Source organism: Glycine max, chromosome 13 (genome assembly GCF_000004515.6).
Source record: "Glycine max cultivar Williams 82 chromosome 13, Glycine_max_v4.0, whole genome shotgun sequence".
NCBI classification, from domain to species: domain Eukaryota; kingdom Viridiplantae; phylum Streptophyta; class Magnoliopsida; order Fabales; family Fabaceae; genus Glycine; species Glycine max.
Window position 1 is genome coordinate 553055 of NC_038249.2, and position 72089 is coordinate 625143.

The 72089-nt window shown below is 34.8% G+C and overlaps 1 protein-coding gene, 1 long non-coding RNA gene and 1 pseudogene across 6 annotated transcripts; 2 read left to right on the forward strand and 1 right to left on the reverse strand.

Moving 5' to 3' along the window:
- Positions 1–16703: 16703 nt before the first annotated feature.
- On the forward strand, positions 16704–19858 carry LOC100781559 (60S ribosomal protein L26-2-like; annotated as a pseudogene).
- Positions 19859–20049: 191 nt separating this feature from the next.
- On the forward strand, positions 20050–33852 carry LOC106795524 (uncharacterized). The gene is made up of 5 exons (XR_005887745.1): positions 20050–20267; positions 20343–20541; positions 25946–26018; positions 26422–26562; positions 33669–33852. It is a non-coding gene; the product is annotated as an uncharacterized lncRNA (long non-coding RNA).
- A 13918-nt stretch (positions 33853–47770) lies between these two features.
- LOC100807763 (metal-nicotianamine transporter YSL1) lies at positions 47771–51132 on the reverse strand. Of its 5 annotated transcripts, none has more exons than XM_041007893.1 (7): positions 50992–51132; positions 50469–50871; positions 50222–50394; positions 49858–49952; positions 49484–49618; positions 49091–49389; positions 47771–48989 (listed from the first exon to the last, which is right to left on the reverse strand). In XM_041007893.1, the coding sequence occupies exons 2-7, from the start codon at positions 50842–50844 to the stop codon at positions 48061–48063; spliced, it is 2007 nt and encodes a 668-aa protein (XP_040863827.1). In that variant the 5' UTR covers positions 50845–50871; positions 50992–51132; the 3' UTR covers positions 47771–48060. The 5 variants fall into 5 exon arrangements, with proteins under 5 accessions (XP_040863827.1, XP_006593834.1, XP_006593836.1 ...); XM_006593771.4 differs by having other exon boundaries at positions 47771–48992; XM_006593773.4 differs by having other exon boundaries at positions 50974–51127.
- Positions 51133–72089: the final 20957 nt, after the last annotated feature.

Below are 72089 nucleotides of genomic sequence, written 5' to 3' on the forward strand. Positions count from 1 at the left end.
AGAGTATAAATCCAATTCAGTAAGCCAGAATTTCATTTGTTGTTGCCAACAGAAAAAATTTTCACCCGTAAATTTTTCAGGCTTACTGGAAAGGGACTTAATCATATCCATGGCGGACATTTTGATAAAATAGGATGCTACTGCAAAAAGACTATGCAAGAAGAAAGTGAAAAAATAAAACCTTTTTCTCTCTAAGACTGTTGGAAAATAAAACAAAAAATGAAAAAAAAAAATTAATATGAAGAAGATGCACAGTCTTGAATTAAATAACGAAATAGCAGTAGCAAATTAAATTTAATTGACAACGCACGAATAATTCATTATAACATACAATAAGCACAAGAAAGAAAAATTAAGGGAAGAAAGATATAGCCTGGGTTGAAGCGCGTAAACGCTATCCTTAGAGAGAAAACGCCCCCACTGCACGGGTAAGAAATTCTGATTGCGCTCCTCTCCCAAGATACGACAACCCGTTGGTTCCGATCGTGTGCAGCGAAAGGATCCCCGAACCTTATGAACACCAATGCTCTTGCTCTCACAAAAATTAAGTTTTGTATAGGAAAAGAAAGAGATAAATTGTTGGCAGAAAGAAACCAGAGCTCTCAGTCTATATCTCTAGAAAAGAGGAAAGAGATATATATATATATAGGCATTTTGCAACAACAAAATATGACCGTTAGAAATATGACCGTTGGAAAACCAACCTACAGTTGTCAAAACAAATCTAACAAACTAGTTTGACTCATTAAAACAAAATCTTAAAAAAATCTAAAATAAATATTTTATTTTATAAAATAGAATTAATATATATTTATAAATTTTAAATTAAAACACAAATATTTATCAACATTATGAACTTGTTTTCAAAATATGGCTCGGTAACGACTTCAAACTCAAACAAAGAACGTTCTTCTCCAAGGCATGAGTCAAAGAAAATGCTGTATTGTATGTATTGCAAGACCCGTCGATAAGCTAAGGCTCCGACATGAAGGAAGGCCAGTAGAACTTTGAGAATTCATTCCACGTACACGTACAGGAACAGAAGAGAAAAAATGAGAATTTTTTTTTGTGTTTTATATTTATTAATTATATTTCCAACCTTCAACAAGCCATTTTCCCGTCCTTTTTCTGACTACCATTGATTGCATTGTACCAAATAAAATCTACTCAACATGCGAAGTTTCTCCTCGGATACATAACTACGTAAACTTGATCTTAGCCAAAAGGCCGACAAAGTAATTAATACCATTTTTTTTCCTCCAATACGTACAACAGCTCCTACTCCAAATAGAACAAATTTCTCAAAGGGGGCTACTTTTCCAAACTATTTCCTCAAATGGTGTTGTTTTGAAACTTATTTTTGCATGGGTCTATTTTTTTTTTTTTTTACGTAAAATGCATGAGGTTTGAAGGAAATCGCCAGTCCCATTGGCGAGTTTGGGCTGACATCGACACGTGGCATTGGTCTTGTCAGTCTCGCTGGCAATTTGACTATGCAGGGCGACTAACCAGTTTGACTGGCGAGTTGCGCTAGAGGAGCTTTTTCAGGGTAAGGTTGCAGGCACGCGTAACAGAAGAAGAGCAGGGTGCAGTGAAGGCAGGACCAGCAGGCGCAAATCGCAGGCTCTAGTGGCGATTTGGTTGGAGGAAATCCCAGGCTTCAGTGGTGATTTGGTTGAAGGAAATCGCAGGCTTCAGTGGCGATTTGGCTGTAAATATATATATTATGTTATTTATTTAAATTTGTGTTTACTTAGTTTTAGTTTTAAATGGTAAATTAGGTTTAGTTTGATAATTTAAGTTATTTACGATAGGTTTAGTTTTTGTTATAGTTTTAAATGATATTAGTTTTAGTTTTAGTTTTAAATGATATTAGTTTTGTACGTTAGGTTTAGTTTTAGTTAAATATATTTAAATTTTTTATGCTAGGTTAGTTATATCATACCTTGTATTAATTTTATATATATATTGTATTTAATTTTTTGCCACAAATATATATATATATATATATATATATTATGTTATTTATTTAAATTTTTTTTGCATGTAATTTAATTTATTAATAGAATATATTTAAATAATGTTTTATATATTTAAATAATTTTTTATATTTAAATTTTGTGCTTGGTGGGTATATAAAATAGTTTTATTTTATAGGTAATGTAAGTTATTATTTAAATATATTTAAATAATAATTATGTTATTTAAATTTTGTATGCTAGTTATATGATACCTTAGTTTATAGTAATTTTGTATATATATTATTTTAATTTTTGGCCTCAAATATATATATTATGTTATTTATTTAAATTTATGTTTGCATGTAATTTAATTTATTTATAAAATATATTTAAATTTTTTTATTTGTATAATATATTTTGTTATTCAAATATATATAGTTTGTTATTTGTTCAAATTTTAATTATGTGGTATATATATTTAATTAATTTTTTGTAAATGTAGTTAATTTTTTTTCTTTACAAGTAATGTATAATTTTTTTTGTCAATTTATTGTATTATATTTTATTTTGCAGTATCAATGACATCTTCCTCGTCATGTTCATCAAATATACAAATTAAGTCTGGCCCGATTGATGGTGACGTATTATGGATGCAAGCTAAACATGTTTCAGAACATGTTTGGAATGGGGAAGAAGACTGGAAATTACACATCAAACGAGTTATCCCCACGTATCAAGGGGAAGAAGAAATACCAGAGGAAGTTATTCCTCTACTTCGGCAATATGGTTTTTACTGGATAATGAAGATGGGATCCCTAAAAATAAATGTTGGCATTAATTAGTGTCTTGATTGAAAGATGGAGGCCCGAAACACATACGTTTCACATGAGATAAGATGCGGAGAGTGTACGATTACTCTTCAAGATGTCTCTATTATTAGGTCTCCGTGTTGATGGAGCACCATTAATTGGTCCAACAAATTTTGAGTGGGCTGATTTATGTGAAGAATTATTAGGAGTCAGACCACAGGAAGGTCAACTTCAAGGCACTGTGGTTAAATTAAGTTGGTTGACTCAACATTTTTTACAATTAAATAACCATGACGGTGACGTACAACAACTACAAAGGTTTACCCGTGCATGGATCCTTATATTCATAGGAGGTGTCCTATTTGTTGATAAAAGCAGTAGCAAAGTTTCCCTAAGGTACCTACAATTTTTACGTGACTTTGGACAGTGCAGCACGTATGCATGAGGACCTTCCGTGCTTGCTTTTTATATAGAGAGATGTGCAGTGCCACCGATTACAAAACTAAATCAATCGGAGGTATGTGCATCTTAATCCCAATGTGGGCATGGGAACGATGCACGACTTTGGCTCCAAAGAGGACTCCTCCTGTAATAGAAAATAAACCACTCAGACACAGGTTAGTCGTTTAAAAAATTAGATTTCATTTGAAAATAATTAATAATGTAATGTGTGGGCAACGATGATTTCATATTTTTTTGTAGGTGGCTGCGATGTTGAAATCAACATATTGGCGATGATGATCTGATAGTTTTTCGTCGCAAATTGGATATCATGAAACGACATGAGATAGGAAGATCGTAATGTATTGGTTAAATAATAAATAATATGTCATGTTTAAGTGAAAATTAACAATTGTGTTATTGTATGCAGTTTATGTGGGAGCCTTATACAACAACTATTATGTCTGCGTTGCCTCCAATTTGTTTGGTTGGAAGTGTAGCATGGTGCGCGGTGCTGCCACTCATTTGTTTCCATGTTGTTGAGTGGCACCAACCCGATAGAGTTTTGCGACAATTTGGGATGCAACAACCTATTCCTGAGTGTCCTTCGCAACTAGGGGTGGAAATGAGCCAAGCCAAGCCAAGCCTTACTAGGCTTGAGCTCGGCCTGAGTTGAATACGTAAGGCTTGAACTTGGCTCATTACCTGTCATAGGCTTTTTTATAAGGCTCGGCTCGGCTTATATAAAAGCCTGGCTTGGCCCACGAGCCTATTTAAAAGCCTGCTTAAAGACGTCTTTGATTAATTAATTATTTTAAAACCTAGTGAAATACTAACTAAAAAAAGAAACTTATAAAATTTCGTATAAGTAATGTACAAATCCAAAAATAATCGATAAATAAAATCATATTGAATTCAAGTCGTTAAAGCACAAAGTATATCAAAAGAAAATAAAAAGAGCATAATATTAAAAAATGTATGGATTAGAGATGATTTGCAGAAAATGAATTTTATTCTACGTGAACAGTGTGCATGAACAGTAATAAAAACTGAAATTCTAAAATCCTAGAATTATTCTTCTCTCCGAAAAAAAACTCCCTAAACTAAAACCTTGGTGCTGTTATATAGGTCTTCAGCCCCAAAGCTTACAAATCTATTTTAAGTCCAAACCCATAAATGAAATAAAATAAAATCTAGATAGAATAAAATCTGGATAAGATAAGATTTGATAAAATAAAGTTGTTATTATTATTATTATTATTATTATTATTATTAGTTAAACAAGCCGGCTTGTCAAGCTTAACAAGCTTTTTTTATGGTTTGAGCTTGGCCATTTTATCTAAAAAGACTTTTTAAAAAGCTTGAGCTTGGCCTTTATAGTAAACAAGCCGAGCCGAAGGCCCTTGACAAGCTGCTCGGCTCATTTTCACCCCTATTCGCAACCACTGAATATCCATGGCATAACGCTGAAAGGCAAACAAGATGAAAATTTGGGACAATTGTTTGCCCCAATGATAAGTCAATGGAACAATCGAGCTAAGTTTAGGGTCGACGTTTATCCTCGACAAGAGGGCCTATTGAGTTTTAACTTCGACTACATGGTCTGGTATAAGCGAAAAATAAAGATGTTTGTCGACCCGAAGAATGCAAACACAACTACATTGGTATTTATTTGTTTTTGAATATTTGAGTTCAAATTATTTTTTAAAGCATCAACATTAATTTCCTTATCCTAATAATTGCTGGGTGAAGTTGTAGAGACATTACAGTATATGGTGTCACCACAAGGGAGGAACACATGGACGGTTGATGATCTCGTGTCTTATGTGGAGAAGATAACGATTTTATCCGAAGAGCAAGAGAGAATCACTGAGCCTGTGTCACATGGTCCAGTATCAGAGCGTTAATTTCCAACTCAAGAGTTTCATTCTTCAGTCAAGTGTTGAAACTCGGGGCATAGGCAGACAAAGGGAGGTTGTTGAAGCGGAAGAATATTCCCAACAAATGGTGGATCGTGGCCATGGAATGTATTACACGCCACCATTCTCAGTATCCTTCACAGATGTATCAGTATCCTTTCAAAGGTCATCACACTGATATGTCTGCAAGCGAACATTCGTTTGGTGATGTTGTAGAAACACATCCTTATTTTTCATGGCCGACTATGATCCCTTCACAGCAACATGATGCCCCAATTGCAACACCTAACGCCTCATTAGCTCCGCAATGGAATGTACCTGGAGCAATACCTGATATAGGTGACTTATTAGGTGTTGATTTGTGTCACGAGTTTTCTGCTGAGGCTAACCAAGTAGAAGCGGGGAGACGTCGCGGCAGAAGAAATCCTAATCGTCAAGCGCGAAGATGGGATCAACCATGTGGCACATCCTCACGTCATCACGGACATCATAATGAATGATTTTCATGTCTCTGTTTAAATTTGTTGTTGTATGTTTGTCATTTGAATTTGACACTTAATCTATCGTATCTCATTTATTAAGGCTTACTAATGGATATAGTTTATGTCGCGCATCAAACTATAATAATAAATAAAGTTTAAAAAAAAACTAAAGTAGACAAACGAAAATAACTAATGGTACTAACTAACGGGTTTTGTGCCTAGGGCTTAGGGTTAAACTACACAAGCCATTAAGAGACTGCTACATTCCAAAATAAGTAATGTTAAAAAAATAACTAAACTACACAAACCAAAATAAGTAATGTTTCTAACTAACGATTTCATTGAAGACCACAAAGTAAATACATTCAAGAGAACTTAAACCAATACAAGTCACTCGTCTAACATACATAAATCAATTAAATGAACAACTCCCACAGTCAGATTACATTAGACATCGACACCTGTTGTGCCCTTCTGCTCCACATCTACTACATTTTTATCGGTGCTTAGATGGTTGGAGCCAATCCATCTCATTCCTTGTCCTTGTTGATTTTGGCCGACCTTTCGCACGAATTGTAGTTAGGTCAGGGAGAAGTGTCCATGCATCATCAGAAGGAGGAATAGCCGCTTCATTCCCAAGAGGCCACCATTGTGCGGAGTAAGCTTTTAAGATGTGTTCATTTGTGTAAACAACATCTATATATTGGTAGTAGTTCATGCTCACGTAACCACAAGCTGCAATAATGTGTGAACATGGATAGTGAAGTGCAGAATACTTTCCGCATTGACAATAATGACCATTCAAGTTAACTGCCCACTTTTTTCCGTCACGTTGCGTTATAGGATTGAAGGTCTCCTCTACTTCAAACCTTGTCAAGTGGATATCATACACGCGAACGATGTGCGAACAAGCTTGTTCTTGATTTTTTTAAGTTCTTTAACAAGCTTAGAACAATATACTTGTCCTTCATTTAACTGTCTTTGGGCTTGGTGGTCACGATCAACAAAGTACTTTCGACACCTACTATATGTTGATTTGACCAATGCTGTTATCGGTATGTTGCGACAATCCTTCAATACCTTATTTATACATTCTGAGAGGTTCGTTGTCATATGGCCATATCGACGTCCTTCTCTATCATAAGCCATGGTCCATTTTTCCTTTGAAATGGGATCAATCCATGTTGCTATGGCTGGACTTAGTTGACGGAATTTTTCTAAATTTTGATAAAAAATATGCTTGCAAGGAGTGTAGCCTGCATGAAATTAGTTAGCAACAATAATTTGAAGTATACATGAAAGTTAAATTAACGTGACCATGATAAATGAAATCTTACCCAATTTTTTCAACATTTCTTTTTGTTTGGCTTTATTGAATTTGCGATTGAAATTGCTTGCTATGTGTCGGATGCAGTAAACATGATAACCATGGGGAGGTTGCCAACCAAGTGCTTCGTTAGCCACAATAGACTTTATACTCGCGTGACGATCAGATATGAGACAAATACCATTTTTATCTATGATGTGTTCACGCAAGTGTGCCAAAAACCATGACCACGCTGTTAACGTCTCACCTTCGACCATGGCGAATGCTAGAGGAAGGACACCACCATTTCCATCTTATGATGTGGCCATTAAGAGGGTCCCCCGATATTTTCCGTACAAATGTGTGCCATCAACTTGTATGATTGGCTTACAAAACTTGAAAGCCTCTTTACATTGACCAAAAGTCCAAAACACTCTATGAAACTGACGGTGTTCACGACTAATCGTGTTCGCAACAATAAAATCGTCATGTAGTATTTGAAAATATGTTCCAGGAGAATGATTTTGGATGTGTGTTAGCCACGACGAAAGTTTCGCATATGACTTTTCCCAATCGCCATATTCAAGTACAATGGCTTTTTGCTTCGCCAACCAAGCTTTTTTGTATGACACCTAGCAGGCAAATTCACTGTTAATCCTCTCTTGAATCAAAGAAACTTTTATTGATGGATCTTCTCTGATCATGCCTGTTAATAAAATAACAAAATTAAAATGACAATTAACGCAAAAGTAGCATAATATGAACATAAAATACGTACCTACTTCACAAGTGACAATTAAATCTGAATCAAGATTCTCGTGATCTTGTGCCATGGTCATATTGAGACATGTGTGTGGTCCACCCCATTGTGTGACTTTCCATGAATCAGTTTTTTTAGATAAAATTGTCCTCATATAGAACGGGCAAGGACACTCTGCGCTTTTATTCAAGCAACAAACAACATACTTGTTTGATTTACTTTCAACAACTTTAAAAGTTTGATGCACCTTCATAACATATTGTTTCAATGCATTTTTTACCACATCTTTAGTATCAAAATCCATGCCAACATATAATTCTTGGTCAACATTAAAACTCGATGGCATCTCCAAACCACAAATGTCTTCCTCATCAGGATGACTCCAGTTGATATTGTTATAATGCAAAACATCATTCCAAAATGGATTTTCAATTCCTTGTACACCTAATAGTTCAAAAAAAAAATCAAATCATACTTATTTAACATTAAATACAATTGTCATCAAATGATAAATGTATTCACCTATTTTTTTATTTAATAAATTATACATTCTGCTGGGTGAACAATTCTTACAGGTTGAATCATGTCGGTGACTTCATCGTCTGTATCAGATATACTGTTAACACTATCATCTTCGTCTGAAGACTCTTCAACGTATGAGTTAGACACAAGATAATTATCATCATCATCATCTTCATCACCATGTAAGTTGCTCACATTTGTTGGCGGTTGCGCCTCATTATTAGATAAATTATTTCCGCATGATGTAAGAGAATTTGCAAAATGAAACATAGAACCACCAACCACATCCTTTTCTATGTACAATTCCAAAACTGACATTTGATTTTGTTGTTGAAAACTTTCGAGCATGGTTTCAACATCTTCATCATCACAAATTTGCAAAGCAACATATTTTCCAGAAACTAAAAATCTACAACTGATAGCAGAAATAATTTCATTATTTTGTAACTTTACCTTATCTCAAATTTTTTTTCTCAAAGCATTGAAACTAATTTCACGTTTAATCTGAATCGCTTTTTTACTGCCTTCAAATATTACACCATCATTCTCTTCATATACCCTTCCATTGAAATACAACATTGTTATAACTGAATTCATCATGTACCTACAAAAATACTATTGTAAATAATTAATCATAATAATAATAAATTCAAAATAAATAAATCTAATCACAAAAAACCTTTTTACTGAAACTTCACATTAAAACTTTATTCTAAATAAAAATTATTAACTTCAACTAAATATGATGAAAGAGACTTAAAACAGTTGAACGATTTGAAGGTACTAATTTTAAAAGCAAAATAATCCATCAACGAAGCAAAAGGTAGTAATTAATCTTAACAATAATAACTTAAAAATAAATAAAGGTCATTAATTAAATATGATGTCACAAACTTAAAAGTAAAAAGTAAAAATTAAAAAAGGTAGAACAAAGGAATGCTTTCAAAGTAGACATTTTAATTACATTACAAAGCATCAACCAAGTTATTATTATAAAGTCACACGAACAAAACATCAACAACAAGCTATTCTAATTAAAAAAAAATACTACACACATCATATTGAAATTTTTTTCCGCACTCAAAATACTTACTTCAAATAAATATGATGCAAAATAAATTTTTTATTTTAAACAGGGTTGAAGTTCAAGGCTCATAAATTTTTAACACACACGAACAAACCATGAACACCCCAACCTAATCTAATTAAAAAAATACTACAACTTCATATTTAAAAAATTTTCCACACTCAAAATACTTACTTCAAATAAATATGATGCCACGAAAATTTTGGATTTTAAACACACTTCAAAGAAGGCTCATAAATTTTTAAGACAGTAACACAACATCAACACCAACCTAATGTAATTATAAAATGACTACAAACTAAATATTCAAAACAATTTTCTGACTCTAGATATTTTCTTCAAATAAATATGATGAGATAATTTTATTTTTTTTAATCAGACTTTTACTTCAACCCTCACAAATTTTTAACACCAACAAAACATCAAATACAACTTAATTAAAAAAATTATAATAAAAACTTCGCATTCAAACTTTTTTCCGGCGTAAAAAAAATTACTTCAAAAAATTTAATTTCATGCCACACACATTTCATTATGAACTTCATACCTTGAAGGCTGACTTGAAGAAGAAAAGGTTCATCAATTATAAAAAATGGATAGCAAACAATTTTAGAAATTGAGCAATTTTTAAAACGCACAGCAAATGTGGAAGAAGTGCCTATTTAAACCTGATGATCTCGCCAGTGCCAATGGCTATATCAGTTATCTTGCCAGTAGCACTAGCTATTTCCAAGCGCAACTTGCCAGTGCCACTGGCTATATGCCCTGAAAAAGTTGCACCCTGCTCTTCTTCTGTTACGCGTGCCTGGAACCCTACCCCAAAAAGCTCCCCCTAGCGCAACTCGCCAGTCAAACCGGCTAGTCCCCCTGCATGGTCAAATCGCCAGTGAGACGGGCGAGACCAATGCCACATGTCCATGCCAGCCCAAACTCGCTAATGGGGCTGGCGATTTCCTTCAAACCTCATGCATTTTACGTAAAAAACAGACCCATGCAGGAATAAGTTCCAAAAACAGCACCATTTGAGGAAATAGTTTGGAAAAGTAGCCCCTTTTGGAAAATTTGCCCCCCAAATAGATACGGTTGTTATCCATTTAGAAGAGTAAAAAGACAAAGGAGGAAGATATTTTGATAAAAAGAGACACAAATTTAAACATGTTACTTGTTCAGTTTTTATTTTACTTTTTTATTTATTTTAAAGAATGAAAATTTATGAGAGGGTGACACGTGTCTTCAGTGGATATGATTTTATTAATAGTAATATATTCGATGGCTCCCATTAGGCAACTCTACAAGGTTCCAAACTCTGTTATTTTACATGGAATTCATTTAATCTTTCATGATATCATACCATAAATTTGACTCTTTACCACTCATGGTTTGATCAAAAGTTTCAGGGTCATTTTCAGTTCCAATGTTATAGTCAGATTCCTACAAATATACAAAATAATCACTGGGAATAACTGATTTCTTACTCTAGTAGACATCCTTAATGTTGCATCAACATTTTCTTGGGAATCTTATTGTTCAACTGGTTGTTCATCATTTTCAAGAATTTGTTGATCAACTTAATCTATTGAATCAACAATAGGTTGTGGTAGTCATGTGTAGTTCATCATCCCTTTAAACTTGAGGGATATGAATTACAACTAATCTTTCACTTGATGTGGAAGGTTGAGACTCTATATGATCAATTTCAGAACCTAAGTCCCTCAATTGATCAAGTCATTTTTAAGAAACTTTTCATTTCTTGATTCCACAATCCTAGTAATATGATATGGACAATAAAACCTATAACCTTTATACCTTTTGGCATATCCAATGAAATACCCACTAATAGTGTTCGGTTCAAGTTTCTTCTCTTGTGGATTATATATTCTCACCTTATATGGACAACCACAAACAAGCATATGTTTCAAACTAGGTTTCCAACCTATAAACAACTCAAAAGGCATCTTTGGGACAGTCTTGGTTGGAACACGATTTAATATATACACTGTCATCTTTAGTGCTTTAGCCCACAAGGATTTATGAAGATTGGAGTTGCTAAGCATACTTCGTACCGTGTCCAGTAATGTTTGGTTCCTTCTTTCTGTCACACCATTCTGATTTAGAGAACTAGGCATAGTGTACTAGGCAACAATCCTATGTTCTTGAAGAAACTTTGCAAAAGCACCAAGTGTTTGTCCATTCTCAGTATATCTGTCATAATATTCTTCACCTCTATCTAATCTCACTATTTTTATTTGTTTGCCACATTGGTTCTCAACTTCAGCCTTAAAGACTTTGAAGGCATCTAATGCTTCATTTTTGTTATGAAGTAAATAAACATTCATATATCGTGAATAATCATCTACAAAGGTGATAAAATGTTTCTAACCACGTGCATCCATATCTGGACAACAAATATCAGTATGAATTATTTCTAATATGTTTGAACTCCTGTTAGCACCTTTCTTAGACATGTTGGTCCACTTACCCTTAATGTAGTCCACACAAGGCTTAAAGTTAGCAAAATCTAGAGTATTGAGTACCCCATATTTCACCAACCTTTTAATACTTTCAATGGAGATATGTCCTAATCTCCGGTGCTATAACATAGAGGAATTCTCATTAATATTACACCTTTTAATACCAGTTTGAACATGCATTGAATTATAAGCAACATAATTTTGTAAACCAAGAAGATAAAGACCATCAGACAAGATACCTGATCGAGGCTGTACCCGAATCAAATTAACATTAAAAATGCAGTATCTAGGAAGTGATCCTAGATCATCTCCCAACGAGCAATGATCAACCAAACGTTCATAACAGATAGTAGGAAAATAGTAACAAATTGGGGGGGGGGGGGGGGGGTTGTTTGCTTTTGTAAATTAAACAACGAATAGATGTGAATTAGAAAATATCAGAATTAAAACACGTTTCCCCTTGATTCACAAGCAAGTCTCTTATCCTAGGTTACGAGAGTTTATCCTTTATCAGTTCAACCACTTAATCCAACCCTAAATTAAATTACTAAGCGAAATTTAATATAAGGCATTCATTATGTGATTAAGCAACACATACACCAATTAATCATAAACAATCATTAAGCATGAACGTAAATTAAGCGCAGAGACAATTAATCAAGCACTAAGCATGCATGAATTAATAACAACAAATTCAAAGTAATTAGTGAAGAGGAAAAACTGAACAGAATTTAATAGTAATAATAGAACCTCAAAGAGAAATGTGCTTGATCCTCAAGAGAAAACAACGCTGGAGACTTAGCCTTCCATTTATCAATAGAGAACGAAATTATAGATTGAAGAACAAAATTTTATTGTTGAAACGAAAAGTAAAAATTGGAATTGCAAAACGAAAAAGTGTCTAAAAGAAGAAAAGCCTAAAACTAAAAATGAAAACCGGAGAGAGCCTCAAACTAGAGCCTTGGTGTTGTTATATAGTTTTTTTCCAGCCCCAAAGCTTACAAATCTATTTTAAATCCAAACTCATAAATAAAATAAAATCAAATCTAGATAAGATAAGATCTATATGAAATAATATTTAGATGATATCAAATCTAAATAATATCTAGATAAGATAAAGTCTAGATAAGATAAAATTTTGTAGAATAAAATAGTCTGCCCTCTTCAAGTCCAATCCCAATTATGGATTCAAGCCCAATGCTTCATTAATTCCTGAAATTAAATTAAAAACATCAAATTAGCTGAATGAGCCCAAATAATAAAACTGCCTAATTAATTTGACAATTAAGACTAATCAGTAATTAAAATGGTGCAAAAACGTTTAAGAAATAGGAGAAAATAATGACACATCAATACCATTCCCAACACATTAAGAATTATAAAATAACTCAAACGATGTGTCTTTAAAATTAAAGGAATCCAAAAGGTACGAGTCTGGAAACAGAAATCAAGTTTTGAGAAAAACTTGGCACATAAAAGGTCCTTTCTAATTTCAAAATAAAGAAACTACTTAAAGTTAAAATGCAAGTTCCAATAGCCTCCATAGGATAGCCTAGCTTATTGCCTAATAAAATGTTTTGCTCACTTCCCAGTAGTTTCATTAGGCAATATGGATTGTAGATCTTGAATCAATCCCCCAGGTGTTAATATTAACACTAGTTATATTAGATTCATAACATACTAATGAGATTGATTTACCTTTCTTCTCAAACCATTGATGGAATATAGGATAATTCTTCTTCATGTGTCCCTTCTTTTTACAAAAGAAACACTTTGTCACCTTCTTAATATCAGTTTGAGATGGTATTTTACCATTCCCCTTCTAATTAACTTGAGACTTAGTTGCTTTGTTCTTCCCACAAGCAGTTGTCAGCAATGCATTCTCACCCATCTCCATTACAAGCCTTTCTTCTTCTTGAACACACATTGTCATTAATTCATTGATAGTCCATTTGTTCTTATGTGTGTTGTAGGAAATCTTAAACGACTCATATTCCAGCAGAAGGGTGTTCAAAATGAAGTGCACCAGAAAGGACTTAGACATATCAACCTCTAGTTTCTTAAGTTGAGCTGAAATATCTCACATTTACATTATGTACTCACACACACCTTTTACATTGGTGAGTCGGAGAGAAGAGAACTTCATGATCATGGTGCTTGCTAAAGTCTTATTTGAAGTGATGTTCATTAATAACCTTAAGCAAGTCTCGGACCTTTTCATGTTGGTCGACAAAACTACGTATCCCAGCCAAGATTTTGGTCTTAATGAACATCACAATGAGCCAGTTGGATCACTCTCACCGCTCATATAGCACAACAACAACTGGGCTATTATTATCAATGATTACAGGTGGTTCGTCTTTCCTTATAGCATAGTCTATGTCCATCCACCCCAATTGTAGAAGAATTCTCTCCTTCCATATCTTATAGTTATCTCGTTTGAGTTTGGAAACATCACATTGAATATCAAACAAACTAACAGTTTGAGGAGCTGCAAAAATCCAAAGGCTTATGTTAAAATTTGAGGCATATTAATCTTAATGGTATGTTTTACCAATGTAAACATAACATAAAATTAAATCTTGTGACATAAAAATTGTCTGTGGCTAAATTTTTAATTTCATAAGAAACAATTAAACTTTATGATAAAATAATCAAATTACATACTAAAATTCATGTTTTACGGGTACAACATGAAAATAATTTGATTTTTTTATCACAAATATTTACTTTATGATAAAACTGACAAATTATACATACTTCATGATCCCTATAGGTAAACCATGAAAAATAATGTCATTTTATCCCAATTAATTATGAAAATATAATAAAATTTTCTATGGGATAAAATTCATTATATAAAGTACAATTAATCATAATATTATGTTTAATTCCTTATATGATCTTTAAACAACTTAATATATAATTTTAATCAAATTATAGATGTTGTGGTTAACCCATAATAAACAAAATTATAAAGATCACTTAGACATAAAACTTAATCTTATGAGAATAAATCATATTAGGCATTTCAAGATTAACATATAATACAATGATGAATAAAATTCTCATATAATTTCATAATTGAAACATATATATGCACATAATAAATTTTTTCTAGAATACATTCATACATAAAATAAATGAAAAATTCATAAATTGGAATGGTGAACAAAAACACATAAGGTTATAAGATATGAAAAACTAATAAATTTCAAAAAACCTTAAATGAATTAATGGCTCATGCGAGTTCCAAAAATCTATAGGTTGTTGGGTTTGAAACCCAATACCAGTGCAAAAACCAAGGTCAGTCCTTACTCATTTGGGCATCATTTTGCATGATTCAAAAGCCAAAAACAAGAAAATAAACCAAATAAGGATTTCTAATCTTATTTTTAACAAACAAGGCTCCAAACACCAAAAAAAAAATTAATCCAAAAAATACCAAAAACCGAAAATTGACAAGGCAGAGGCAACTGAGGCTCGCGGAAAAACAAACAAATATACCTCCAGCCATTGCCATGAAAGAGCTGACTTGTTTTGGTTCTTCCAAGCTCTCACTCTCTCGATAGATGGTGTATTAGATGAAAATGAAAGATGTGAGCTCATGACCAAATACATGTACTATATATAGGCATTCTACAATGCATTTAGTAGGCATTATTAACAACTAGTAGCCATGACCACTCATTAGTATAGTCATTCAATATTTAGCTTTTCAACTCCAAAACTAATGAAGCATTTTTCAAAATGTATAAACCAAATTATTATAGTGATGACAAAATCAAGTTGCTTGTCACGCACAAAAAATTTTCCTCCACCATGTCAATACCTCCCCTAGATCTACAAATTCAGCAATCTCCTCCGTTCATTGAGCGGGACATTCAAACAGGTTTCAACTCCAAATCAGCAAATCTGGCCTGAAAAGCTCGATTGCGGCGCGACAATTTTGTAGAAAAATATTATTGTGATAGGGTTTTACATTAGCGGTTACAATATATATATATATATATATATATATATATATATATATATATATATATATATATATTGTAACCTAGCTGCTAGTATGCACTCTCTTGTACTTTTTTTCAACATGGTGAATTGCTTCTCTGTCCATGGTTTTTTCCCAAAAGGATTTTCCACGTAAAATTTGCGTGTTAATTGTTCTTTCTTTTATCTCTATTGCACATCTTATTTTACAGTAGTTTTACCATGATATTCCTTTCTCCCAAAGCCTTTAGTGTTGCAAGAAATAGCATTGAGGAGGGTGAAATCAAAAGAAGGAGAAGGTGAAAGGTGGTAACCGTCTACGTGAAAGGAGGAAGAATAGGGGAATGAGCGTTTATTTTAATTTTCTTTGAGTATGGAAGCTTCTCTTCCATTTTCTGTTTTCTAACGTTAGTTTGAATTTGAAATAAGAAAGAGTAAAGAGATAAAGGAGGAAGACATTTTGATAAAAGGAGGTACAAAGTTGAATTTGTTACTTGTTTAGTTTTTTGTTTTACTTTTTTATTTTTTTTTTAAATGAAAATGTATGAGAGGGTGACACGTGTCTTCAGTGGATATGATTTTATTAACAGTAATATTTCGAATTTGAAATAGAAAAGAGTAAAGAGATAAACACTACTAGAAAAGAGGCCTTCTACGACACTGATTTTACGACGATTATACGAAAACCAATGTCATAAGTAAAGTGGTGACATTTTTGTAAATAATTATAATTTTTTTAAAGACGATTTCCTCAAAATCGGCTTAAAAAATACTTTACGACATCAGTTTTAAAAAACCGTCTTCGAAAACATGTTTTCTCACTCTCTCTGATGCTAATGTGACACGTTTTAATTGGGTTAGCTTGGACAACCCTAAATCTCAATTTTTCTTCTACCCTCACTCTTCCATTATCATTGTTGTCATATTGAGAGAGGGGGAGAGAGAAGAAATAATGAAGTTTAACCCTAGGGTTTCCTTAAGTCGTCGCAAGAGCCACAATGTTCACTTCATTGTTCCATCGAGCGTGCGCCGCGTCCTGATGAGCACGTCTCTCTCCATTGATCTTCGGTCGAAGTACAATGTGCGATCCATTTCAGTTCGCAAGGACGACGAGGTTAATGGCTCCAAGTCTATCGTCGCAAGTGGGTCATCCACATTGAGCACATCACCCGCGAGAAGGTTAACGCTAACGTTGGGATTCACCCTTCCAAGATTGACGTCACCAAACTTCGAATGGACAAGGGCAGCAAATCCTTGCTCGATCGAAAGGCCAAGGGTTGTGCCACTGCTGACAAGGAAAAAGGTACCAAGTTCGCTCCTGAGGATATCATGGAGACCGTCAATTAGTTTCTCTCCTTTTTTACCCTCACTATACTTTTTATTTAATTTTTTTGTTGTTGCTACTATTTGGAACTTGGATTCAGTTATATTTATTGTTTCTTGTGTTTTTTTTATTTGGTAGTTTTAGGGTCTTGTGGTTTTGATCTTAAGGGTTCAGGTATTGTGAGACCTTTTTGTTTTGTTTAATTTAATCAAATGTTTGTCATTATTACTGTTTTGTCTACTGCATTTACTGTTTTTTAGCTGTTTTCCCTTTGTGACAGTCATATTTCTACACGATTTTGATGGATTTAATGGGTTTTAGAGTGTTGCGTTAGTGAAGAGAGGAAGAGAACGTGGGTGGTGGTTCGCATTCCAGTTTGAAAAGCATTCTCTAGCATGGTAGGTCTGCTTATGATGCATGGTTCAGCTTTGCCTCAAATCAGGTAACAGGATATGAGTCCATGAGAGTGTCAATCACTCTCATCATTGGAACTTAGATTGTATGAGAGAATTTTGGTTTGATTACCTTTTATTGGGGTTACAGGGACAGTCGTGATTTTGTTGTCATCTTTGATAGTGTGCATTTGATTAGATAAATTGAGATATTTGGAGCTTGCTATGCCACCACAGTGTTCGTACCTTTATTTCACAACTACAGAATTTGGTCTTTCCTTGGCCTAGGTATGACCACATACACAACTTGGTACATGACCATTGCAGCCATTGCTCATGGCCAGGTAAGCAATGCCAAGTACAGTGGTCTTTATTTCTTTAGCGGGGCCTCTCTTATTTGAAATAGTACAGAAATTACACTGTCATGTGTCATCATTTGCAGACTATTAATGCTTTAAAAGTAATAATTGTGCCACTGATTGCCTGTTCTTCTTGTTGGTGAGGTTCTTTTTGTTGGTGAAGAAAATTGAAGAGGTGCTACGGTAGGACGAAATTGAATTACATCAGGAGGCATCTTTGCTTTTTTCTTTTTCCCCTCACGCTCTTTGATTATTATTAGTTTCAATATTACAATGTTACATTATATATATATGCTCTTTGATTATTATTCTTTTTCCCTTAAGGGATGCTTTACCCTTGTTTCAGGTGTTACCTTTCTTTTCTTTCAGCTGCTGCTTGTTACCTAGCTGTTGTGATTGCCTTTCCGTAATTGAGCTGCAGAAGGAAAAAAACTATGTGTGCCTCTATAAGGTTCTTCCTTTTTGTTTTTAAATTTTTTCTGGGTTGCTGACATGGATCTTGAAGATTGGTTCTTTGTCAAAATTTCTCTTTGGTGCTTGTTTGGTGATTGAGTAAGCTTGAAGAATGTTTGCAGGAGGTTAGTGTGTCTTTTTCAAACTTCAATTCATGTCACTCTCATTTCATATTTTATTGGTGTGCTTTTTGATTGATGATTAGTTTTACTTTTCTCTTTTCTAATATCAGATTTTTGCATTAAATAATGTTTTGAGTGCAATTAATAGACACCTGGAGAGAATCATATAAATGAGAGAGAAGTTTATATATATAATAAATATCTGGTATGATAGAAAAAGGGTATAAAAAAATAAAAAGAATAATAATATTTTTTTTTCTAATCAGATACAAAAAGAATAATAATACAACTTTGTTAGAGGAGTATGTGAATATATTTGATGTAAGAAACTCTCAATCAATTTGTACTCTTTTTGATTAATTGCTTTCTGGTTTGTGTATGCTTACAATTAGGAAAAGTAACTTCAAGTTGTCGCATAACCTTCGTTTATGTTCCATTTTCATCCCTTAGCAGACCACTAGAACCTACATTAGTGTTTAATTTGATCCAATATGGAGGTGGAGGCATCCAGCAAGTCTGTAAATTTTCCGAAGTACAATATTGGGAAATGCTAGTGGAGTTGGCATATCTCTAGCTATTCTATTTTCATGTAGCGGACTGTTTTGATGACTATTAAATCTCAAGTATCATCAATTCAAGTTGACATTCAATTTGATTTATAAATATATTTTAATCTGATCATTTTGATTTTCTAAGTTACAACTTAATTCTTCAAAGTCTATGTTTTGTTATTTTTTGCTCTATATGTTAACCATAGAAGGCTCATTAGCACAAAAGGGCATCCTCAAAAGTCCAGCACTCCTTAAGGTAATTAAATTAAGCCTATTGCTTTGCATATACACTTAAAATGAATCTCATACATGTCATATAATATTATGACCCTTAATTTGCTATAATCATCAATTCGTTCTCTGCAAGCAAAATGAAACACCATCATGTTTGTTCTGCGATCGACACTATCCGCAACCCCATCAAGCCCCATTTATCAATTTTGTGTAAAATATTTTTTTATTAAGGTCCTTTTGGACATTGAGTCCAGTATTGTACTTAATTATTATATAAAATATTATTCACCTTCTTTCATTCATTATCCCGCTCCAACAAATAAAAAATGTTGCCAGCTAGTTTAATTTATTAATTTCTCTTTCAATGTTTAAATTTACACTACTTAGTTAATATCATGCACATTTTAAATTTTATAGTACAAATCTAATTATTAACATTTTAATTGGTTATCTTGAGTCACAGACAAGGTTAGTTGAAGGCAAAGCTTCTCAAACCATTTTCCAACCAAAATTTCGTAAAATGAAGCTGATTTTTTGTCAGGTTATCTTATGGCACAATCATCATTATTATTCCTTACTTAATGTATATATAAAGACACACTACTACAATTTTTAGATTTAACATCGCACGGTTAACATCGGTTATTCACAAAACCGATGTTAACAAAAACGCGGTGACATTTTTGTAAATAAGTAGACTTAGTTAACATCGGTTTTTCTGAAACCGATGTTAACTACTCGATATTAACATCGGTTATTTAAATAACTGATGTTACTATGGAGTAGTTAACATCGGTTTCAGAAAAACCGATGTTAGTATGTCATTGTTAACATCAGTTTGGTAAAAACCGATGTTACCTAGTTGATGTTAACATCGGTTACTTTTATAAAACCGATGTTGTTATCATTATATATTAAAAATATGAAATTGCACAACCCGCACGCTCGAACCCTATCGTTCTTCTTCTTTCTCCTTCTGCTTGAGTTCGTCTTTGTCGCAAACTGGCCTGCACTTCCGTGACTGCAACCACATTGTGGAGTTCGTGTTTGTGGAGTTCGTCTCTGCCACTTATCGATTGAGGTACGTCCTTTCATTTTAACATTAGGCGTTCGTCATTTTAACATTTGCTTACTTTCGCAACTCGAAGAAAACTAGGAAAGGAAAGAGTCCCAGAAAGGGTGGGAATCGATTTTGGAAGTCCATTGTGGTTCGCGTTAAGACTCCTAGGGCGTTCTTCTTCTTTCTCCTTCTGCCTGAGTTCGTCTTTGTCGCAAGCTGGGCTGCGCTTCCGTGACTGCAACGACATTGTGGAGTTCGTCTTTGTGGAGTTCGTGTCTGGCACTTATCGATTGAGGTATGTCCTTTCGTTTTTACATTAGGCGTTTTTCGTTTAACATTTGCTCACTTGTTGGCCTCTTGATGACCTCCCCAAAGAAAATTTCTCTGAATGGAAACAATCTTGTGCACCACTTTTTTGGGAAACTTAAAAAAAGATAGTAAATATATAGGTAAGGCTGATAAAACTGAATTAATGAGAGTGATTCTGCCCCCCATAGATAGGCTTCTTTGCTTCCATTTTGCAAGTTTGGTTTCAAACTTCCTTATAATAGGCTGCCACACAATCCCTTGAGTTGTGGAACTCAACGATTGCTTCTGCTTATGGATTTCATGGTCAAGGACAAGAAGCAATCAAGGTTTTCAATGAGATGGAACAAGAAAATCTGCCAGAAAGTGAAGTAATATTCTTAAGGTATTTAGATGGGCATATATGTATTTCTATGGTTTTGTGCAAGGTTGATTGCTATTTGTCTATCTACGTGTTATCAGCTAGTACTATAGTGTATATCGTTGTTTATGGTTCAGATGGCTAACCAAAGAGGAAATGGGTTTTGATTACGTGTCTTGCGGAGGGACATTTGTTGTATGTGAATTTTGGAAGTTTGTATAGCTATTGATTCTGGTATTGGGTCTATTGAGTGGGAATTTAGTGTAAAAGGTGTTTTTGGGAAAGTATGCATGAAAACAACACCTTAAGGGGAATGGCATACAACTGGTTTTGGTAGTTGTTAAAGCCTGTTAGCTTCATAAGTGGGGAGTGCGGGTTGTCTTTTAGAAGATTTTTTGGATTTTTCTTATGCTGCCTTGGTTACCCAGTATTTATGCTTCTTTTGAGTCTAAATACAGTGTAACCTCTGGTGGGTTGTGTAAGGAGTTCTTGGAATCTTTCTTTTATTTTGTGTATGGGTTTGGGTACCCCTTGTACCCCTCATTAATCAATTTTGTCTTCTTTGCTGATAAAAAAAAAAACATAAGGAAAAACATGCATGTAATGTTTACTTTTTTTTTTTGGAAGGCAGAAATTATATAGTATTATTAATAAGAACGCAAAATATACAAAGCAGCTATGCTGCCAGCCTCCCAAAAACACAACTGAAACCCAACACAAAGCCCAACCAAAAGACAAAAACAACCCAGATTAAGCAAAGGCCTCCATAAGGTTGGAAGACCAATGATTAAAAGGGATATTAAAATCTTTATCTCTAGCTTTAGACCAGGACCAAGCTAGGAATAAGGCATCATCCATCACTTTGGAAGATACAAAAGGAATTCCCTGAAAAATCAGTAAGTTCCTATGCTTCCAAATGGCAAAAGTTAAGGCAATCCACCACCCACACCATCTAGGATGGTTTCTTCCTACAACAAAACCATCACAAAATAGACTGAAATGACTTGCTGGAGAAGAAGGGAGGACTCCAATAGCCTGGATCCACCTCAAGGATTCCCACCATAGGCCAATAGTCTGATTGCAGTGGAAAAAAAGATGGCCTGCATCCTCCTGCTCAATATGACAAAGAGGGCAGACAGACTCCTGTAAGTCCACATTTCTTCTATGGAGGTTAGCTCTAGTAGGGAGCCTATCTTTAATAAGTCTCCAGGTGAAAATGGCAGCCTTTGGGGGGATTTTTAATTTCCAAATAAGCTGAAAGTTCCTCCCATCTGAAGCAGGTCTATTTTGATTTGACATAAGCCCATAAGCTGACCTGGTAGAATACATCCCACTAGGATCAGCTTTCCACAACAAGTTATCTTTCAAATGTCTCTGAATAGGATAAGCATTGATCTCTTCCATGAAAGCCACAGCTACTCCCTCCTCATACTCGAATAGGTGTCTCCTCCACTTCAGATCCCAGCTCCAATTATTCTGGGAGAAGCTACCCATGGTGGAAATAAGATCATTCTGCTGCTTACTAATCATAAAAAGCTGAGAATATTTCTGTTGCAAATTGCAATCCTCCCCCAGCCAATTATCTTTCCAAAATCTAATTTTATCCCCACAGCCAGCCTTCCAAGCCATATTTTGATGAATAATCTTGAAGTCATCATGCTGATATAACTTCCTAAGGTCCCTCCACCATTGAGAATCCCAACAATGAACTCTGCCATTCTGCAAGGCTGACCACCCCCCATATTTGGAATTTAGAACCCTAACCCAGAACTGGTTCTGATTAGAATATAAATCCCAAATCCATCTTCCCATCAGAGCTGCATTAAACTTGGGCAGATTCTTGATTCCCAGACCCCCTTCCTTCTTGTGGAGGCAGATGACATCCCATTTGACCCAAGGGATCTTCTTTTGATCATGCTCCCCTCCCCACATGAAGTTCTTTTGCAAAGGGACCAATCTATTAGCTATTCTTTGAGGTAGTTTAAAGAAAGATAGGAGATAAATTGGTAAAGCATTCAGAACAGAATTTATCAAGGTGACCCTGCCAGCCATAGATAATCATTTCTGATTCCATTTAGTGAGTTTAGCTTCAAATTTACTGATCAAAGGCTCCCAAACCACCTGACTTGAAGATTTGACACCAATAGGAATACCCAAGTAATGAAAGGGGATACCCATCTGCCTACAATTCAAAAGCTGAGCAGCTTCATGAGCCCAATTAACAGAATCCCCAAAGATCCCAAACTGACTTTTAGCATAATTAATTTTCAGACCAGAGGCCATCTCAAAGCCTCTAAGCATTGCCTTCAAGACAAGAACATTCTCCCAAGAAGCCTCACCAATAAATACAGTATCATCAGCATATTGGAGGATATTAATAGGCTCCTTTTGTTTCCCAACCAAGTAGCTTCGATAAAGATTTTTCAGAATGGCCTCTCGCATCAAACCAGTGAGTCCTTCCCCCACTATATTGAACAGCAAAGGGGCTAGAGGGTCCCCTCTTCTCAGACCACGAGTAGGGGCAAATTCTTTAGTAGGACTGCCATTAACTAAGATGGAAATGGTTGCTGATTGAAGACAGGCAGCAATCCATTGTCTCCATTTAGTACAGAAGCCTAATCTTGACAGCATATAATCCAAGAAAGACCAAGATACAGAATCATAGGCCTTTTCAAAATCCACTTTGAAGACCATGACTGGTTGCTTTCTCTTCAAAGCTTCCTCAACCACCTCATTAAGGATCAGAATTCCATGAAGGATATGTGTATCCTTTATGAAGGCTGATTGCCTTTCATCAACAATACCAGAAATGACACTCCTCAGCTTGTTTGCCAAAAGCTTGGCTATGACTTTATACATACACCCAATGAGAGAAATAGGCCTGTAATCATTTAAAGATTGAGGATGACTTGTTTTAGGAATAAGGGCCATGAAGGAAGCATTGCTGCCTCTAGGAAACCTTCCATGAAAGTGGAATTCATCTACAAATCTCCTGAATTCAGGTTTCAAAACCCTCCAAAAAGCCTTAATAAAATTGAAATTAAATCCATCGGGTCCCGAGCATTTGTCTCCACCACAACTCCAAATAGCCTCTTTAATCTCTTGGTCAGAAAAAGGGGAAGTGATCCCCTCTTTTTGATTCAGTTGTCTTAACTCCTCCCACAAAATTCTTTTCCCAGCTAGATCACAAGGGGCATAGACATTGACTATGAAAAGTCTCTGGTCTTCACTAACCCATCTCCCATCTAAAAATAAAAAGCTATGGCCTTTAATTCTCCTTTCCATATGAAAAGCTGAATTGTTCCATAAACAAAGTAAACCACCAGCTGCCTAAACAGAGGGGACACTGTCCCAAGAAACAGTGGAATCCCCCCACATTGACTGACAAACGATTTTATCAAATTTCTCCCTTTTTGTCTCTTGAATACACACAAGATCAATCTTATGAATTAAATTGAGCCTCCTTATAGCAGCCCATTTAATCCCCCTTCCCAACCCTCTAGAGTTATATGATAGGATAATCATGATTGATGATTCTTGATACCCCTCTCAACTGCCACAGATTTGTCTCTCTGCTCCATCTGAATCATCAAATCCCTGACCATAGGTGAGGCCCATGTCACTGACTAGAGCCATTTGATTTTCCAGGGAAGCCTGGTTACAAATGTTGGCTCTCGGGTCCTTCTTGCAAGCTTTCAGACAAGCCTCATAAGGCTGAGGGGTTGTTTCCTTGGGAGGTTCCAGAACAGATTTGGCCTCTACATTATAGTCCTTAGTTTCCTTTCTTCTAACATAATACTTCATAACAGAGTTAATTGGGCCTAGTGTTTGCTGGCCCAACTCCCCCCTTCCTTTTGAATATTAGAAGGTCCTACGGATAAAGGAGTTGGAGTCTCCAAACAATTAGATTGACCCCTTCTACGGGCTAAGCTTTCCTTAAAAGGACCTGTTATTTTCTTTTCTCCCTCCATAATACCAGCTTTGGCACCAGACAAGACCACCAAGCCTTTTTGCTTCTGATCCATTTATGCCACCTCGATAACTTCTTCTTTCTGCTCCTCCACTGCACCCCTTGGGCTCAGACTAGCTTTTTCCATTTGCATGTCTACACAGCTCCCACTGCACCCCTTGTTTACCTACAATCGGATTATGTGGTACCTTTTGTTTATGCCCCCCCTCCCCCCAGTTAGTGGATGCTTGTTGAACAAATCTCAATATAGAATCCAATTAGTAATTGCAATAAACAAAAGGACAAGAACCCATTTTTCGTTTGGGGATTGTCTTCTAACGAAATGCTTCTCCTTGAATGAATTCAATAAAAACAGAAGCATTTGGGGAAATGACAAAATGCTTGTCCAGGACTAAATTGAACCAAAAACCCAGAGTTCGAGTCAAGTGTGATAGGACTATAGGAGTGTATGCCAAATCCAAATCGGGGTTGGGGGGTTTGAAAATTTAACTGCGATGGAGAGTGATTAGTGGTCGTATCAAACCAAAGGTAGCGTATGATTTTGATTCGTACCTGCTGCCAAAAATGACAATGTGGAAATCGCTTATAGATTCATTGGGTAGAGTGGAATCACATGAAATAAAAATAAATTGGAACAAAAATTTTAAATTAAAATAAAATGTAAAAATATAAGTATTAGTACACTAGGCTTTTTCTTTTCTTAGCACTAGAATTAAATGTGCAATTACTGACCATAGGAACCTCCATATTTAGAGATATACCTATATATCATTCCACATTATATATCCTTGGCTTGAGATCCATTTCCTTCCACATTTATGACAGCCCATCACTTAACCTTCACACCTCCTACTCAGTTGTATTTCTCACTTCATGCTAGACCTTTGTCCTTGCATACTCTCAAATATTCACTTTTTGATGGTTCTATCCTAAAGAAAACTCAAATTTTCTCATAACATAGTTGTCATGCAAAGAACTACAAGTTAGTGACAGTGTGACATTTAATTTATTTATTTTTTGTTAATATATTGATCATATGCTTTTGTTAATTTAATTGAACAGACATTAGGTTACTCAAGTAAGATCATCAAGGCTGCCAGTTACATTGTCCCTCCTTTATCAGGGCTCTCAAAGGGTAATTCATTTCAGTGGCCTTTTTAATCAATGGGTAGAATATAAAACTGTAATCTCTATTCAGTGAAAGAAAGATGGAAGCAATTGCCTTGTTAATTTGGTTGTAGTTTGGGTGAAGTGGCATGATATGGACAAGAAATAATTATATTGCTTTCTTTTGGTGAAAAAATTATATTGCTGTGAACGATGTTGAAGTAATTTTTGAATTTGGGTGATGAGGGAGCATTGATGAAATCTAATTTTTTATGCAGTGAGTACTAAATGATTCATATTTTAAGACTGAACTTTTATATCTAATCACAAATAAAGTTAAATAAAATAGATACTCTTAAGGTCCCTTGGTTCAGCTTGCTATTAAATCACCTTGTCTTGTTAGCTACTAATTGCATTTCATATTTTATTAGGCCCATCCCTTGTACTTAGAAAATAGGATTCTGCTCCAAAGCTGGTCTGATTGGTGAACAATCATTGATGTTTTTGAGTTCACTTAAGTTGGTCTTGCGGTCATTGTTGGAAAGTGAATTGTGCTGAAGCCTCGAACTCAGGTATTTATATGTTTTATTCGAAAACTACTATCAAATTGTTTGTATGCATTACTGGTATACTTTTAGAACTGTTTGATATAGGATCACCAGTTGTTAGTCCTATACAACATAAATTGCAATGCCATGAAAGTAGTATTTATTGAAAAATTTGGAAAGTAAATAACAAATAATGAATTTGCAAGCCCAATACCATTGTTTGGTAGATAAATTGATGTATTTGTTTGACTAACTTATCTAACATCTAATGAGTATCTGTCAATAGTCCTCCCTTAAAGCTATCTTTGAAATGCAGGTTGTGCTGTTCACACACACACACAGAGCCACACACACACCCACATACACACACACAACCACAGACACACACACACACCCACAGACCCATACACACACACACACATACACATACATAGACACAACGACACACACACACAGCCACACACACATACACATACATAACCACACACACAGACACAACGACACACACACACAGCCACACACACATACATATACAAGACCACACACACACACACACACAACAACAACACACACATACACTTACATAACCACACACACACACACCTACATACCCACACACACACGCACACACACACACACACAACCACAAACACAGACAGCCACACACCCACACACGCACACACACATACACAGACTGCAACACACACACACACACACACAACAGAAAGTTGAAAATACACACAAAAAATTTGAAGTTATAGCAAAGCACAGGTAAAATCAGTAAATCTGTCTATACCATAGATATTTATGGGGAGGGGAAGAGGATAACAATCCAATTACAACCTTAAGCTGTGGAAAGAAACATCCACGTCAATTTAATTACATTCCATTTAACTAATGTAGTAAATAGAAGGATATGATATGTATCCATCTTCAATATTATTACCTTGAAGAGTTTCTTGCACTCCTTGTACTCCTCTTGATTGACTCAATTCTCTGAAGCCTTATTTGCTCTACAAACTTAGCAATGAACTCATCAGCCTTCTTATCCACATCTAGTCCTTCATCACCATCTGTTTTTGAACTTTCTCCACCGATAACAGATGGACCCTTTCCCTTGTCATTGTTCTGAGCAACGGTTCTTCCTCCTTCAACGTCTTAGTCCTCGGTTTCTATGTCATCGTCGTCATCATCATCGTCAGATTCCACAAGAAGACTTTCTTTCTCAGCTAGCTGTGACACAAGAGGCACGCTTGCATGCCCCATGAACTTGTTACTTCTAAACAATGTGCCTTGCATGGATTTATTTTCTTCATGACTTTTCTTTCCCACTGGTGTGGTTCTCTCACTTGTGAAGCTTCTCTTCAACTCCTTATTAAAGGAAGGTGCTTAGTTGGATGAACCATCAAACCTTGGCTTCATGAACATTGATTTCTGAAACATTGTTGGTGGTGGTGGCGGAGGTGGTGGAGGACAAGACTTGTAGAAGCCCTTCTTCCTCACCGAATCCTCTGCGTTTGAAGACAACATTATAACATAAGTGTTTGAAGACAACATTATAACTTCAGCTCTTCTATTGGAATTGCTTGAAAATCCTTGAGAAATTGTTGACCTATTTAGAGATTGAACATCTGTATCAACACCATCAGCTTCAACTTCTGCATTTCTATTTGAATTGATTGAAAAACTTTTGAAGGTTGTTGACCTATTTAGATATTGAACATCAGCATCAACATCAACATCAACAGCTTCAACTTCTGCTTTTCTATTCGAATAGCTTGAAAATCTTTTAGAACTCATTGACATGTTCAGAGATTGAACATCAATATCTTCTTCAGATAAGCGAGATTTCAAGCTTCGAATGGGCAAAAGCAGAGGCTTCTCCCCACTCTGGTCATCAAAACTAGAATACTTTTGCAACTGTGAAGCAACAACAACAACCACAGGTTCGTTCCTGTAGTGTTGGTTGCTCCAAGTTTGGACTTTTGTTTCATCAGACTCGACAGGGCTCTCACCCTCGTCCTCGAAAAAAGAAGAAACCTAAAGGAACCTTGACACAAGAGTTTGTGCAGTGCCAAACCTGAAGGAACCACAAACACACCCACACACACACATATACCCAACTACAATAATAAAGCATAAGCACCCTTCAAACCCATCATTTTAAATTAGTTACATAATCAACTGCTGATGTCTATATTTGTCTGTAATTGAATTTTACCTTTTGTATGTTCTTGTATGTGATCAGTGTAATTTGCTATATAAACAACTGTTGTTCATGTTGAGTGAACCTTAGATTCCCGTTTGAGACTGAATGCAATGACTCTTGCAGATAGTTTGCATTAGTCATTGTATTTAGTCTTGAATTGTCCGTTTGGACAATTTGGGGAGACTGGTATTTTTATGTTAGATTCATTCATGAAGGTTATTACTATTTTCATTAATTTGATTAAATTTCGGTTCAATGCATTTCAAATTGTTCTCTGAGTGTATACTTGATTATCGGGAAATTCATTTCAGCGATGTCATGTCGTGTACTTGGAGACCAATTTGAAATGCTGCCGAAATTTAGTCAAATTTTTGTAAATAATGGTAACCCTGACGTTTGAAGCTAACATAAAAGACAGTTTTCCTAAATGGGATAGGGTCACACCTATAAATAAAAAGTGAGATTTTTATGCATGGAATTGCTTAGATGGATCCAAGTTGGATGAATGAAAGTCGCATGAGCCCAGAATATGAGGATGGCATCGAACAGTTCTTGCAATTTGCTTCAGAAAGAGGTCGACCGAATGAAGAAGGAAAATATTATTGTCCTTGCATCAACTGTTTGAATGGAAGACGAAAATTACTCGATGACATACGAGACCATCTATTATGTGATGGGATTAAGAAGAATTACACGACATGGATATGGCATGGTGAAGTCACAGACATGCAGAGTGGGTCCCAATCTGAACCGTTTGATGTAGAAATGGGAGATCAGTTAGAGGACATGATTCGTGACCTTGGACAAGAATCTTTCCAGCAAGCACACGCCCCTGTGTATGAAGGATTGCAGAGTGATTCTAAGAAGCCTTTGTATGCAGGGTGCAAGAATTCCTTAACCCTGTTGTCTGTTGTGTTAAGTCTGGTTAATGTGAAGGTCAGGTATGGGTGGAGTGACAAAAGTTTCACCTCACTGCTTGAGGTAGTGCACAATCTGCTTCCAGAGGACAACACGTTGCCTAAAAGTTACTATAAGGCGAAAAAGATATTGTGTCCGATGGGTATGGAGTATCACAAGATTCTTGTTTGCCCCAATGATTGCATACTGTACAGGCATGAATTCCAAGAAATGTCCAAATGCCCTATCTGTGGGACTTCACGGTACAAAGTGAAGGATGAAGAAGAAAGCAGTTCTGATGAAAACTCCAACAAGGGCCCCCCAGCGAAGGTTTTGTGGTATCTTCCAATCATTCCAAGGTTTAAGCATCTTTTTTCCAATGAGAATGACGCAAAAGACCTTACATGGCATGCAAATGGAAGGATTTCTGATGGAATGGTCTGTCATCCGGCTGATTGCTCACAGTGGAAGAAGATTGATGGTTAGTATCCGGATTTTGGGAAAGAGCCAAGAAATCTTAGACTTGGACTAGCCAGTGATGGAATAAATCCATATGGCACCTTAAGCACTCAACACAGTTCATGGTCAGTTCTGCTAGTAATTTACAATTTGTCTCCTTGGTTGTGCATGAAGTGAAAATACATGATGTTGTCTATGATGATATCGAGCCCAAGATAGCCAGGAAATGACATTGATGTTTATCTAAGTCCGTTGGTTGAAGATCTGAGAAAGTTGTGGGACGAGGGGGTTGTAGTGTTTGATGCGTTTCGCAAGGAGACCTTTGAAATGCGTGCAATGCTTTTTTGTACCATTAATGACTTTCCAGCATATGGGAATCTCAGCGGTTATAGTGTTAAGGGTCATCATGCATGCCCCATCTGTGAAGAAAACACAAGTTATATACAACTTAAACATGGGAGAAAAATAGTCTACAGTAGGCATCGCCGCTTTCTAACACCCAATCATCCTTACAGACGACTGAAAAAAGCTTTTAATGGAAGTCAAGAGCATGATATTGCGTCAATACCGTTGACTAGTGAGCAGGTATATCAGCGGGTTCAACACCTAAATACTATATTTGGGAAGACCCAAAAGAAGGATAAAAGTCAGAGTTGCATATGGAAGAAGAGGTCCATTTTCTTTAATCTTCCGTACTGGTGTGATCTTGAAGTTAGACATTGTATTGATGTTATGCATGTGGAGAAAAATGTTTGTGACAGTGTGATTGGGATGCTCCTTAACATTCAAGGCAAGACGAAGGATGGCTTGAATACCCATCAAGATCTAGCTGATATGGATATACGATCACAGTTGCATCCAAGGTCTGATGGGAAGAAAATTTACTTGCCCCCAGCCTGCCATACTTTGTCCAAGAAGGAGAAGATAAGTTTTTGTCGGTGTCTTCGTTGGGTGAAGGTTCCACAAGGATACTCTTCAAATATTAAGAGCCTTGTGCAGTTGAAGGAGCTTAAGCTTTTAGGGTTAAAGTCTCACGATTGTCACGTGCTCATGCAACAATTGTTAGTTGTGGCTATACGAGACATCTTGCCAAACAAAGTCAGGTTAGCGATAACTCGCCTGTGCTTTTTCTTCCATGCTATATGTAGCAAAGTCATTGATCCTGTCAAGTTTGATGAGTGGGAAAATGAGGCCGCAATTATACTGTGCCAGTTGGAGATGTATTTTCCCCCTGCTTTCTTTGACATCATGATTCACTTGATTGTGCATCTGGTCAAAGAAATCAAATGGTGTGGTCCTGTTTATCTACGGTGGATGTACCCGGTTGAGCGATACATGAAGATCTTAAAAGGGTATACAAAGAATCTATATCGTCCATAAGCATCTATTGTTGAGAGGTACATTGCAGAAGAAGCCATTGAATTTTGTTCAGAATACTTAGAGAAGGCTAAACCTGTTGGCCTTCCTGAGTCTCGGCATAATGACAGAGTGGGTGGTAAGGGTTCAAGAGGACTGCATGTGATCACTCCAAGTGTAGAAGATTTGTTACAAGCTCACTTGTATGTCTAGAACAACAGTAATGAAGTTTTGTCATACATAGTTAAGCATGAAGCTTTAGTCAAACAGAATAATCCGAAAATGTCAAAGAATTAGGTGTTGAAAAAGCATAACAAGACTTTCTATGATTGATTTAAAGATACAATCTTTGCAGATGAGAATGCTTCAGAAACATTAAGAAAGCTAGCAGATGGGCCTAAAAGAAATGTTATAACCTGGCAAGGATACGACATAAACAGGTATTCATTTTACACAAAGCACAAGATGACAAAAGTACAATGCAGAACAGCGGGGTCACCCTAAGGGCTGAACCCCAACACTTTGCAAGTGTCAATGACACCAATCCCTGTGTAGCTTCCATCCCTTACTTTGGGTTCATTGATGAAATTTAGGAGCTTAACTATGTGAAATTTACGGTATATGTTTTCAAATGTAAATGGGTTGACAGCAACACCGGTGTGCGCACCAATGATATAGGATTTACGTTGGTAGACCTAAAGAAACTTGGTTACCACAATGACCCTTTCATCATGGCAGAACAAGCTAGACAAGTATTTTACGTGCAAGACCCTTGTGATGAAAGGTAGTGCATGGTTCTGCAGGGCAAAACAATTGGTGTTAATGTAGAAGATGATGATTCATACATGGACACCTATGTTAGTCCTTTGACTGCTCAAATCACTCCTAACGTTGTTAGAGAAGAAGAAGCTGACGACGTTCATGCTAATCGAAATGATCATGATGAAGGAGAATTGATTAGCATCGTCTAATGTAATTTTCTACAGAGACAGAGGTCACCAAAGCAAGTAAGTGACAGCTACATTTTTCTCTGATTGAGGCATCGGTATTTTGTTTTAGATGGTATCCTTAGGACTTCATGCAGCTCATGTTTGTCGCCAGTTTCATCATCCACCACCATTTTCTTCTCTGTCTTCTCACATTTATTGTTGTTAAACCCATATTTATATTTTCTTCCCTTCATGTCTTGTTTTATCACAACTTTAGCCGAATCTTGTAACTTCAGCACAGTTGAATCTCCTATCTTATTCTCCAATGACACGCTTTGATGGCCTGTATCTCTTTTCTTCGTATGTTCTAGTCCTTTAGCTTCATAATGCATAAAGCAATCTGAATTTTCCAATGATCACCAAAGGCTTCTACATCAGCATTGACACTCTCCACCCTCTTTGGTTTATGCTTATGTGCTGCATTTCGTGCTTCCTCCTTATAAATCTCATATTTATTAGAGGTTGCACTAGAACAATCAGCACCAATTTGTGCTTCTTCCTCGTCTACCAGCTCAATATCTTTCCTTTCAACTTTTGTTTTGTAAATTACAGTGTAGTTTACAAAAGCAAAGCTGAAACGAAAGATATTGAGCTGGTAGAGGAGGAACAGGCACGGATTGGTGTTGATTCTTCTAGTGAGACCTCTAATAAATATGAGAATTATAAGGAGGAAGCACGGAATGCAGCACAAAAGCATAAACCAAAGAGGGTGGAGAGTGTCAATGCTGATGCAGAAGCCTTTGGTGATGACTGGAAAGTTCAGATTGCTCTATGCATTCTGAAGCTGAAGCACTAAAACATATGAAGAAAAGAGATACAGGCAATCAAAGTGTGTCATTGGAGAATAAGACAGGAGATTCAACTGTGCTGAAGATGGGAAATTCGGCTAAAGTTGTGATAAAACAAGACATGAAGGGAAGAAGGCATAAATATGGGTTTAACAACAATAAACGTGAGAAGGCAGAGAAGGTAAGGGTGGTGGATGATGAAACTGGCGACAAACATCAGTTGGATGAAGTCCTAAGGATGCCATGTACATGTGTATTTCTAAAGATATAGTATTTATATTTCATCACGCATACATTGACTGCTGATTACATGTAATAGACTTTTTATATCATGGTTGCCCCAAATCACAATTAAAAAGCACAACTAAATCACTTATGATCCTGTTTTGATTAATCCTATTTTGTATGTTGTTGTATGTTATTGTATAAAAGATCATGGGTTCTCCACCTGCCTCCCCTCCTCCTCCTCCTCCTCCTCCTCCTTCAGACGCATCGGCTTCGCCATCTGTCATGAAGCGGACACGCAAAGCCTCACGTCTACGATCGTTGTCCACTAGACCACCTGGTGGTGAGAGACCAGTGGTCCATGTTGATCCTGCTACCGGGAAGGCCGACGGTCCCCACAGGAAGAAATTAAGAACATATTTGGGGATTGTGGCGCGTGATAAGGTGGACGTCACCTACGAGAACTGGAAGGAGGTCCCTACTGCTTAGAAGGACCTAATTTGGGAGGATATTCAAGTATCTTTCTTTTCTTATTTGATTTTGTTTAATTAATAGCCAAAAAAATACATTATTGTAACAAATAAACTTTATTTGATGTTGTCAGGCGGAATTTGATATCCCAGAGGCTTCTGACAGTAGGACGAAAAGGAAGTTACTTCAGACCGTGGGGGAGAGATGGAGGCAGTTTAAATTAGACCTCACAAGGAAATGGGCCCTTGCAGTCGATCAGGACGGTGTCGAGGACACTGTCTGTGAGAAATACTGCATCAGCAAGGAAAAGTGGGTCCAGTTTTGTCAAAGTTGGAGAGACCCTTCTTGGGAGGTATGTTCCTTGCCATTTAAGTTTTTTTTCAAAAAACATGATGTTGTTATACTTCATTCTACCAATTCCAAACATTATTGTTTAATTTTTTTAAGATGTGTGCAAGAAGGCACAGGCCATCCAGAAGCAGAATACTGCCCCCCCCACGTTTTGTCTCGTGGGGGTTATGACTATTTCGAGCAGAAGCTCCTGGCTGAGAAGACGAAGAAGAAGCTGGATGAAGCTGCACAGTCAAGAAGCGTTGATGGGGTCATCGACCCTCCATCCCCAGTCAGACGCCACGTGAAGTGGAAGATGGCCCGCACGAAGAAAACAGGGGAGATGACGACTGAGGCCGCAAAAGAAATCGCTGAGAAGATTGTAAGTCATTTTCAACTAACCATTACAATTATATTTCAATATTTTGTGAATGTCATGTACCACTGTTTGTTTTCTGTGCAAGATTCCTTTGAGGAGCAGGCCACACAGGGATCCTTCGTCCCCCATGGACGTCAGGATGTTCTCGCCGCTGCTATTGGACGTTCAGAGCACCCTGGACGTGTCCGTGCTACTGGAGTTGGTGTCACCATCAAGCAATACTTTGGATCGGCTCCATGGACGTCCCGCAGCTCTTCCTCCCTGCCTCCTGACGAATTGCAGCAGCTGACCCAGCAAATCAGGGACTAGCTAGAGGAGTCCATCACAGAGAGAGTGACGCGGCAAGACATGGCATCCTTCAGCCAGATGCAGTCCCAGCTTCAGTCGCAGATGCAATCTCAGGGACTTGCAGTGCCTCCTGACCCTCTGGTTGGTCCCTCCAATCCTCGAGTGAGCACAAAGGAGAGTTGTGTTGATCCCTCAAGAAACGATCCTGAGACGGGTGACTCTGACAGGTGCGGCTTGTACATAGAAGCAGATCCTGCCCGCCTGGTTGCCATGGGAAGAGTTTATGAGGGATCCACTATTGTTCATAACACTCCTTTGTTGCCTAGCCAAGTAAAGGTGAGTGTGGAGGAGGTTACAGATGCAGATGCTTCAGTTCCTGAACCCACTGATGAGGTTTCCTTAGTGGGGCAGGCACTTCACACCATCCTTGCTTAGTCGACACATCTGGTCAAGTCTTTATCACAATAGGTACTTATTGTCCTTACTATATGTTTCTTCTTTTTAAATTAATTCATTAAGCGTGCCTCAAATTAAGCTATTTAACTTTGTTTCATGAACAGGTAGTTGTGTCTCCGGCAAAACCACCTCCAAAGCCCGATCCGGAGGTCGATGATCTGCTTTATCTGATGACATTGACCATCCCAGAGCTTTTCTTGAGGCCTTATCAGGTTAGATGGGATGCCATCGTGTTTGGGGTCTTTAATCCAGATTTCTCCCTTTACATAAAGCACGAAGACCTCTCCGAAATCGCACACGGTTGTCAATGTCTCAGCATATCAGTCTTACAGTTGTGGATTCTGTAAGTCATTTTATATTACTTTTAATTACCTAAGTTATTGCTTTCAATTCATAAATATTTAACTTTGACTTAACATAAACAGGCATCTCATTGAAACATGTATGCGAGCGGGGAATTCTAATATCTATGGATTCCTCGAGCCACAGTCCATTCAGAGGTCTGGGCAATCGCAATTTGAGTCTGAAAGTTACATAAAGAGTTGGATGCAGAGTTCACAACGCGATGTCTATCTTGGAGCCTACCTAAATGGGTAAGTCACAAAATAACTGAATTTAATTAATGTTTACTAATGTACTAACCCATTTTAGGTTCCACTACAGTGGACACTGGCAGATGGTGGTCATCCTGCCCAAGGAACACCTAGTTGTCTGGTTTGTTCATTGCATAACAGGCCAGACAACTACCTTAAGGGGATTATTAATAGGTTAGTGTTCTTTTCAATACATTTGCATTGAAATACCTCAACGCACAACACCAGTTTTTAATTGTTACTCATCTGGAACAGTGCTTTAAAAGGTCTTGATGATGCTCCACAGCCCAAATCAAAGGCTCATGCTAGGTGGATTGTCGTCAAGGTACGTCATTTACATAAAACTTCCAATTATATATATTTCTTTATGTGTCTGTACACTAGTTGTTTAATTAATATCCAAATTTCATTGAGTGAATAGGCAATTTAGTCCCTGAGATTGTAACCAATTTGCATATTAGTCCCTAACTTAAATTTTAATTCATAATAGTCCCTAACTTTACCTCCGTTATGCAAATAAGTCCCTGCTATTAAAATCTAATTTCCTCCGTTAGTCAAATGTCTGTTTGGCAAACCTCAGTCCACGTAAGCATCTCAATGTGGCAAGTTTGAGTCCAAGTCAGCAATCCTATGTGGCAAGGCAAGGACTGAATTGAAAAATTAGGTTAAAAAGAAATAAAAAATGATGTAAACCCATTTTCCCTTTCACTGTCTTACTGCTTGTAGGGTTTTTTAACTGTTTGCGGTTTGCTCTTCCCTCCCCTGCATTCTCGTGATTGTGAGGGTTCGCGCTTTTTGTCAAGTTGGTGGTTTTTTTGCGTTCATTTCATTTGCATTGCTTTGGTGGTTTGATTTGGGGTTTTATATGTTCAAGGGGTTTCATTTGCATAGTCTTCGTGCTTCATAAGGAGGTTTATGATCCTTTCTTATTTTCGTTTATGATGCTTTGTTTTTATAGATGACATTGCATGTTGTTGTGTGATGTGCCTATGTTTGAGTTTGAGGTAGGTTTTTTATTTCCTAATATATGACAATGTTTGTGGTTTCTGATTGTGTAGAATGAATGACAATATAACTTTAGTATTGCACCATGGAGGAAGATTCACTCCACGTGCCAGTGATGGAAAGGTTGAATATATAGGCGGAGAATTTGACGTTTGGGAGGATATATCTACAGATTGCCTGAATGCATTTATCTTATATAAGAAGTATAGAAATATAGGAGAATGTTTTTGGTTGATTGATAAGGACTTAGATTTTAATCATGGGTTAAGGAGTTGTACAACTGATGGAGATATATTACACTTAGTTAGGGATGCTTTTGAAAATAAGAATGAGATAAATGTTTATTTTCATCATGAAGTAGATCCAATTTTAGAAGAAGTCCCACAGATGTTGTACTTGGAATGTGATCCAATTCCAAAAGCTGTTGAGAATGAGGATGATTTAGATGATGTACCTGTTGCTGGCCATGAGGAAGGTAAGTTTTAATTCATTTGTACTTGGTCCGACATGGTTACCATAAGTAATTAATATGATTAATTTTTACTTGATCACCATTGATGCAGATGTTGGTTGGTGCTGGTGAGAATGTTGGTGCTGGAGAGCAGAGGGATGTTGATGCTGGTGAGCAGAGAGATGTTGGTGGTGAAGAGAGAGATGTTGCTGATAGTGAGGAGGAAAAGGAAGTTGACAGTGATGAGTGGCTTATAAATTTCTCTTGTATGATGAATGAAGTTGAAGCTGAAGTTGAGACAGATGGTTATCATTCAGAGGAGCTTAATATCCCCATTAGTAGTGATGATGAAGATGAGGATGTTGAAGTTTATCCTCAATATAGTCAAAGTAGTGGAGTTGGTGAACAGAAGTTGGAATTAGGGATGGAGTTTGGTACTCTAGATGAATTTAAATCTGCCTTGAAGGAGTATAGCATATTGATAGGCAGGGAGTTCAAGTGGAAGAAGAATGATAAACAGAGGGCTAGAGCAAAATGCAAGAAGGCATTTTGTGATTGGGAAATCTACTGTGCAAAGAATGAAGTTAGAAACTCTTTTCAGATAAAGACATTCAAGCATAACCATAATTGCTGCAGAGAAGTGAACAACAAACAAGCAAATAGATAGTGGGTGGTCAGTAAACTTGAGGGCAAACTCTGAATGTAGTCAACCCTTAAATATGTTGAAGCTTTGGAACATTTCAAGCAAGAGTTTGGAGTGCACATTGAAGTTACAAAGATGTGGAGAGACATGAAAGAAGCAAAGCCACTAGTGGAAGGGAATGAGAGGAAACAATATGCCAAAGTATTTGATTATGCACATGAATTGTTGAGGAGCATTCCTGGATCAACAGTTAAGATCAACACAGTGCCAAGTCCAGGAGGTCCACCATAATTTCAGAGGCTATATATTTGTCTTGTTGGCTGTAAGAAGGGGTTTGTTGCTGGATGTAGACCATTCACAGGTCTAGATGGATGTTTCCTAAAGAGTGCATTTGGAGGAAACTTGCTCTCTGTTGTTGGGCTTGATGGCAATAACCACATCTTTGTTATTGCTTATGCTGTTGTGGACATTGAGAACAAAGACAATTGGAAATGGTTTTTAACTTTGTTGCATGAAGATCTTGGGGATTACATACAGAATGGGTGGAATTTCATGTCAAACATGCAAAAGGTATGACATGGTGTGATTTACAATTGTTATCATTAGTTAGGTATTTAATTGAAGTTAATGACATAAGTTAGGGACTAGTCCAGAAGTATTTACTACTTTGCTGCAATTTTTCAGGGACTTATCCCAGCTTTACAGGAAGTCATGCCTGGTGCACCTCATAGATTCTGTGTCTTGCATCTTTGAAAAAATTTTACAAAGCAATGGAAAAGCAAGGAACTTAAAGGAATTGTGTGGCAATGTGCAAAATCCACTACTGTTTCTGAGTTTAAAGGCCATATTGCCCATTTGAAGACAATCAACTGCCAGGCTTGGGAGTATTTGAATAAATGGCCCAAACAAGCATGGACAAAAGCCCACTTCAGTACAATACCCAAGGTGGACAATATATGCAACAACACTAGAATTCTGCAGTATAGATGCAAGCCTATTATCACAATGCTTGAAGAAATTATAAGTTATATCATGAGAACCATGGCTGCCTGCAAGGTTAAACTTTCTGGAAAGTTTGGACCATTATGTCCAGTGCAGTATAAAAGACTAGAAAAAGAATTTCATTTTGCTAATCAATGGACTCCCATTTGGTGTGGTGATAACATGGGCCTGAGATATGAGGTCCACATGTGGGGGAATAAGGTTGAGGTCAATTTAGCTGGATGGACATGCACTTGTGGAGTATGGCAACTAACAGGTTGTGTTCTTTATAGTTTTTTTTTTCATTCCTAACCTACATGTGTGCTAAATTTACAACTTTGATGTAGGGATGCCATGCCGACATGCCATTGCAACAATAACTCTCACAAAGGAGGGAAGCCTGAGGACATGTGTCATGAGTGGCTGTCAATAGAAGCTTATAATAAGACATACCAGCATTTTATTGAACCAGTCCAAGGACCACAATATTGGGCCCAGACACAATATACACACCCTGTTCCACCATATAAAAGGGTCCAAAGAGGAAGGCCAAAGAAAAATAGAAAGAGATCTGTAGATGAGGACAATGTCACAGGACATAAGCTAAAGAGGAAATTGGCTGAGTTTACATGTGGAAGGTGTGGCCAAACTAATCATAACATTAGAAGCTGTAAAAATATTGGAGTTCCTGTTAGGCCAAAGAAATATGTTGCACCATCAACTGCAAATGAGGATGACCACCTATTATCTCAAGATGAACAAGCTTTGAATGAGGCTGAAAAAGATCCGGTGGAGATTAATTTATCTCAGCCTCATTTGTCACAAGATAGTGACATGGAGTTGATGGTAAATATTTGTCACAACAAAGTAGTTTTATCTCAACCTAATTTGTTGCAGCACTCCATTTTTATATATTACAATTATTCATGTTTGGCATTTGCATGTAGGTCCCTGCAACTATTGTTCCACCAATAGCAAGGAATAAGCTAACCATAACAAGAGCCAAACAAAGGAAGATTGCTGATAAAGATGATGCAGTATAAAGAAAACTGAAGACCTATTTTTTGTTGCATTTTGAAGGTTGCTGAGTTTGAAGGTTGCTGATGAAGAAAACTGAAGAAGCATTTTTTGTTGCATTTTGATATTAGGATGTGTAGTTGTATATTTTGAAAGCTTCACTGGCATGTGAAATGATGTAAACATTATGGCCTACTGAACAATTGCTTCTAACTACCACCCTTTGGGATGTCAAACATTATGTGAAATTGATTTAATGTCATGTTTCTTCTCTTTCTTTTATAAATTATACACGGTGTTGGATTTGGAGTTGGAGTAGGACCACCTAGTTTAGTGCTACTTCAATAACTTCAAAAAGTTATACAACAATAAATTGTATTTAATAAACTGCAAATTTCAACAACAAATTTCACCAAGAAATTTCACCAACATATTATATTTAATTGAAATGGGTAATTGACAGTAGCAACAAATTACTTCCTACTACAAATTCTTCAGCAAAACAACAATTACAATATCAAAAGTTGCTATTACACATTTTACCTAAAATACATTCCCCCTAAAACTAACATTACAGTTAAAAATGAAAAACCTAACAACACAATGTTTGTTAAATTTCTTATTTTCTTCTGCAAAGCTTCAATTTGTAGCCTCAAATCAGCCACTACTATTGTTTCTCTTGAGACATAAGACAAATTAGAAAGTTGGTTTTCTTCTTCAACCCATTGAAAAAATTGACAGTTATCTAGGTCTATTTGGGGTAATGCACAAGTATAGAATAACCTTCCTGGGTTCCTCCTTGTTCTTATAGTTCGAATAGCTGCACGTCTTCCATGGTGTCATTGCCGAATGAAACTACCAAAAAGTGCACAACAACTGCCGCTTGCAGACATGGAGAAATCAAGTGAACAAGCAGCAGCGACTGAGCCTCAAAGTAGAAGAAGAAGAAGCGACTCAGCATGGGAAACCGGCAGCTTCGTAAACCCTAATTTATTTAGGGAAGAAGAAGAAGCAACCTTGCGTGAGAGAGAATTTATAGATGCAGACCTCAGTGCCACGTTGGACAGTCTACGTGGCACTGAATTGCCACCTATACACCTCACTAACGTCGTCATCTGATAATTTAATGATAGGGACTATTTTGCAAAACTTATGTAAAGTTAGGGACTATTATGAATTAAAATTTAAGTCAGGGACTAATATGCAAACTGGTTACAATCTCAGGGACTAAATTGCCTATTCACTCAAATTTCATTATGTATTTAGTGTAATAGACAAAAAGGAAGTACTGAGTGCGGCTACTATGTGATGCACTGGATGTCCACCATCATTTTAGGAACTTTTAGGAATAATTGGGAAGCGGTAAGTTTATTTCAAACAAAATCGATTTATTTATAATTTGTATTACATTATTAACTTATTATGATTTATTTCATCATGCAATATTTTAACGATCCTAGACCATTGGAGGCAGAGAGATTAAAGGCATTGCGGATCCAGTGAGCACAGTTTTATCTCCGAGGTAGAGATCAGACCTAGGATTTAGGGACATTATCTTTAGCTTTAGTTTACTTTGGTTTAACATTTTTGACATTTTCTATGTAATATGAACATTGAATACATTTGATGATTGTTCTTTATGATAAATCAATTATTTGATGTTTATTATCATTAAAACTGCTTGAAAGCAGAATAAAATGTTTATTTGCTGTGAATTGGGCTTGAAATTGCATTTGACAGGGACAATTTTGGGTTTACTGTAAAAACAGAAAGTATATATATAAAAAAATACTTGAAAACTACATCGATTATTAACAAAAACCGGTGTTAATATGGTAAACAACATCGGTTATTTACAAAAACCGATGTCAACATGAACCTTAACATCGGTTGTAATAGAAAACCAATGTTAACGTTTGTATATTAACATCGGTTATTTGTGTATAACCGATGTCAGCGTTTGTATTTTAACATCGGTTATCTGTAAATAACCGATGTCAACGCTTTTATATTAACATCGGTTATCTACACATAATCGATGTTATACACAAAGAACTACACCAAATAAGTGTATGCATCATCGACGTTGACATCGGTTTTCTAGAAAAATCGATGTTAATGGAATATATTAACATCGGTTATCATAGGAAACCGATGTTAATATATTACATTAACATCGGTATTTCTAGAAAACTGATGTTAATATAACATATTAACATCGGTTTTACTGCAAAACCGATGTCAACGTTCATCATGCGTACACTTTTTTTGTTGTAGTTCATTGTGTTTAACATCGGGTATTTAGAGAACCGATGTTATCATATTTATGTTAACATTGGTTTTACAAAACCGATGTTAACATTGATACATTCAACGTTGGCACTTTCAACATCGGTTTTAGAGCCGATGTAGAATGTTCTAAATAACTGATGTTGAAAGTGTATTTTCTAATAGTGACACAATTTACATACTTATCAATTTAAAACATTCACAAGCTAAGTTGTTGTATATATTGTACAATTCAAGTTTTAAATATATATTCTTTTATTTTCTATGATATTTTTTAAAAGAAATTAATTTTATTATAATCTAGTTATTAATTAATTATGACTATGATTATTAGAATAACTAAACTATGAGCAACCCTACTTGAAATTGGTATGTACCATTGTAGGTGTCTTAACTCTTGTTGATGTAGCTCCATGTGGAGCTTGTAGGTCTTGGATCTTCTTCATCAATGGAGTCATTTGCTTCTTGAAGTTTCATGGCAGCGGAATGGAGAAGGAAAAAGATGATTGGAGAAGCCAATTCAAGGAGAAGATGAGTCTAGAAGAAGCTCACCACCATAGGAAGTCATGGATAAGAGCTTGAAGGTAAAAGAAGATGAATGGAGGGAGAGGGAGAAAAGGAGCACGGAATTTTGTGCCTCAAAAGAGGTCTGAACTTTGAAGTTTAATTTTCAAATGATAAAAGTTGAAAAAATACACACACATGACCTCTATTTATAGCCTAAGTGTCACACAAAATTGAACGAAAATTTGAATTTCTATTCAAATTTTACTTCAATTTGAAATTGAATTTGTGGAGTCAAATTTTAGAGCCAAAATTTCACTAATTATGATTAGTGAATTTTAGTTATGGTTCAACCCACTAATCCAAGATCAAGTTCAAGATTTTCCACTAAATGTGCTTAGGTGTCATGAGACATGTAAAGCATGAAGGACATGCACAAAGTATGGCTATATGATGTGGCAATGAGGTATAGCAAGCAAATGCTCACCTCCCCCTCTAAAATTTAATTGCATTGGGCTTCTCCCAACTCAATTAAATTTATTTCCAACCACACATCAAATATTCACTTAATGCATGTGAAATTATAAAATTACTCCTAATACAAAAACTAGTCTAGGTGCCCTAAAATACAAGGGCTGAAAAATCCTACATTTCTAGGGTACCTTACCTATATTATGGAGCCATAAATACAAGATCCAAAAATAATGAAACTTTAATCTAATATGTACAAAGATAAGCGGGCTCATACTTAGCCCATGGGTTCGAAATCTACCCTAAGACTCATGAAAACCCTAGTGATGCAATCCTCCCTAGGAAGGGACCAGTCACTAGAGCCATGAGCAATAGGCTCCAAGAGGATTGGGCTAGAGCTGTTGAAGAAGGCCTAGGGTTCTCATAAACCTTAGGGTAGATTTCTGAGCCCATGGGCCAAGGTTGGGTCCAATTATCTTTGTACATATTAGATTATGATGTCATTATATTTGGTCCTTGTATTTAGGGCTCCATAATATAGGTAGGGTACCCTAGAAATATAATATTTTTCAGTTATTGTATTTTAGGGCACCTAGACTAGTTTTTGTATTAGGGGTAGTTTTGTAATTTTACATGCACTAAGTGAATATTTGATGTGTGTGTTGGGAAATAAATTTAATTGAATTGGTAGAAGCTCAATCCAATTAAATTTTAGAGGGGGAGGTGAGCATTTGCTTACTACACCCCATTGCCACATCATATAGTCACACTTTGTGCATGTCTTTCATGCTTTACATGCCTCATGACGGCTAAGCACAATTAGTGGAGAATCTTGGAATTGATCTTAGATTAGTGGGCTGAACCATAATTGAAATTCACAAATCATAATTAGTGAAATTTTGGCTCCAAAATTTGGCTCCACAAATTCAATTTCAAATTCAAGCGAAATCTCAATTCAAATTTCCCTTCAATTTTGTGTGACACTTAGGCTATAAATAGAGGTCATGTGTGTGCATTTTTTCAACTTTGATCATTTAAAAATTAAACTTCAGATTTCAGAGCTCTTTTAGAGCACAAAATTTTGTGCTCTTCTCTTCCTCTTCGTTCATTCATCTCCTTCTTCTTCCAAGCTCTTATCCATGGCCTCCTATGATGGTGAGCTTATTCTAGACTCATCTTCTCCTTGAAGTGGCGTCTCCTCTCTCTCTTCCTTCTTCATTCCACTGTCATTCATCTTCCAAGAAGCAAAGGAATCCATTGATGAAGAAGATCATAGGCCTACAGGCTCTAATGGAGCTTACATCACCTAGGGCCTTCTCTTGCATCTCTAGCCCAATCTTCTTGGAGTCTTCTATCCAATGCCCTTGCGGGGTAGGATTGCATCATTCCCTCCCCTTTGAAAAGGATTTGACCTCAAATCTCGAGGTTGTAGAAACTCTGGACTTTTTTCCTCAACACCTGTAAAAAGAACAAAAACATATGTATTCGTGGTATTTGGTATGTTGAAGTAAGGTAAGGTCTGAAAATTCATTTCTTGGGCATCTTCCCATGAAGGAACATGGTTCCTCACCAACTCAATGAGTGGTGCTACAAGTATAGAAAAATATGGGACAAACCTTTTGTAAAATTTTGTTAAGTCATGGAAGCCCCAAATTTTTCTTATACTTAGTGGAGTGGGCCACTCTGGAATGATCTTTATTCTCTTAGGGTTCATGGGAACCCCTTGATCACTATTTAAAAAATTAAGAAAAGTAATACAATAAAACATACCTTTGCTTCAACATACCTTTGCTCTAATACCACATGATGTAGCTTCATGTGGAGCTTGTAGGCCTTTGATCTTTTTAATCAATGGAGTCATTTGTTTCTTGAAGATCATGGCAGCGGAATGGAGAAGGAAGAAAGATGATTGAAGACGCTACTTCAAGGAGAAGATGAGTCAAGAAGAAGCTACCTCAAGGCTCATGAGAACCTTAGGGCCTTCTCTTGCTTCTCTGGCCTAATCTTCTTGGAGTCTTCTATCCAATGCCCTTGCAGGGTAGGATTGCATCAATTTATTTGACCGAGATTAACTACTATCAAATTGTTGAAGGATTTTTATTTATTTATTAATATTAGACAAAATTTAATAATGAAGTTTAATATTGTTCATTTCATTCTTTCCTATTTTGTAATAATATTTTCAACCCTTTTGTTTTATTGGTGGTAATAATACTTGCACCAAAGCAGGTTTTAAGGCATGAGGTAATGTCTATGATCCTCAATACAATATATTTCAAATTTTACTTTAAGTTGTTTGTAGCTGATTAATCATTTTGTTTAATGTTACAAAATATAAGATAGCTTTTTCTTGTCTGCTCCTGGTTTGTTTTAGGCAGTATCATGTAATAGCTTGGTATTTTTTATTTAATTGAAACATTGTGTTGAACTTGGTATTTTTTTCCATTTCTACAAAGTGGATCATTGTATACTTATAATAATGATAATCAACCATAGATTTGCCTTTAGATTGGTTAATTAAGATGATTTTGTGACAAAGATAAAGAAACTTCATTTCTTTGAACAATAAGAGAAAACAAACTAGGTAGAACACCTCAAATATATTTAATTGTTAAAAAAAATATATTCTAAAACGATTCTCTAAAATATATTTAATTTTTTTAAAAAAAATTACATTCTAAGACGGTTCTCTGAAAAATCGTCTTACAATGTAAACATTCTAAGACGGTTGTCTGAATCCTCTCAAATATATTTGAATTTTTTAAAAAAATACATTCTAAGACAATTCTTTGAAAAATCATCTTAGAAAATCTACTCTTCTAAGACAGTTTTTAGCTAAGAACCGTTTTAAAAGGATACATTTTTCTAAAATGATTTTTATCGAACCATTGTAGAAAATGAAACTTTCTACGACGGTGGTTACGTCATTGGTAATAATCATCGTAGAAAGTATATTTTAACCGATGTAGAATAACCTTTTTCTAATAGTGAAAGAAGGAAGATATTTTGATAAAAATAGTATCAAATTTGAACCTGTGACTTGTTCAATTTTTTTTTTACTTTTTATTTCTTTTAAAAAATGAAAATTTATGAGTGGGTGACACATATATCCGGTGGATATGATTTTATTAATAGTAATATTTTCAATTTGAAATAAAAAAGAGTAAAAAGATAAAAAAAAAAGATATTTTGATATAAAGAGATTTAAATTTGAATCGGACACTTATTCAATTTTTTATATTTTCTTTCTTTATTTGTTCTTAAAAATGAAAACTTATGAGAGGGCGAAACTTGTCTCAAATGGACATGATTTTATTAATAGTAATAAATAATAGATGGACGATAGATTTTGCTACGTTTCAAAATTTAAATATTGATTAGGTAGTTTCCAAAGAAAATATTGAAGAGATGGAAATTACAATTAGGGAGACTAGGGGGAGAACTTTAGTGACTGATTAAGTTAGATAAAACAGAACGCAAAAATGGAAGCCCAGTGCAAAAGCCTCCACTGTCATATGGTCATATGGGAATATGGACAAATGAAATGAAAACATAAGGGAGTTCAAAACCAAGAAATTAGGTGCCAACCTAGGGTTTGATTGTACTGCACAACCAAGATTGATGGCGGATGGATAATATGGCACATGTATAAGGAAAAAAGTATTACAGTCTACTAGAATAAAGAATAAATAGTAATCCTATAGAAGGATGACTACAATTTATGGATAAAGAAAACTAGAAGAGAAAACGATTCTTAGCTTCTTACATAACGAAGACATCTTCATTACTTAAATAGAAGCAAATATAGTTGTTGAAGATGGGACCCACTGTCTACAAATGAATCCTTTAGGCACTTTTGGTATATGTTTAGAAGTGGGTACTCTTACCTAATGAAGACACATTCATTACTGAATGTTAAGTGAGCGATTTTTTATAAGTTAAATTATTCAATAAGTCCTTCAACTATTTGACAAAATTCAATTAAGTACCCCATCTGTTTTTTTAATTGGATTCTTGAATCTATATTTATTTTTTTAGTTAAGTCCTTTTGCCTAACTGTTTTGATGAAAAATTAATTGCGAGTTTGTAGCATGATTATGGTAGAGTGAAGCTTAGTGAGGTTTATTAAAGAATACTCGGGATTGAGTGAACATGCAGATTTTAGAATACTAATTGAAGAACTTAATTAGGAAAAGAAGAACATAATTAAGACTGGTTTAAAAGTTGTAGAGGTAAAAATATTGAACTAAACATATATTTTGTGTAGACCTACAGAGGTTAACAATACTGGATTTTAGATCCTTGTCGTAAATTTTTTGTAATAGCAATTAGAAGAAAAACCCAATTAAAAGATAAATACAAATTCAAAAGACTTAATTAAAAAAAATAGAAACCTAATTAAAAATATCAAATAATTCAACAACCTACCAATTAAATTAACTTTTTTATATCATAGACAACTTTTCAGCTCTCTTAATAAATCATTTGTTGACGTTTTACACAAATAAGTCGAATTAATTCTCTTCCCTTCCAAGAGATCAATAACAGGAACTGACTTTTGCTACGAATTAAGTTGTAGTAAGCAATAATACAATGTTCCAAAGCCCAATGACGAGACACTAGGAATATTTGTAGTATTCTATTTCTGGGGGTATGAGGTGGAACTGCAAACACTAACTAATCATGGCATTTATTGGTTTGATGTAGTTGATGATCAAGTTCTAGGAAGCAAGAAAATTCATGCAGATAGGAGGTTTAATTTTGGAAAGGGCGAGAATGGAAGCAGGGAGAGCCCAGAGGCCTTCCCCACAAATGAGTCCAGAGGCAGTTGCTGGAATCATGGCCTCAGCCTTCTTGGAGTTAAGCTTGTGCCACACGTAAACAACCAAAGTCCCAAGGGCCATATCAATGGCAAAGTAAGCACCAACAAGGAAGGGTATCGCCATTACCATGGGCAAAGGCATCCATTTCCCAATCTTCTTGGGGGAGAGGTCTCTGACCATGTTCACAGCCACCGCGAAAGCGAAGAACCCGTAACAGAGCTGCAAGCAGTGGTGGGGAAGTGCCGAGAAACCTTCGACGCCTAAGACTGCCATGTTTCTGTAAATGAGAGCATAGGGAGCCTTGAATTCCCCATGCGGGTTCCCCACATCGAACGCCTTGTAGAACAGAAAGAAGCTGAGGGGAGCTATTACACATCCCAACGCAGTGCCCACTAATTGGCATATGAACATTGCTTTAGGAGAAGTGCAGGTGTAATACGCAGTTTTGAAATCGAGCATCAGAGTGCAAGCCACGGAGACCACAGATTTAACCAGACCACAACCTACGAGTCCTGCCACCACCCCGTTGTCTCTCCCGCTCATAGCTGCTATAACAAAGAGTGCCACTTTGCCGTAATTGTGTGCCATGTTCATGTCGGTGAGGCCCGTTCCGTAAGCGTTACAGAATGCCAGGGATGGCGCTAAGATGTATGCGACCACCACGTAGAACCACTTCAGCTGAGGAAACATTTGTGGGATTACAATTATGGCTACCACCGACAAAACTATGTATCCGCCGGTTCCAATCCACATCGATATGTTGTCCCTCAGAAACACTTGTTTTTTTTTAAGCTCTTCACCGTTATCCCCCTGCTGATCACCGCTTACTGCTGCACCCACCAAATAGCCAAATTATATTTGAATTGAATGTAATATTTCATAACCAAATATGACCTCGAGAATGGCAAGTTCTGAATCCTTTTCTTACCATTTTTACGGTTCTTAATTTTTTCATGTACGCTAAGGATTGAGGAAACTAGAATCTTGACAAAGTTGTATAAGCCATCACCGAGGATGAGAGCAACTGTCAGGAAGACCTTGTAGCCATACAAGGCTTTCATGCTGCTCTCATCTAAATTGGTCGGGAACCAATCTCCCTTACGAAGATCAATGAGCGGCCATACCACTCCAAAAGATAGAACAGCTCCAAGGAGCAAAGACAAATTCACTAGGTGGGGGCAAATCATCCCTGCTCCCACATAAGTCATGTTAAAATCGAAATAGAATCTGTAAATTCAAACAAAAATATTAGTTATAGGTGCAACTCGAATGGAATGGAATGTAAGCATCCACTCCCAAGCAAACTTAAAATCATACATACGTTTGCTTCCAAGCTTTCAATCCAAAGGTAGGAAACTGCGCGAATCCGCAGCCCTGTGTCCCTGAGAAGAACCACTTGAAAAACCCCCACATGAAACTGATGGAAAAATACTTCAGGAACCCACCAACTTGCTTCCTGCAATCAACTCAATCATTATCTTTAATTAGGTTCAGAAATGACTAATTAGCAGGACAAAACTTATAATCCAGTTACTTAACTGTTTTCTGTGTTGATTTTCCATTCAGAATTGAAATTTTACTTTAATAACCTGTATTAAGTTCTATTTTAATTGGTGTAACAATATCAAAATTACAAATTATTATATCAATTTTATTCTAAATTTAAAAATTAAGAAAAAGAATTTTGATGTGTACTTGGCCATTTTGTCCCCCTGCGTGTGGAAACCATTGATGAGAACAGCTGTGGCCAAGCCACTAGGAAACGTCAACTTCAGGTCAACTATCATGATCTGCTCAAGAAGAAATAAGTGCCGGTCAAAATCAGCATGCCGCAGAGTTATTTGAGCTTCTCTATGAAATAAATCATAGTATTTACTAATACTAAGTTCTTCCATAGACAAACAATGTTCTTCTATCTATGTATCCGATCGATGTTTACTCTTTCTTTAATTTTGTTAACCTAAAAGGCATCCACGTGGTACACGTGGGATAATATAGATAGGATTTGAGCGGTGGATGAGAAAACTCCTACTAGAGAAGAGTAGTTAGTTTAGTATACCTTTCTGAGTGGAATCAAGATAAAGAGGCCAACAAAGCAAACCACAAAAAGGAAGGCAGTCATCCAAGCATATCCAGGATCTCTAACAGTATTTGGATTGTTACCCTCAGCCCCAACTCCAGACAACTCATACGTCTTCCTGTTTAATCCCAAAAGATAAGAAGCGAATCCTCCTGCATGCAAAAAATTAACACCATAATATATAATATATAATATCCATGGCATGGGAATTAATTAATATACATACCATGAACAGCAATGCTATAGCATGAGACAGCACAAGTCTGTATGATGGTGTTTTCTTGCCGGGTGAAGGGTTTGGAGATAAAACCAGCCTTTTGGAGAACTTTGTTCCAGCTTCGGACAAACAAGAAAGCAAGGAGGGCAGCAGAGGCATTGAAGTTAGGAACGATTCCAGCCGAGAGATTGAGCTTCATGGCTATTATGCTGTATATGATTCCAAGCACCATGCTCACCACCAACCCTCTCACTGTTATTTGCTCTTTCCATGGCTTTGACTCAGTATCTGCTACCTCTACCTGACTCTCCACCTCTTTCTCTTTCTCTATTTCTAATTTCTTCTCTTCTCCCCCCGTCTCCAAATTAGCTGGTGCGGACATCATCTATGTATATATGCTCTCCTACTCGATCTGCACACAACATATATACCAATGATTATTTCATTTTCATTGAATCAATTATTGATGCAGATTTATATCTCAACAACTTATGCAATATATATATATCTCAACTTAGTTATCTAAACTTGCTTTTTCGCTTCTAGCCTCGCCGATTGGTGTAGTTTGAAAGAAATTAGTAGAAAGAGATCCGATCCGCATGGCACAACTATTATATCGATTGGCGTACATACATTTATAGGGCCGGGTGAAGTTTCATAGCCTTAGTCACTTCCATGATTAGCTGCATGACAGTCTAATTACTAATTACAGTAACAATATTCACTCTTTGTCATGACTAATTCGTCTTCATTGCCTTCACAATTGTTGACTTGACATGATTTTTGGTTTATTCAAACTTTAAAAGAAATATTTATTTTAATAAAATAAATAAATTTTTTTTTTTAGTATTTTTATTTAAACTGTTTTTCCTTTAAAAAAATGTTTTGTTTGCTTATTTTGAGAAGAAAACTCTATCTTCTTATTAAATAAGTATTTTTTTAAATTACTTATTTTAATTTAAACAAACTGATTCATAATTATTAATTAATGATTTCTATTTGTTTCATTAATGGGTTAAAAATGTTAGGGTTGGGTAAACCCAATCCATATAAAAGACTTATTTACTAATGTTTATATAATACATATATAATTTTATTATTTAAAAAACTAATAAAATTTAATGAAGTGTCATATGAAGATGAAGATTAATAAGGACTATGGTGGTTCAGGATCACTAAATATTAAATAAGACACTTCATTAAATATTTCCTGTCACTTCACTAAAACAAAACCCCCCTATACATATAAATATTTACTTAGATTATTTGTTTTTTTTTTTATGTGTCCATTCCAACTAAATGGTTTAACAAATTCTAACTAAATATTAGTAACTAATTATATATATATATATATATATATATATATATATATATATATATATATATATATGTATGTATATGTGTGTGTGTGTGAGTGTGTGATTTGTTAATACTCATACATCATTTTTTTCAGATGGTGTGAGTTAACAAGATGCATCAAAAATTTATGAAAAAAAAGTCAATCATATCTTTTATTCTAGTAAACTATTTTTAAGGATACTATAATAATTTAAAATAATTTTTTTAAAAGATCATTTGAGATCATTTCTCTTTTTAGAAAATAGGAATAATTTGCAGGGTGTTATACAAATCACCAATTTAGTCTATAAATATATAAATATTGTAACAATTTTGCTCAACTGGTAAATATACTGTTCATTTGGTCCTTAGACTATGACACTTAATGTCAGAGTGATTCTAAAATTATAGTACTCACTCACTCAAAAATTAATTCACAACATATATAACTTATAATAAAATGGTGGATTAATTTGTTATAACATTTATACATTTGTGGACTAAATTTGGTGATTTAAAAAATGTGGAGACTAAATTGTCAGCCAATGCATATTTCAATGACAAAATAGGCTATTAGTACAAAAATTATACTTATAAAAAGTTTTCTTTAAAAAAAATTCTAAATATGGAGTTTGAAATATTTATACTAGGTAAATGACAATTTTAATTTCTGAATGTGTAAAAAAAAAGTTAATGTTTAAGAATTATTTTAATATTAACTTGTAAAATTTAAGGGCCAATTTTTCATTAAATTATTTGTAAGACCTAATTGTCATACTTTTTACATATTTAAATATTAAATCAGATTTTTTATTCTTTTAGTGAGTAAATTGTCACTTATTAACACATTTAAGAATCAAAATAGTCATTTACTCTATTTATATTATTATAAATTATACCTGTGTTCTTATTTATAAGGCCTAATTCACAATGCTTATTCTTTTGTATAAAACTGAATTCATTTGGTAAGATTTTTTGAGAGGTTATAAGCTCTTTTAACTAGCTTTTAAATAATGGTTATTTCTTTTTATAAAATTCATAATATCATCTATATTAATTATTTTTAGACTAAAATATATTTAACTAATAGAAATTGTATTCATAAACATTTAGAATAGGGATGAACATTAATGATAATGATATTTTTTGAAAAAAATAGCACATTTATTACAATCAATTATATTGGTTACTTTTTTTAATTTTAATAAATTAAATAATTAGATCTTATAAATAAAAATAGAAACCATATAATTATTTTTATTTGTATATATACATAGATCTCGAAAATTATTCTAAAATCAAATAAGACAATTTTTACTGTGACATTTGTGGGAAAAATAAGAATAATTATTATACTATTACATATATTTTTTTATATTCATCTGTAAATTTGTTATACTATTACATATATTTTTTTATATTTAACTATTTTTTCCTTATCTGTTATAAATAAATGTGATGGGAAATTCCTTATATGCTAAACAAACAGTCTCATCGAAACTAGTCTACATTTATAACAAATCTACAAATAAACGTTACTATATTAACTTGTTGCATTCTTGAAGTCACGGAACAGAAACAACACGGGCTTCAGCAGTTAGCACGTAGAAAATGGAGGCACTGGAATGACTGGATGCAGCAGGTACCAATAAATTAAATAAATAAATTTGGATATAAAGTTATAGATAAATATAAATGGAGACCCAGTACTGTTTAATATCCACACAAAAGAGTTGAGAGAAACGAGAAAAATATAAATAGGATAATTGATATATATATATAATCTGATAAAAGAAAAAATAAAGATAAATAGTAAATTAATGTTAATGTAGTGAAGTGTTTAAAATATATATATATATATATATATATATATATATATATATATATATATATATATATAATCCAAAATTTTATATAAAATGTTGATATGAATAACAAAGAGTGGTAATTTTTATATTATTTATTAAAGATAATTAAATTATATTTACATTGAATAAATTTATTATCAATAACAAAATTATTTCTTTACATATTTAACTTCAAATATTTAATATAATTACCTATTAAAACTTAAATTTGAAAATACTTTGTTAACTTTGGAGTAGTGATCGATGTCAATGCAGTGATATGTCTTTTACTTTCATGTCATTGTCATTGATCATTTGACTTGTTTACACCTTTATCATTGGCCTATCTTTTCCCTAATTGGACCGCTACCAATGTTCCCCATAACGACAACGACCTTAGTGCTTTCACACGGGCAACTTAAGATTATATGCCATACGAGCATTTTCAAAGTTGGTTGTTTAACGAGCGTTTTATTTCTAGACATGGCTGGTTAACTTTTTTTTTTTTTTTTATAATTAGAGGCGATTTACATAGCATATATTGGATTGTTTAAAGTTAAACTCTGATTAAACAAACGATGACTTATAAATAAAAATCAAATATTTTATTATTATTTAACATTCATTTAAAAAGATAATTTAAAAAGTTTAAAAATTATATCATTTGAGCAATGTATATATGAATTATTTAACTATAATACAACATTGAAGGATCAATTAAGATAAGATAAAAAATTCAAAATAAATTACTTAAATTACATCCATTAAAAATACTATTAGTATAAGGGAACTAAGGTCCACCATTGAAATTAAATACGCTGTAAATCGATTGCAGCTGTGGGAGAGTAGGCCTACCAGCAATTAGCAAGAATTGAAAAAACAAAAATTAATATTGGGATATATTTGACTTTTGAACAATGCCTTTTGTTTTCTAATTTCACTAGTGATTGATATATCTTCTGTTTTGTAATTTAGTGAAATAATATATATATATATATATATATATATATATATATGATATAGAGTGAAATATCATTAATTTGAAAAATGTTAGAAATATATTTTTTAATAAACTTATTTTTAGTTAAAATTTGTTGAAGAGCAGTTTTGTAATTTTATAAAAGTAACATGATATTTCTACCACAGAAAAAAAATTAACTTAAAAAAGTTATTGCTACTTTTATATGAGAACACTTTTGTGAAGAATCTATTTTTGTATTAATAGACTAGGAAGAAATAAAGAATAACTGAAGAATCAAATAATTGTTCATCAAATGTTATTCTTTTTTAAAAATAGATATCAAATATGAAAAATTAAAATTTTTAATTTAAGATTTTTAAAAAACTAAAATTTCTTAACTACCATGGCTTTGACTCAGTATCTGCTACCTCTACCTGACTCTCCACCTCTTTCTCTATTTCTAATTTCTTCTCTTCTCCCCCGTCTCCAAATTAGCTTATGAAGACATCATCTATGTATATATGCTCTCCTACTCTGCACACAACATATATACCAATGATTATTTCATTTTGAATGAATCAATTATTCATGCAGATTTATATCTCAATAATTTATGTATATATATATATATATATATAAACTTGTTCTTTCGCTTCTAGCCTCGCCGATTGATGTAGTTTGAAAGAAACTAGTGTGTGTGAGGTCTGTGCGGACGCCTGGGCTGACATTTCAGTGTAAGTGGTATAAACATTATGTAGATAGTTTTTTTAAAGGATTGAATGTGAAGAAAAGAAAAAAAAAATGTAAATTTGTTGGCAAAATTGGTGATTGTAATTACAACAAATGATGTATCAGATGTTATTAAGAACAAATTGTAAATTATGTAAGGAGGTAGTTAATATGTTGTTGGATACGCATGTCAAATGGTGTTATCATAATTCCATGCAAATAACGTGGCAGGCAGTGTGGGTTTAAAAATGATATTGTGAGAGGGATAAAAAACTAACGTTGTCGGATGATAACAAAAGAAAAGATTGTTCAATATCGTAAGGTATTTAAGTTTGTTTGTTAAAAAATACAAAATAAATTTTTTCATTGAATAAAAGTCAGTTGTCAACGTGGATGTCCTTGTTGTCCCATTCAATATCTTTCCTGATCAACAGCTCTCATGCATGGTCATCAAATTGGAAGTAGAAGACTATCTCATCTCCAGGCATCAATTTTTTTTCATGAAGAAAGTGGAACCATGGGTCAGCAATTGATGGCACACCATCGTTGATGGTGACGTGCCACTAGGTGCATTTTGCCAGTCCGCGCGGAAGGGTAATAATTTTTTTTGGAACCATAGGCAAATCTGGAAGCTGCTGATGGAAGAAACTGTATGAACAACGAAAAGAATGGTCAAACAATTTAATCAGGAAGGAATGAGCAGGCAATGGAAGGAAAAAAAACAATTAAAAACGATTATAAATGATAAAAGGTGGAGTAAAACCCACCAAAGGGAGCATGCGCTGTATCATCTCCTTTGTGACATCAGTTGTAAAAATATGTCTCCTGGTTGATATAACGGGCTTTACACGCACCTGCCTGTGTATAGGTCCGATGACATCAACGAAGAAAGTAGTATTTTTGTCAAAAGCAACAAAACGAAGAATGACACCCTCATTTAGATGTGTGCTCTTCTGAATTCCTTTAGGCCATCAGCAAAAAAACATTTGCTACCATACGTCCTCACTCGAATGAAATGTTTGTTGCCATCGTAGTGGAATAAAACATACTTTGGGTATTTGTACATCCATTGGCTATGCAAAGACAATGGGACTTGCAGAAGGTTCTGCATCCAAAAGAAGTCAACAGAAGTAGGTGATAAAAAAATGAGAATGATGTTAAGTGAAGCATGTTTGTGATTGTGAATCCTGACCTTCTGAACACATAATGGTGCAATAAATCTGATGGTGGCTAAGCAATCGGATGAATGCTATAGGAAAGAAATAAAAATAGTAAGCAACCAAGCGAAAAGAGGAAAATAGAAATAACAAAGATGAAAAGGAGAAATCGCTGGAAAAAAGTTGCAACAGTTGAGTAGGATCTGGAAGTGCTCATGTTTGTATGTTTACGTAAGATAGGTTACACGAAGGAGTTTAAAAGGCGATGTAGTATATATATACACACACACACACACACACACACACACACACACACACACACACATATGTATGTATGTATTTTTTGTGGTTTTGTAACTGGTGGAGCGGTTACTTGTTATTAAATGGAGACTCCTCGAAGGTTGGTGCAGAGAAGAGTTGCAAACAGTCACAACTGATAGGTGTGAAGAGTGCTTTGAATGATTTTTTTTAACGTTTCCCCATATTTAAATTAGTGAGTATGAATGCATGATAATGATTACATCTAGTAGGGTATGTACCATGATTAGAATGCACCATAGGGAAATACAACAACAGCAATTATGCAGTGCATTTATTAAGCACGGGTCTAACTCTGATTTGAGAATGGAAAGGCTGGAATATACAATGTTGAGTTAGATGTTGTTTTAATAACATGGATGAATATCAGCATAATATTTGGACGGTATTTAAATGCAACGTTTTTGAATTGCAGGGTAAAGTAAAGTCAGTGACATTGCAAGGCAAGGCTGTAGGATGGAAGCATACTTGTTTATAAATTGGCAAATACTTCCTTGTAAACAACATTAGTGGTGAGATTTTTTTGAATACCTTGATTGTCATGAATAAGAATATGTAGTCTTTTTTTGCTCTTAACTCTTGAATGGGCAACATATAATTGGCCATGGCTAAAAACTGGGTGTGGCAAATACAATCCTACGTGTTCCAATGATCCCTGAGACTTGTTTATAGTCATAGCATAAGAAACTATAAATGGAAATTGTCTCCTAATAAGTTTGAATGGCCATGGAGAATCAGATGGAGACATATTCATTCTAGGTATGTATGTTTTATTTCCTGTATTAGGTCCAGTAATGGCTTCTGACTCAGCCACATTAGAATCGAGTCTGGTGATAATAAGCCTAGTTCCATTGCACAATCCATCAGCCTGGTCCAAATTCCTTATCAGCATGATTGGAGTACCAACCTTAAGTTTTAATTTATGATTAGGTATGCCTGATGTTTTCAATGAACTTAGAAATTTAGGTGTCAATAATCCGAAAGCAGGATTGAGTAGTTCATCTGATTTATCAACATTATCTATGCTACAATACTCCTTTTCACCATTGGGTATTAGTGATAAGACATAATCATTTATTTTGTCAACAATATCTTTTTTAGAGGCAAGAACAACTCTTTTTTACAAGTAATCTGTATTGCTATAGTTATGTATCAAGTTGGGATATGTTGCTTCAACAATATCCTAGATAGGATCAGTATAATCCTTTATAAGGAACTCATCTGGGATGGTGATTTCAGAAAATCCATCATTAGCTTGTCCAACTTTGCCGTCACCTATGTCTAGTAGACAATCAGAAAATTGTTTGAGCTCTTGATTATTGGGCTGCCCAGAAACATTTGATAGCAACCTCATGTTTTTTGTCAATCTAAGAATCTGGCAATGACCCCAAATGTATGATGCATTTATAGTTGCATGGAAAATATCCGAGCGATTACCTTTTGGAATAATAGGTAGTATTTGTCGGAAATCACCACCAAAAACTATAACTTTGCCTCCAAAAGGCAGGTTGTTGTGGATGATGTCTTTAAGGCTTTTATCAAGTGCCTCAAAAGTAAACTTGTGACACATTGGAGCTTCATCCCAGACTATTAGTTTTGTAACCTTCAATAATTCAGCTAAGTTGCTACCTTGATGAATATTACATGTTGAATTTTGTGTTGCAGGCACTGGTATAACAAATTTGAAATGTGTTGTTCTACCACCAAGCAATAGTAATGAAGCAATTCCACTTGAAGCAACTATATAAACAATACCACCATTGGAGCATATAGCAGATGATAATGTTGTCCAGACAAATGCCTTGTTAGTTCCACCATATCCATAGAGGAAGTAAAATTCTGCTGATTGAGTGTCAACGACACGGATAATGGTATCGACAATAGATTTCTGCTTGTCTGTATTTACATATTGACATATTAAGAATTAGTAATATGCACTATTGTGATTGAGGAGGGTCTAAATAAAAAGTGTAAAAATTTGCATATACCTGTCAACAAATGGTAAGATCTGTTGAATTCTGCCGCTAGTATTTGTTTGTCATATGCCATTTCATTGAAGATGAGTTTATTATGGTCTTGATTGGGTGCATATCCTATTGGGTATTTCATGGAAGGAAAATCTCGTGGTCTTTTTCTGTTGGCTTGTAGCATATTTTCAATTTCAGTCAAGCATAAATGGATTGCTTCCTTTTCAGTAAGTTGAATACCTGTGATTAGTATAGTAATAAATATTATGGTTACGGGTAATAAGTTCTTATTTAGTATATATAGAATTACCTTGTTTTCTATGATTGAATTTAATATCATCTGCCATCCATTGTCATGTTTGTTGCCAAACATATTCTGGTCTGTTCATGGTGTTCATAAATAAAAGCTTGACAAATAATTTTCTGAGGTAGTGTGCAGTGCCCCAACTATTAGCTTCTCGTAAAGCACCAATAAATTCTTGATCACTACCTAGAAAGCTTTTTGCAAAACATGCTTCCCTAAATGTACCATACACCACATCATTGACTGTTCTAATGTCTTTGTAAGACTGTGCACCTTTGGCAGAGGAAAGCATCATTCTGAGGTAAAATAATTCGCCAGTTGAAGGTGGGACCCATATAAGTCTGTCTATTGTATTTCCTTGTTTTCTTGGTTGCTAGCATCTTTTGTGGGCAGCATAAACAAATCTTGAGACATATTGATGATAAGTAAGATCCCGTCCATAAGGGCATATTTTGTTAAAATGCATCCAGGCTATGAACATGGATTCTTTGATTGTGTTTTTTGATAGAACTTCATCAATTTGTTGATTATCTGTCCAGTAAACTGGTTATTGATTTTCAAGACGGAAATATAGTCGTTCCACTGTCGGGGAACGTCCGTGCATTGGGAAGGCAAAAATTTTCCAACATGCTTCTAGGGGAGACACATACCTAGTGAATCAAGCAGAATGGTGCATATTGTTGAAGACACAGTCTGATGAAGCACAGTTTGAGCTAAATATTATAACAAATAAAGTTATGTGCAATAATGTTGTTATTTTAATGATGTGAGAATAAAAGTATACCTGCAATCAAGATATTGTTTAATTTCATCTTGAACTTGAAAGTGTCCACCATTCGGGGTTTGATCATTAAGAAGAGTGGCTGTAATATGGTCAAAACCTTTGTTGATGTATTTGAACAGGTATTTGATTGATGTACTTTGATTGCACCATTCCACATTTAAGTGTGTTTTATATTTCAATAACAATTGTGGATTGTATGGCACAACAAATTGATTATCAAGTTCAATATCATTCTTTAGCACTGTATGCCCCGTCATTTCTTCTCCTATAAACTGGAAATCCATCCTGGTCAACAATTGTTGATTCATGAAATTTTTTAGGAAAATATCTAATACACTTTCCATTGACCATACATGGTGATCTTTTATTTGCAAAGCCACATGGTCCATGAATCATATGGTTGGAGACTATTTCAAATAATTCTGGATGGCTGTGTTTGTTTGGTATTTATGCTGAAATGATGTGATCAATATCCTCTGGATTTGGATATTTGTTTGAAGGGTGTAGAAAGATTAAAATGTGGGCATGAGGCAATCCTCTTTTTTGCCACTCAATTGTATAAATAACTGCAATAAAGTTGGATTAGTGATACTATAAACATTAATAGTGTATATTAACTAAAATTTACAGAGTAGGAGAAAAGTGATAAATTTTTTTATTACTTACATCCAATAATGTTACCAAAGATATTGTCATGTTTTAGATCATTCATCAATTGATTGAGTTTTATTTTGAAAACCCATGTGATAATATCAAGGCAATATGAGGAGTGAGATTGGATTGTGTGACTTTGCGTTATATTTCTGGCCATGTTGGATTACATGTTAATGTTAAGAATAAGTCTGGAAATCCAAGATGTCCACAAATTGTCATCCCATCAAAATAGAGTTGCTCCATATACCTCTGACCACCAAAAAAACTACTTTGCAGTATGATTTTCTTTCCTTTATCCCTACCAAGTGTTTCAGGATGATCATTAGAGGTATTTAAATTGATGTATTTGTCAACCCTGAGTTGTTGTTGATGTTGCCTAACATATTTTAGTTTTTGAGACTTAATCGTACAATATCCATCAACAATCCATTGCTGAAACACTCTTCTCGAATGAAGTATAGTTTGAGCTTCATTGGTTATTGACTATAGCCTGTAACAAAAATATTCTCGTAGTGTAACTTTTTTTCTCTTTGCATTATGTATATTGACATGATCTTTATGAGGTATATTTGCTCTGTAACCATCTTCTCCTTTTGGGTATAAAAGGGGATATTGCAAAAACAAATATGCATGATGAAGTTCATGTACTCTATTCAGAAGTCCAAATTGTTTTTCTATTATGATATCTCTTTTATCAGTTGTGTGCTCTTCACCAACAATCAAAGCAGCAACTTCAGCAGTAGTTGGTAAGTTATATAATCTTCCATCTGTTTGTCTTTGACTAAACAGTTTTAGTTTGAGGTCAGGAACAACAAATGATTGCAATTTTTCCTTTGCCATCCTAAACTTCTGGGCATAATGATTGTGATCATCAAGCATATTTTTTATTCCAATGATAATGTCTTCATTAAGCATACGATGCATGCTATAAATTTAAAATTAGTCAGATGACAATTGGCAGACATTAGAAAATGAAAATTTTAAAATGTGTAACATAAGTATAAATATTGATGGGTTCTGTGAAAGTCTATTGTTGATCTCATTGTCTGTATCATAAATATATAGTTGTGCAAACTTGGCTAGGTTATTAGGCATAGGGATGAGACTTCCAATAAGATGATGTGTTTGGCCATGTATACGGAAAGTTGGAGGTCCCCTTCCAGTGTTATAGGATGTGTCAATTTTCATACCCGGTGATGTGAATGCAAACATTAGATTATACGAACGTATGTTTTGCTGAAAGTTTTTAGCTATAGGATCGTGGTCATTGAAAAGTAAGTAATTCAATGGATGGGGTAGTTGCTGCAACAGAGGCAATTGTATTTTTCCATCAGAACAGCATAATGAAAACCTTTATTTCCTGCTTTGTCTGTCTTTATTTATCCTCTCATCATACCACATCATAGCTTTACAATGTTGGCATTCCCATACAGGATCCCCAATATCAATGTAAGCACTACCTATAAATTAATTATCAGTAATTTTATACATCGAAGACAGAAGAATGCATTTTAAAGGTGTGAGGGAAAACCTGTATTTTGATATTCAAATGATGCGGCTAGAATGCTCTGATCATCATAATCATCAAGATAATCTATTGTTGGGTCGTTGAATGAGTAATCTATATATATATATATATTAATTTGGTATAAAATATATGAGCTGAAAGCATTTTATTCAGTTATTTAATCATGCAAGAAGCACAATATAAATAATGGATAATTACCTATATCCATATTTTCCTATGTCATATTCACATCGTCATCAGTGAAATCTAGAGGTCATGAATTACAAATTGATCTTCCTATGTAGCGTTAGATGGTGTGTGATTTTTATCTGCATAAACAGACGTCACGACATCATATATGTAACTTGACTGTAGAATAAGATTAGAAAATGATGTAATAAAAAATCAAATGTGTCCATGTAGATATGTAACAATAACATTACAATAAAAATTACCTATATGAATGTCACAGCATGTGATATTGGAACGATAATCACTGGGTTGGCATGTGGATGTAGAAGGGGTTGCTTTATTTTTTTTATTGTCATAAGATGACATCAAATTCCTCTGGATGAACGAAACATTGATTGTATGGCCAATTGAATGATGTCGACATCGATTCATAGATAAAGTAATGTTTGCCGATGGTGTACATTGTGAGCTTGTTGTGGGGTTATGATCGTTAAAGGTTGGGCTACACTGTGAGGTATATTGGAAGTTGACTATAATAATAGTGTTTGTAAGTATAATATTAATTTCAATAATGTATAAATAAATTAGAATTTTGTATTGATTGTTACCATTAGTAACTGGACATTTTCTTTTTTGTTGTAATATAATTTTCCTACGCTTTCTTCGTTCAACATAGTTGTCCATTTGAAGTTTGATTTCTGTAACAATTGGTTTATAATTGTCAAAGACCATGAAAATTTAATGTTAAAACGTACATAAGTAACTGTAGTAGTTGGGAAAAAAGAAATGATACCAATATGACAGTCATTTGGATGCGCCAGTGAAGGCATATGTGTTTTCAATTCAAAAAGCACAATAGCATAAAAGAATACAAAAACCTGTAGTAAAACACACATTAAATTTCATACTTGATGGTTTGGTGTTGTGCCAATCATCTGTGGCTATAAAATGCTTGTTTTGCAATTTCTCTCATGTCTGAGAATTTATCATCATCATCCTTCTTTTTGAAGTTGAATACATTCAATGTTTGATGAGGGAGGAAACAAAATATTTGAAAATAAATGGTGCATTGGCAAACGAATTGAAAAGATTAAAAGTTTTTGAAGAATAGTTTCGATTGCGTTAATATTGATATTGATTGACATCGATGGAGAATTGACAAAGGCCCTGGAATGAGGGAAGTAACTCTGGGTGCTATATCGGTTGAGTTAACTTACTACGCAAGTGATTGATTATACACTGGGTGAAACCACCTAACCAACCAAGGTAAGTCACTCTTCCTGGTAAAGCTGTATCTAAATTTGGTTTATTAAATGCATGGAGTGTGGCATCCCAAAAAATAGCCGTCAATAAAGGACATAAGAATAATAGTATACGCTTTATTACCTGCACACATTAAATGTGTTTACAGGTAATGAGATTAGTGACAGCATAATAATTATTTATTATTTTAAAAAATACACAAAGGAAGGAATATATATTTACGACATCCTTGTTATTGTTGTACATATGATTAATAATTTGTGGATGCTTGGGATAGCTTAAGTATGGGATTTTAATTATTAATATATGTTGAGAACCATTGGTTAATAATTATAGGAATGGTGAGCATTAACATTTTTTGTACTTTGTCATAGGCCAAGTATATATAATTGACTCAATCGCTTAGTAGATAATATTTTATGCAGTAATATAATAATAACAATTGAATTAAAATTAAACATTACAAAAACCAAGCAATTGAATAGGTGAATAAGAAATATGTTTATACTATATACTGAATCAAGTGGAAGAGCAAATATAATATTGTCTAATACCCCAAGGCATTTGAAAGCAAAAAACATATCAGTTTTTCTAAGGGACAACCAAAGCAACAAAACACTGCTATAACTATTTTCTCTCTTATTTAGGTGGACTCGTCTTCATTCCATCCGATCTCCTTCCTCAAGATGATCTCCGATACACCTTGGTTTGGCCGGTAATAAAAGACAACCTCATCTCGAGCCATCAAGTTATTGTCTCTCAGGAATTAGTACCAAGGTGTAGTGAGAGTTTGCAGCCCATCTTGGATAGACATCCTCCAAATCTGATGACCACGAGGTGCTTCAACAGTAAGATATTGATATCTGTGCCCAATGATATCCACAGCATTAGGTGGCAACACCTATATTTAAACCAACGTAGTTAATTAGAATCGGAAGGACATGAATTTTGTCGATAGTGGTTTATGATATAAAAAGTGATACTCTTACCAGAGGTGTAGGAGTAGAGATGATATGATTGGTAATATCAACGGTAAATATGTATGTTCTGGTGATACTGTAAGGTCTGCCTGATGTTTGTCTGTCCAGTGGTGGCATGAAATGCATATAAAAGCTTGTATTTCTATCGGGTGTAGCAAAATGAACCACCATGCCTTCATGAATACCCAACGCTCTTCTGAAGTCCTTCAATCCATCCGCAAAATAAAATTTGTTACCGTCTCTTCTAACCTTTATAAAATGTTTTTCTCCATTGTAATCAAACGTTATATACAGTGGGTAAGTAGGACGCCATTGTCTATGACATGCTAATGGTATTTGAATGAAGTTCTGGAATTATACATCAATTACATGGTTAACCCCACAATAGTAGATACAATTCTTGTGTTCATTTCATACAATAAAATGAATAAGATAGTCAGTATGAAAACACATACTCTATCAACGTGGAAAACAGATTGAAATTTGTATATAACTAGGTTGCCGAAGGAACTGGGTGCTGCCTGAATGACAAAATGTGTCATAGTTAAACTTTTGGGAGACATGAAGCAAATAAATTGTTTGTATATCTATGGAGATTAACAATTTGGCCAAAGAAACTTATAAATAGAAAGGAAAAGAATTATGTATGAAGAATGATGGATATATGAGAAGAATAAAGATTAAACTAAATAAAAGCATAATAACTTACGACGGTGGAGGCAGTGGATATTACAGAACTCATTGTGCGGGCAGAGTTTGGTTTTGGTGTTGGAAGAACGATGAAAGAGTTGTTACTCACTTGACGATAATAGCAATGTAAAATAAAGACTTTATATCTACCATACCCAGTTCCCTATCACTAATAATCACTAATCACTAATAATTAATAATGAATAAACTAATGAATGATTAATCAATTACCAATTAACAATTATCAATTCAATTAAACATTAAATTGAAGCAGTAGTTAAAAGGGTTTGGAAATCACTGTTTATTGGAATTTGTTATGATGAGGTGACTTGAATGGACAACATATGATATATGATATAATATAAAAATATATAATAACATATATAACATATAATATAATATAATAACATAATATATAATATAATAATACAATATAATAAATAAATAATTGCTAGCAATCTCGTGCATGAAGTAAAAAACATCACAAATAGAAGGAAAAAAGAACATTGTGAAAGAGAAAGATGGAGAAACAGAAGTTTGAAGGAGAAAAAGTAACCAAGAAGATTGAAGGAGAGAGAAACACAACAAAAACGCAGGAGAGAGAAAAAAAAGTCATATAATGTATATTGTATTTGTATGTATATTTATATATTTTAGTTAGATATTTATTTATATCAATATCTCTAAGTGAAGATACGACGACTATATTATCTGCAAAATGAGAAATGATTGTAGGCTATAGCTATCCTGGGTACTGACAAAGGCAGAACCCCCAAAATTGTAATTTTAATTTTTTAAGAAATATAATCACACACTCCAATAAAATATAATAAATGGATTTTGATAGTTTTCGTAAGTTACCATTTGTTTCAAAGGCATACTGCAAGCTGCATCCTTCCTAAAATAATAACCATCTGTCACATTAAAGCACAACAAATGTAAATATAATATAATAATATATAATATGAATATATATATATATATATATATATATATATATATATATATATATATAAACATTAAATGACAAAAGGTAATATGTTTTATTTGGATATATAATAAGACAGTAACACAATATTAATCTTTGTAGTTTGTAATATCGATGAATTACATATTCTGATAATTTTCTATAAATAACCAATTTTAGTAGTAAGGATGGGTTTATAACTGACACCAGTAAGCATCACAAGAGGATAAAGCAAGGAAGGAAGATTTTTTTTTCATACACAACATATATAGAGCCAGTTACATCAAAACAAACTAAAGGCAATGAGTTTATATGCTATCTGGTTCAATCCACAGTCAATTGTTATCCTCCGATTTAATTTAATAATTATCATGTAAACGATGAAAGTTAAGAGTATCAGACGGATGAAGAACAAACATAAGTTAAACGATAAATACGATGATTCATATATATATATATATATATATATATATATATATATATATATATATATTTGATATTCGACTGTTTATACAACATTGATATTAAATGTTGTTCTACATCACAAAATATATTGTCATATGTACTAACATAACATATTCAAAATGATGAAGTTGATGTTAAACAAAACATACAGGCTGATACCACAGGATTTTGTAACCACTAATTACTCAGCTTTGATATGTTTGTTAGTTGATAGCTGATATTGTGTATACCCATCAAAATCAAAATCAGAACTGGTTTGCTGACTACTAATCCTTTTGGTTGAAGTTAAACAGCCTGTGTTTCCTGGATCGTAATCAGCGGACTGTGACAACGATGGTTGTGGACCCATTTTGCAATATATATATTAACAACAATATAATAAGCAAAGATTTTTCACATAATAATAGCTAAAAACATTTGTCAATCCTACACCCAGAAAAATATTGGAACAAAATACCCACCGTAGGATGGTAAATTGGCGGTGAACTTTCAGGCTCAACAACTATTGCCTTTCCCATACTTGCTTCTCCCTGCATGCAAAATATTAAGGCAAAACAAATGTCAATTATTTTTTGTTAACCTTATATTCTGATAAACTTAATTAGTTATTACCTTCAATCCAAGGGTGGTTGTCAATGTTTGAATATAATGGGGTTCTTCACTGACATACAACACAGATGATTGGCGCAATTGTGAATGGTACTTAAATCTGACAGCCCAATTTTTAGACAGTATTTCATCAACACACGGTGGAAACACCTTAATGTCGTCCCCAACCTACATAGGGAGATTAATTTGTGTCAATCACAAACCACAGTATCATTTAATCTATCATTGCATCGTGCAGAACATATCGCTATCAATTCATCTCGACATTCTGCAGCAGTTTTATCAAACATCTTGATACATGTTGCATCCCAGATAAGGAAGTTTCCTTTGTCCCCATTATGCTCCATCCTAACATTTAACTTATACCTTGGAACCCATAGCAGTTTCAATAAAATTTGGTAATGCAATCAATTGTGTAACCAAATAATTAGTGCAAAGAAGATTCTTGGCCTTACCTTGGAACTGTGTCGTTCATTCGGTTTTGGCAAGAACAACAAGTTGAACCTACTTTGGATGGATCAAATGTTGTGGTACACTAAGGACAATTGTCATAACTCTATGGAGCATCAATGATGATTTTGTCAACTGTCCCAATAGTCAAACAGTAACACTCCTAAAAAAGGTAAACAATAGGTGTTAAAACAAAGATGAGGTAAAACACACATAAAGGATTGCACTGTTCAGTTAGTCACATGTTTGAGGTTGTTAATTTCACCTATACTGACCACCTGAGCATTGTGCAAAAACTTGTCCACCAAATTACTTTGGCTAGGTTGGGACTGAGAACCACCGTTATCATCGGTTATTCCACCTGAGTAAAATGGCACACACAAACTGAATGGACCGCAAGTAAAAAAGTTAGAGTTGCAGCAAGCTTGCATATAAAAAATGCAAAATTAATCACAAACCTATTACGAAATTGTTGTATCTCTGCAATGTCAGTGTTGACATACAATCTAGACCCATACTTGATATTTTGGACGCTCAGAGGATACTTGTCTAGAAAAATATCCATCAACATGATCAACAACATAGATATTTATTGACCAAATGGAATAAATCTGTAAAACAAAGACCAATTTACACCACACTGACCTATAGCATCTTTGATTTTACCCAGGCTCAACATAACAATCAATGGTTCCTGAAGCAGAAGGTTTTTGTCAATAGCATGATGAAGTTGAATAGCATAGTTCTCCCAAACAGTCATTATGATGTCCGAGTTACTATCACCAGACAATCACAATCACCATATTAGTTGTTGCTAACCTATTGATCATATAAATAATAAGGAGAAGTTGCAATGGTTTATTTTGGTTCCTTTAGGAGGATATATATCTGAAATTAGGACATTTGAATACCTGTTATCTCTAAGCCTGACTGTCATCCTGTAAGGGGGATTAACTGTCTTAACATCAATGAGATCAGCGACCACCCCAACAATGTCTTGCCCAAAATGCCACCCAACACAAACGTTAGTCCCACAAAAAAAATGTATACGAAATTGTTTATCATACGAAAAACTCAATAAACTGACCCACTAAAGTATGACGTGGTGCCACCCCAGAGATTATATCAGCAAACAGAGTAATCATGTAGACATCAGGAGGAATTTCTGGACGCTGGATCTCCTTGACAAACGTAGTTCTGATGAAATAAACCAAAAGTGGAATTAGGCTGACTCTGTATTTAGACTGGTTGTCAACAATCCTTAGGTTCTGAATCAAATACGAAGAACCACAATGTAACTTGTGCCGGAACTCAGTGAACAATTCTTGCCAGAGAGTAGCACCAATCTTTGTACCCTGAAACACCTAAATGACAAAATGAAGTCACATCAAATACAATAAAAATGACTAATAACAACAAACAGAAAGAACGCAACAATAACTGTTTGGTCCATCAACACCATCTTAATTGCTTGTTTACTATTTTGCTTTCTAACTTCCCAAAGATTAGTGATACAGACAACTATCTTCCATGTTCCTTTTCTCGTATGTAACTTAGATATGATATTTTCCTTTTGAGACATGGCTACAACACAGACAATGAAGACCACAAAAAATTAGGAAAAAAAGACACAAATAGACAGAAAATAGAAAGCACACCTGATAGATGTACCAATAAAGAATGCACAAACCTGAGCAACACAGTAAAACAAAAGTCCTAGTAAAAGACCGGTCCTTCAAAACCCTTTGGTTAGAATAAAATAAAAACAAATAGGTTCACACAAAACAGTAGTAGCAGGCATACCCTAAACACTAAACAGGAGCAAAAAACGGCAGGCATACCAACTTCCAAAGCCTTTTGTGCAGAATGAAAACAAACAAATACATAGCAAATAGGACGAAAATGGTAGGAGACAAAATACCACTAACAATGGAAGACATAGACAGAGGCATGGTAAAAAAACAGTTTTTTTATAGCATTTAGTAAATAGAGACGTTTTAAAAAAACAACAAATCTGCAGAGAATGAAAAGGAACCAAATACAAATCTGGACAACGAAAGCAATCGAAAAAGAAGAACAAAATCGCAGTTCCAGACCTGGAGAGGAGAACAAAATAGCAACAGACATTAGCAAAACCCAAACAAAAAAGTTAAAGAGTAACCAGAAAAGAAAAATCCAGAATAATAGAGAGAATGAAAAGGAACCAAAAACAAAGTTGAAAGCTTTAGGCATAAAAACAAACACAAAGGTCAAAACACAAAGGAGGCAAGACAAACAGTAGTCCACAACATCAGAATCAGACAAAGGTCACACATTTTTTTTGTCCAAAGCAATATAAAAACCAAAGCAAAAAATAATTGCATGTAAAGCGCTGAGAATGAAAAGGAAGCAAAATACAAAACAGAAAGCTCAGTCAGCAGGAAGCAAATACAAACCTGGACAACAAAAGCAAACCAAAAAGAACCACGCCTGGATAGGAGAACAACCTACTAAGGAAAAGTCATCAACAAAAACCCAGATACAATGTAAGAGTAACGGGTAAAAAAGGAAAACAGAGAATAAACAAGATCAGAAAGGTCAGCTAACGGGAGCAACTGAAAAACAAGTCAATGCAAGAAAAACCGACAGCGGATGGAAAAACCAAACGTCAGTTAGTAGGTTTGGAGAGAAGAGCAATTCGGGAGGTGCTTTTTGGAGAGAAAGTGGAAGTTTAGAAAGCAAACCCAAAGGAGAGAAAGGATTGGCAAAAAAAATTTTGTGGGCAAAAAAAACTAAAGCTTTGTAAGAGGACATGTGGAGGGAGTGGGAAAAGAAGGAATGCAAAAATGGGCAGGACACATGGAGGGAGTGGGAAAAGAAGGAATGCAAAAAAGGGTCACTGCATAGAGAAGACAGAGTTTTTTTTTGCCACGTGTCACAATGACATTCAACAGGCAGTCAGGGCCTTGTTTGTATAAAAGATAAAGATAGAGATTAATAGAAAGAGATCTGATCTGCATGGTACAACTATTATATCGATTGGTGTACATACATTTATAGGGTCGGTGAAGTTTCGTAGCCTTAGTCACTTCCATGATTAGCTGCATGACAATGTAATTACTAATTACAGTAACAATATTCACTCTATCAACACTCAGAGAAATACATCTTCATTGCCTTCACAATTGTTGACTTGACATGATTTTTGGTTTGTTTAAATTTATTTGTTAAAAGAAATATTTATGATTAAATTATTCATTTGGTCCCTGTAGTTTCATGATTCTTACTTTTTTAGTCTTTATAGTTTGAAAGTGGTCTTTTTAGTCTCTATAGTTTCATGATTCTTACTTTTTTAGTCCCTATAGTTTTCAAATTACAGGGACTAAAAGAGAATTAAAATGTAAACTATAGGGACTAAAAATAACACTTTTAAACTACAGTAACTAAAAGAGAATTAAAATCTAAACTATAGGGACTAAAAAGACCACTTTCAAACTATAGGAACTAAAAAGGTAAGAACTGTTGGAACAAGTGACCTCTGAACAATTAAGAAGGGGGGTTGAATTAATTATTAATGTGTCTTGACTAATTAAAATTTATCCTTCTTAATATTACTAGATTCAATTAGGCTTTACTACTAAGTTATGAGAAGGTAAAGAACAGAAACAATAACTTAGACAAAAGTAAAGCGGAAATAAAAAGTGCACAGCGGAAAAGTAAAGAGTGTAGGGAAGAAGAAAGCAAACACAAGTTTTATACTGGTTCAGCAACGACCCGTGTCTATATCCAATCCCCAAGCAACCCACGGTTCTTGAGATTTCTAATAACCTTGTAAAATCCTTTACAAGCAAAGAGCCACAAAGGATGTACCCTCCCTTGTTCTCTTTGAACAACTAAGTAGATGTACCCTCTACTTGAAGCGAATCACAAAGGATGTACCCTCCCTTGTGTTCACTATTACAACCAAGAAGCTACCCGCTTCTTACACAGAATTCTCAGACACAGTTAGTTCTTTGAATTCAGTGTTTGGGCAAAGAATTCTCAGACAGATAGTTCTTTGAATTCTTTGTTTGGGGAATCAAAAGAATTCTCAGACGGTTAGTTCTTTGAATTCTTTTGGCAAGAGGGAGAAGGAAGGAATCAAAGGAATTCTTAGACGGTTAGTTCTTTGAATTCTTTTGGTAAGAGGGAGAAGAAATGAATCAAAAGAATAGCACAAGTTTTTTTACCAATGAACTTTTCTTGACAAAGAAAGTATTGAACAAAAACTCTTAGAAAGATGTTGAGAAATGAATCAGAAAGTTCTCTCTTTTTGAATAAAAGGAATCTATTTTTGAAATTTGTGCCATGGTCACATATTTATAGTCATTTGATGACTCAAGTTAAAGTTTGTAACTCTTGACAATTTCTTTAAAACTAGTCACTTTAAAAGTTGTGACTCTTTTTGAAAACTAGTCACTTTAAAAGTT

What these genes read in the sequence shown, in the direction of transcription:
- LOC100807763 (XM_006593771.4), bottom strand. Translation starts at nt 50,844, where the DNA reads ATGATGTCCGCACCAGCTAATTTGGAGACGGGGGGAGAAGAGAAGAAA. An exon ending in CAGGGGGACAAAATGGCCAA is followed by an intron (nt 49,619 to 49,857) that starts GTACACATCAAA and finishes AGTTGATTGCAG; the next exon opens with GAAGCAAGTTGGTGGGTTCC. An exon ending in AATTAAGAACCGTAAAAATG is followed by an intron (nt 48,993 to 49,090) that starts GTAAGAAAAGGA and finishes TGGTGGGTGCAG; the next exon opens with CAGTAAGCGGTGATCAGCAG.